We start from the raw sequence: 72089 nt of genomic DNA, 5'->3' as shown, positions 1-72089 counted from the left end.
CAGTTTCCCCTTTCTCTCCCTCTCACTCTCTCTCTCTTTCTCTCTCTCTCTCTCTCTCTCTCTCTTTCTCTCCCTCTCACTCTTTCTCTCCCTCTCACTCTCTCTTTCTCTCTCTCTCTCATTCTCTTTCTCTCTCTTTCGTTATACACCTGTGTTCTAGTACACTATATATTCTCCAATATGAATATCTTTGTAATTCCAGATACAATAGACCAGTTTACTATTGTTTTTAAATTTTAAGGATACTTCTTGAACATAACTTGTCCTTGACAGCCCTAAAAGTTGTCTGACATAGCAACAATAAATAGACCCATTTAAAAAAATGTGTTTAAATTAGTTAACTTGGCGATGAGCTATTTAATACATTCACCCAAAAGTCAGAATGTAAGTTGCACACTTTTGGTGTATCTAGGTTCAACAACCATCCCTTTCCCTACCTAACAACTTGTAACATATGCAATTTGCACTCAGAAGAATATATATACATTTCGTTGGATTGCATTTTAAAAGAAAATGGCCTATTCCATCCATGTAATTCTACGACACAAAACAGGTGCGATAAATATTTTGAAAAATTAAATACTGTTGTCACTCTGGTGTTTCTTTATTTGGTTCTGTACTCGAACCTATTATAGACAAATAGAAGCAGTCTTTCCGCCAATTGTTTCATTGACAAAGAAGAGTGAGCATCGACTCTGTGGAACCCCATGCCATTGTGTCTGGTATCTCCATGTACGTATTTTATTTATTTTAAGGGATAGAAATTGTTGTGCAGAAGAGCATACATTTAACAATGGACTCTCTCCCATCCCATACATACCAGCTTAATGAGGTCATCCAAATAAAGAGAGAAAAGAAAGAGAGTGAGATTCCTACAACGGTATTACCAATCCCCTAAATCAGATGTTTTGGAATTAAGTTTGATCTTAATACCCTCTGTAGGATGTCTTTGTATGAAAAATGATGAAACAGTATGAGATTAGGCTCAAGCGAGGCAAAAACATCCTGTTTATGTCAGACTCAATTGACGTTAAATGAGATTGCTTAGCCTCATAGGATGGAAAAACAACATATTTTGGCAGTTTACGATGCATTACTCATCTCCCCCGCCCTTCTCTCTCTCTCTCTCTCTTTCTCTTCCTCTCTCTCTCTCTCTCTCTCTCTTTCTCTCCTGTCTCGGTGCCCTTCAGCTACTCTCTGATTCCACTTATCCCTCTTTAAAACTCATCTCTGTCAACTTGTCTGGAAATTAATTTATCACATTTTGAGTGACTGTATGTCTCTACAATCCAGTTTAAAAAATCTGATTGATAAGTTTAAATTTAAATGCCTCAAAATCAAGGAAGTGCAAAAATTAGGGGAGTACCAGAGTGAAAAAATGTGTCATGCGTTCCTGCTGTTTAAACTTCCTGTAAGTTGTTTGGTTTCTTAACCACATACATGTACAGGCATGCCATCACTTTCCGAAAATACACTCGTTTGTTTGAAAAGTGGGTAGCAAAATATATCATTCAGATTCTAAGCATTATTTGGCACTATTTTACGAATGTATTAAGATCCCATCAACCCTACCCTCTTTTCTCTTGTATCGCTTTATTTAGTTTTATGTTTTGTTTGTTGGGTCCATTCTTATTCATTCCCACTTCCTAACTATTAGTGAAAGTAACAAAACAAGTTTTGTATACCATGTACATGTACCACACCCAACTACAGTATATACATGTCATACACAAACTTCAAACATATCCCTTGTGAACTCATGAAAGGTACTCTGGTTCAAATATGTTCTGGAAGAAAAAACAACTTCTGTCATTCTATACGAGTATATGACTAATCCTAATCATATACTTATCTGACAGGACAATATTGAGTGGCAACACCCAACAACAGAATGTCCTATTCATTTATGGTTAACACACAAACACACTCACCATGACAACAAAACAAAACATAGAATATCATTTTTTATCAACAATTTAATGAATATATTTTTTTTCTTTTTTGTGTCTTATCAACAACCTCATAATTCAATTTCAATTCAATTCAATTCAATTCAATTCAATTTAATTCAATTTATTTTTCCAAGCAATAAAAAACATACAGGGTAAAACAAAAGCAGTATACAAAGTTTCACACAATTACAATTACTAACATAGATAAACACAGAAATACACAGAATCAATTTACAAACATGAATAATACAAAGGAAATTGCTAATGCTGGTAGCAGCCAGAAAGGAGGTGGTCCTTGTATGCGGCTGACCAATTAATCAAATATAAAAAGTTAAGCTGTGATAAAAAGTGAAACAAACAACAATTACATGTAAAATATAATGAATTTAACAAACGTTAAAATCTGTAGCTAATATCAATATACGTCCATCAAGTATTTTTTTGTATTTACATTTGAAAGTGTTAACAAATTTCAATTCACGTATTTTACGAGGTATAGTACTCCATAAGCAAGGTCCATTAAATATTACTGTACCTTTATATGAAATTGTATCTACAAGTGGCAAGTGAAAATTCTCAGCATTTCTAGTACTATACTGGTGTATATTACAATTTAGTATAAAAAGTTTTAAAAGTGATTTGGGAAGGATCTGTAAATAGCACTGGAACATAAATATTGCACATTGATAACTATACATATCAGTAAAATTCAATATTTTCATTTCTTTAAAAAGTGGATGTGAATGGGCAAGATAAGAAGTATGACAAATAGTACGAATTGCACGTTTTTGCAATAAAATCACTTTCCTAATATGGGTTTCATGTGCATTCCCCCATGCAAGTATTCCATAATACAAAAATGGTAATATCAAACTGTTATATATCATCTTCAATATACATTTAGGAAATGATTTTATTTTATACATAACACCAATATTTTTCGATGATACATTACAAACAGCATTTATGATCAGTCCATTTCACCTTATTATCAATGGTTATGCCAAGAAATTTAAGTGAAGAGACCTGTTTAATTTCTGTATTACACAAACGAATAATAATAGAATCAGTGTCACATTTTTTAATAGTAAAAATCATATAATGTGTCTAACTTATATTAATTGACAATTTATTTACAGAAAACCATGTGTTTATTAACTTAATTTCTCGATTAAATATATCTTGAAGTGATTGTATATTTTGATGGAATAAAAAAATGCTTGTATCGTCGGCAAATAAAATTGATTTTAAAATTCTCGACACACTGGGAAGATCATTGATATATAAAATAAACAATAATGGCCCTAATATGGATCCTTGAGGTACTCCACATTTGATTTCTTGGTAATTTGATTTTACATTAGCAATAGAAACAAATTGATGACGACGTAACAAATAACTTTTAAAAAGATCTAAACCGATTCCCCTTATTCCACATTGATATAATTTCACCAACAGTATATGATGGTCTAACGTGTCAAAAGCCTTACTAAGGTCTAAAAACAATCCAAGCATAACTTCATTATCTATTGCAGAGGCTACCTTATGAATAAAATCAATTATTGCACATGAAGTAGAATGTCCAGCTTTAAAACCATACTGATTATTATTGATAATATTGCACTTAGTTAAAAAAGCATACAATCTATTATACATACATTTTTCTAAAAAAATTGAAAAAACTGTTAAAACGGATATAGGGCGATAATTAGACATTGTTTCAGACACTCCATTTTTAAAAACAGGTATCACTTTTGCTATTTTCATTTTATCTGGAAATACTCCTTGTTCAAGACATTGATTAAATATTGTACATAAATGATTGCTTAATAAATAGATACATCTTTTCACAATTTTAACATCAACATCATCATATCCAGCACTTGTATTATTTTTTAGTTTTTTAACAATATCTTCAATTTCTGAACTTGTTACAAGTTTAAAGAACATAGACTTGTCATTCATATCAATACACTTGATACACTCTGAATCATCAAAACAATCAAATTTACAATTTAAATTATACCCCACATCTACAAAATATTCATTAAAATTATTAGAAATATCATTCTTGTCAGTTATCACTGTATCATTTTTATTAATCTCTTTAATGTTAGTCATCTTACATTTTCATATTAATATTTAATATTAATAAACGATAATTTGTTGACATCCTTATCAAGTAATTTCTGTGTTACAAACGTATTGAATTCATCTGGAGTATAATGTGACTGAGTGAAGTTATTAGTACTTTGAGGGTCTGATGGTGACAAAAATTCTCTCAAGGTTGATACAGATACATGTTTTTCATTGAGACATTGAACAAATCGAGCACGACACGACATTTGAAAACCAAAAAAGCAAAGGAATATGAATTCTACACTTAAAACAAAGTAGTAAAAAGCAAACAACAACAACAACTATGTACAAAATGTAAAGAAGAACTTAAATGGATAAAATGTAAGAAAGTTATTGGATGTCTAGAGAATATATTGCTGTAGCAAATGTATATAAAATGTATTAAATAAATTACTGTATACATTTAAAATACGGCATACATATAATTGCGTATAGAATTACCAGCTTGTACCAAGGCACTGCATCATGAAATAGAAATACTGAATTTTTGTTTGTACAAAATGTAATGAAAGACATCTACAGAACCACTAGGGTATGAGCTCAAAGATCAGGGCCCTGTTTCACAAAACTTGATATCAATAACTGTTATAAGCTACTAAAACCATATGATCGGCTTAAGGCAAATTTGTTATTGATAACAAGTTTTGTGAAACAGGGCCCAGATGCAACTTTTCTGTCTCTTTGGTGACTTTTTTCATCCTGCACACAAAATATTGGAGAATACTTGTACATGTATGTACATGTACAGTATGTACATTTATCGCAGTTTGTCAAGAAATTGAATCTGCTAGACCGCGAGTAAGTTTGCCATTCAAGATCTCTGATTTACTAAACATTTATTAATTGCAAAATGCATCATAATGTTCAATGCCATACATGTATGTACATTCGCTATGACAATCTTTGAAGCAGTTGTAGTTTTTTTCATACGAGCCTTGAACAGTTTGAGACAAATGGAAGAAAACCAAAAAGGCACCAAGATGCAGTCATCTTCCACCACATAATGTACACTGTATATTGTATAGATTACACTCAGATCGTGTTTCCATAGTTACCATGTACTGTGTATTTGTATACTTCACAACAAGAAAATAGAAAACAAGCAAAAACACACAAGTGAAAGCGTTGGCAAAGAAATCCCCCTTTTTCACCTCTTGGCAATGTAAAGAACATACACCCATCACAGCTGAAAGAAAATGTACACAAATTTCACCTCCCAAAACCCTGAATAATTTCTTAACAAATTATCAATTGCAAAAGTTACACACAATAAAATCTCATGATGGCATTTCAGTTTGAAAAGGTACATTGTGAAAAAAAAGAATATCATGTTTTAAGAAAAAAACATTTTAATAAGGCAATTTTCTGAAGGTCGCTTCATTACAATATACATGTAGGCACACTTGAAAAGGATGTCAATCTCTCTCTCTTTCTCTCTCTCACACACCCACACACACACTCTTTTGATAATTTACAAGAATATGCCATTCACAGTAGCATTTTTTAGCTTATTTCTCTTATCATTTCCATAATGCTCTTGTTGTTGAGTTTGTATTGCTTAGTTTCAAACATGAAAGCGTCCACAATCAATTCCATAAGTATTACGTAGTGAATCACCATTAATACTAAGAATCCTAATTAAATTTGGAAACTGGGAGGAAAACAAAAGGAGCCTTCCCTACATATATACTGTATACATACACTCTACATGACTTTTGTGTAACTTTCTTATGAATTACCATTTCTTAAGAAAAATACTAGAGCTGTTTCAATCGGTGTCTTTGCATACAGGAACATATCGCCTGCTCAAACGAGCTAGAAGGTTGTTAACTCGTATCCTTTTTATACCGGTACAAAGTTTACTTCCTTCTGGCTCTCAACAGAGGATAATCATTTTACATCAAGACTGAGAAGAGAGTATTAAGCAACAGAGCATAATTTTGGTTCAGAGCCGAAAAGGTGTTGATTCCCTCTCATACGAATATGTTTAAAAGAGGCAATAATACTCTTCTGGCTCTCAATAGACAATATTTTGTGTTTCACAATTGAAATAATTACGAATCTATATTGCATATTTAGTGCTTTGCTTTATCACATCATGGATGTCCATCAAGCTTGACTGCTTAAAATGATAAAAAAAGAAAATTAACTTATTTCCAGGTACTAAACTCAAAGTGAAACACTCATCCCAGAAAGAAAATTTGTTCCATTTACTAGGCCTACAGTCTATTCTATTTTTTTTTAAAAATCTTTGGATAATTAGACGTAGTAATACATGAGAGAGAGCTCAGCTGGCCAAATTATCTCTACAAAGAAAATGGTTACATCCGCCTGAAGATCTATGTAAAAATCTCAAGACACTAGCCACGAGGTGTAGTAGAGTTCACAAACTCCAGTGCGACCTTGGTATCTGAGGTCACCGCGGGTCGCATCTTCAATGTAGAGTTATGTTGTGGTAAATGCATCTGGTCCATATGCTCTTCCTGCAATGTACACATCCCTCCTATTGTCTTCTTGAAAAATTCCTGCATGTACACGCTCACTTCAATAGCTCCAAAGTTTACTGAAACGTGTGCCTTTTAATAATAAAAGCTTAGTTTGACTGACACAGTTTGATCATTGTCCGATGTCTTAGAAGATCTTACACGATGTCTTAGAAGATCTTGCATGAAAGCTTCTTCTTGCGCTTCTTGCTCTGCAGTGCTGCCCTTGTGGCCGTTTCAAAGACCTCCCTCACCCCATCGTTGGTCTTGGCCGAACACTCCATGTACTTGGCAGCATTGATCTTGACCGCCATCTGGTGACCTTCGTCGTACGTGACGGGAGTCTGCTTGGTCCGCTGCAGCTCCATCTTGGTGTTGTCGTCGTTACGAAGGTCCTTCTTGTTACCCACCAGGATGATGGGCACGTTGGGACAGAAATGCTTGACCTAGACAGGACAGGAAGAGATGAAAGAGAGAACAGTATTACACAAAATTTCACAACTAAAAAGACCTTCAGGATCATTCTTTTTTACCCCCCATAAATCTGTTTAAATTCATGACCAGATAAAGAAGTTGAATTTGAATATCCTCAACCGTGCTACAAGTACATCTAAAGGTATTGTATCATAAAAAGTAGTTTCTTATATTTGTCATAAAACGAAAGAGATTATGTATTAGAAATTAAAAATTGACCACCTCACTAAATATCAGTACAAGTACCGGCATGCAATTCTTAAATTATTACAGGGCGGCTACAGACGACCCCATCTAAAAATGTACATGTACCTCAATACCTCTAATTCACATATTATATTTTAAGTAGAAATTGTAAACCTATAGGTGGTAGTGTAACCTTTTAACAATTGATTGATGCAAAACTTTTTTTTGTTCTTACCTCTGGTGTCCATTTCTCCGGGATGTTTTCTAAACTGTCTGGATTGTCAATAGCAAAGCACATGAGTATAACGTCTGTGTCTGGATATGAGAGCGGTCTCAGTCTGTCGTAGGCTTCCTGACCTGCTGTATCCCATAATGCTAATTCAACCTGGACAAAAGAAAGAAAGAAAGGAAAAGAGTTGGTTAATTTTTCATGTTACATCAATTTATCCTTTTTTCCAACAACAAAATCCAAAAAATATCATACAAGTTCATGACCAATAAATGTTGCAACATTTTCATTGAGTATTCATCATACTGTAAACGCTGTTATTTTCGCATGATTAATTTTTCGCACTGAGCGACCTCAAAACATATTCGCGGGTTCTTAAACTTGCGTTGCACCGTTTGCACGCAATTCTGCCCATTCAAAACATTTAAGTCATGCTTATATATTCGTGGACACTGACTTTAGCGCAAAATCTGTGAAAATTAAAGCAATATTACTACGTTTACAGTAACTGAAAACATAAACAGGTCTGCAATCTGCATCGTTCCTGGGGAAGTGATTCAAGAGAAAAATGCTTTCCGATTTAAGTTCCTCATCATTCATCACCATGATTGTCATCACTCAAGTTTATTCATCTGTAGTATTTATTTTACAATTATAGTGAACCAGTATTGTACATGTAAGTATGTACATGTACAGTCAAACCTGTCAATAGCGACCTGTAGACATGTTCCTTAAGTACATGTTTCAATGAGAAACCATTTTCAAGGGAAACAAACAAAATGTGGTCTTTGTAGACAGGTGGGTCAGGTGGTCATTGTAGACAGGTAGTCACTAATGCAGGTTTGACTGTATACCATGTACATGTTTATGTGCATTTTTTCTGCATTTGATTTCTTCTACTTACTATTTTTCCCTTTGTCACAGTTTACAAAAATTAAGTTGAAGTTACACTACAGACATAATTTGCATACCAGTACAGTAAAGATGTAACGACTAGACATTCATAAACTGTTCCTTGCATGATTCTGTGGACAGCATGACTACATAAATGTAAGAATCAAATGATAAGTAAAAACATCTCACCTGTTTGCTTTCTACTTCTATATCAGCTACATAGCTCTCAAATACCGTTGGGACGTAGACTTCAGGGAACTGGTCTTTGCTAAATACTGTGAGCAGACACGTCTTTCCACAAGCACCATCTCCAACGATGACCAACTTTTTCCTAATCGCAGCCATATTATTTTGTTTCGGTGAATCGGTAAAATCTCGCCCTGTGTGAGGAAAACGGAAAAGAAACATCATTTAACAGTTTATGTATGTACATGGACTGCCAACACATACAGTTGTAGGGTTAGGATTAGGTTTAGAGATACACATGTAATATGAACTTTAAGTTTAAATATTACTTCTAAATAAAGCTAAAGCATGACATTTCATATACTGACCTCTATGACCCTCAACCTTTGACCTGCTTTACTGCAAAATCGAATTAGATAGTCTTCCTATAGTGATTCATACTATCACCTTGTTTGAAGCTTGGTAGGTTTCATGAAACCGTCATAAGTACAAGTTCACCGACATCCCATTGAAACGCGTGTTAAACTTAATGGATGTCTGAGAACTTGTACGTACATGTATGACGGTTTTGTGAGACGCTGCCCTGTACATTACCTCTATTGTTGGTTCGATATCACGATAGCGAGGCTACAATGTAATTAAAAAAATTAAAAATGTAATACCTGGAATTTTGGAAATTGACCTCAAAGACCATTGACCTACCTAATGTACATAGATGTACTTCAAAATCTAATGAGATCATCTTCCTATTGGAAATTGACCTCAAAGACCATTGACCTACCTAATGTACATAGATGTACTTCAAAATCTAATGAGATCATCTTCCTATGGCACACGAAGGAAGATGACGTCATCCATTGACAGCAAAGCCAACAGTTTAAAATAAGGCTGCAAGAATTTCAACACAGAGTTCAATTTCGAAGAAGAAAATCCAGAAAAAGTCCCTTAAATGCATTATACAGTCAATCTGGTAAGTGAAACCGATGTACACATGTATACTAACCTAGAGTCTAGGCCTAATTTTCGAGAATAAATGTATCGGATCAGAGCTACCAAGTGTCACGCATTAGGCGTGACGTCACGCACTTGGAGGGTCTGAAAATTAGTATTATCTTTCAAATGCAGTTGGAATTTAACTTTTTCATTTTTTTGGCCTGCAAATGGGACATAGATTTAGACTAGATCTAGTACCTTTAAAGCAAGCGCACAGTTTTGTTTTGTTTTTAATTTGCGAAGCATTTTTAATCAATCGCAACTCTTTACTTTACCTTATAACACAGGGCCCTGATTAAGCATTAAAAGAAGTACAATAGAAAGTCCTTGTCAATTTGAAGTCAACATAACCAAGTTACACATGTAGGCTGCAGTACTACTAGTACTGTCTAGGCTGTATACACGTATCACACCATCTACCACAACGCATCGACCACCGCCACCGGAGAGGGAACCGGTGCAGCCGATGACAAAGCTAGGCTCCAGCCTAGTCTAGGTAAATGCAACGGTGGTGGGCTTATACCATAAGGGTGGGTAGCGTCGCGTCGCGGCGCGTTGACTTGAACGCGACCATTCGTCCAAAGCCCCCCCCCCCCCCGGTTTGACCGAAAGGGTGCGTTGGATTGTTAAGGCGCGTCAGGTCAGATAATGCGACCAAATGGCACATACGGGGGGGGGGGGCTTATTCCAAATGTACCCGTTCAGAGCATCGAAGTTTCAAGTAAGAGCACTGAAGAGAGACTGGACACGTGCGACCGGGCTTCAAGCTTCCTGATCATTTTCGTGGTGAGTTTATATGAGTATTCCTGCATATTATCCTGTTTTTTGTGTGGTACGTGTTTAAGTATACTAGTAAAATGTCAGAATATAGAAGTTTATGTTTTTTTGCCAAGTGTTAAACCGTAATGTTGTATTAAACTGAACTTGATGATCGGATCGTGCAGTTGATCGGATTGACTGAGATCAGTCCCATGTGCTTAATTTGGCGTAATCTTTCAGAACTAACTAGGTCTAAGGGGCTACTTAATGAGGCTCTATTAAAGACCGTCAATACTACTGGGCCAGAAGGGATTAGACCACACAGCGAGGTCACTGACAGGTGGCTATCTCATTAACTCAGCTCTCAACTAACATAAGAAAAAGAGGATCATGGGGAACCAACGGCAACAGGCACAAATTGGGGAAGTTTTCTATATAGTCTAGACATGCTAGAGGGAGCTCGGAGCAAGTAGCTACAATACAAGTGAAGTACACTGTCGCCATAAAGGTGGAATATTTCAGTTTTACCCCAATTTATTGAATTATTTTAAAAATTATTTAAAAATAACAGATCTAGATAATAGTATACAATCTCAGATTTTATTGAATAATAATTTGCCAATGTGTGTTTTGCGGTACTGCTAAAGCATGTGTATGCTACTATGCTCATTAACTAAGGGACCTACGCCCTCAAGTCATAAATGACAGTAATGAGGATTAATGCCCCACAAAAGAGCATTAATATAGCACATCGACACGGTTTTGGTCCTGAGGCCTCACAGTTATGAGGCGTTTGTTTTGTCACTAAACCATGACTGTACGCATTGGGGGCTAGGGTAGGGGGCAGTTTCCATAAATAAAAAAAAACACAGAAAATGCAATAAATTTTCAATAATTTATTGCATTTTACCCCGGTCCCCAAAATAAAAAAATCCTCTGGTCGGCCATGCATTATGACTCAAGGCATGGGCACACAAAAGATTTTTTATGTTGGGAACCGGGGTAAAATGCAATAAATTATTAAAAATTTATTGCATTTTCTGTGTTTTTTTAATATTTATGGAAACTGCTCCCTTTAAATAGACTTCTAAATCACTAAAGAGAAAACATATGATTGCTTATTAAAAATAAAATAAAGGAAAGAAAGAAGAGGAAAAAGAAGAAAAGAGGGAGACGGGGGCAAAGGGCTCTTGCCTCCCCCCCCCCGCCAAAAAATAAATAAGAGAGAGAGAGAGAGAAGGGAAAGGGAAAGAGAAGATTAAGGAAAGAAGAAAAGAGGGAGACGGGGGCGAAGGGCTCTTGCCTCCCCCCCGCCTAAAAATAAATAATAGAGAGAGAGAGAGAGAAGGGAAAGGGAAAGAGAAGATAAAGGAAAGAAAGAAGAGGAAGAAGAAGAAAAGAGGGAAACAGGGGGCGAAGGGCTCTTGCCTTTCACCCGCCCCCCCCCCCCCCCGCCAAAAAATAAATAATAGAGAGAAAGAGAGAGAGAGAGAAGGGAAAGGAAAAGAGAAGAAAAAGGAAAGAAGAAGAAAGGGAGACGGGGGCGAAGGGCTTTTGCCCCCCCCCCCCCCGCCAAAAAATAAATAATAGAGAGAGAGAAGGGAAAGGGAAAGAGAAAGAGAAGATAAAGGAAAGAAAGAAGAGGAAGAAGAAAAGAGGGAGAGGGGGGCAAAGGGCTCTTGCCTCCTCCCCCCCCCCCCGCCTAAAAATAAATAATAGAGATAGAGATAGGTATGCAAGAGCCCTTAGCCCTTTGCCCCCCCCCCCCCGCACAAAAGAGAGACATAGAGAGAGAGAAGGAAAAGAAGAGAAAGGGAAAGAAAGAAGAAGAAAAAAGTGGGGGGAAAGGAGATCGGGGAGGGGGGCGGCGAAAGGCCCTTTCCCCAGCAGACCTAAAACAGAGAGAAGGAAGGGAAAGGAAAATAGGAGAGATAGGGAAAGGAAAATAGGAGAGAAAAAAAGAAAGGTAGGGGAGATCAGCTACGATTAGAAAAAAGGGGGGAAAGGAGATCGGGGGGGGGGCCGAAAGTGCCTTGCCTCCCAGCTGTTACCCCCCCCCCCCCATCAAAAAAAAATAGGAAGAAGAAAAGAAAAGAGTAAAAAGAAGGGGAGAACAGTTGCGATTAATCCCGCCAACAAATTGTGGATGGGGGGGGGGGGCGGCGAAAGGCCTTTTCCCCAGCAAACCTAAAACAGAGAGAAGGAAGGGAAAGGAAAATAGGAGAGAAAGGGAAAGAAAAAAGAAAGGTAGGGGAGATCAGCTACGATAAGAAAAAAGGGGGGAAAGGAGATCGGGGGGCGAAAGGGCCTTGCCTCCCAGCTGTTACCCCCCCCCCATTAAATAATAAGAGAGAAGGAAGGAAAGGGAAAGGAAAAGAGGAGAGAAAGGGAAGGAAAAAATAGGGAGAAGAAAAGAAGGGGCACCCCCCCCCCCACAAAAAAAATGGGGGAAGGGAAAGATAAAGAGGAGAGCTAAAAGGGAACAAAAAAGAGGAAAAGGAAAAGGAAAAGAAAAGGGTAAAAAGAAGGGAACAGTTGCGATTAATCCCGCCAACAAACCTAAAACATTGGCGTAGTAATGGGGGTGGGGTGACAGATGCCAAATATAATTCAAACGTGGTTTATTTCTTATTCGATACCCTTGATTTACAAGATTATTATTTTTTAAATACTTTTTAAATATGTTAACACATCCTTTCGGCCATACCGGGGGGGGGGGGGGGCTTTGGACGAATGGTAGCGTTCAAGTTAACGCGACGCGACGCGACACTCCCAACGCACCCTTTCGGTCAAACCGGGGGGGGGGGGGGCTTTGGACGAATGGTCGCGTTCAAGTCAACGCGCCGCGCCGCGACGCTACCCACCCTAATGGCATAAGCCACGGTGGTGTATCTGTCCGCCCGGTGCCGTTGCAGAAATCGAAATCCTAAACTTGCCTTCGACCTTCCGAAAAATTCTTCGATAACACACGTAACTAAAGTAACAGCAATAAATACAAGAAAGTGCTTAAAACTCACCAAAAAGTTGCAACTGCAAGCTACGGGGGCATCAAAAATATAATAGCTTATTTATTGTGCTCAAATTCTTGTGTTAAATCCAAATTTATCCGTTTGACAATCGAATCCATGAGCTGGTTTACCTATGCAGCGCTTATTCTCTGTACGCGTCTACTGTGAACATCTCACTCGAGGTCGGTGGTATTTATACGTTGTACCCGTGCATTCTAAAAATAGCACCCGGATAGCTCTTTCATTGGTTGAAAGAGAAATTACGAAATCTTCCAAGTTTTAGACAGTTTGAACATTACAGAATAAAGATGTTTTTAATCACATTCACATCTATTGCGATGTATTCTGTTTGTCTTTGATATAAGATCATTTTGCATGTAAAATATATGAACATCACTGGGATTAGAACATTCATTGTAGGCCTAATTAGATTTGAAAGTCCTTGTTTTTACATGTCTTCTTCACTTTATGCCAATAAATATAAACTATTCAAACTGGGAACAAAACAAATGAACAGTAATTAAAATTATTTTATAAGCAACGATAATGGAACATAAAAGTATTTCTTTATATACATAAAAAGGGGCAACATGAACAATTTTGACAAATCCTGCAACATGGGAGAAAAGTATCAAAACTCATCAAAAATTATCAAAATCATCAAAAGTGGTCAATTCTAATTCAATTTCAAATCTCGACTTCTAGTTAAAAGCACATTATTTTACTGAAATTCAGGGCCCTTTTCACGAAAACTTGATAGTGTAAAGTTTGATGACAAATTTACTAACAGCCAATCAAATTATTATCTGTTATTGTGTATACCTTATTATATAATTCTATATAACAGAGGGTCATCTTTAAAAATATAGATTGTGCATAAGAACACTGAGTTTCAAGTCCGAATGATTTTGCAAGATGAACTGGAAAGTTTTCGTTTCCTTTCCATCTTCTCTTTTATAGAGTTATGATGGAAGAAAACACTGAAGCAGAATTGTGATAAGTAATAGACCAACTACATATTTATCAAATTACTAAGGATAAAGGCCACTGTTGATTAGGCTAGGCCAAAACAGACCGTGAATTCGGATTAAATGTTATTATGCCCTTGAAGTTTCCTTGCTCACTTCATCTACATAATGTTATTCTTTAAAAATATTGTGAATTGATAGGACCTATATACCCTCACATACACACATGTTTTGAACAATTTTATTTGTTGCATTTAAACTGAGAGCAGGGTAATGGATGGCAGCAAAATTAAAGACAATATGAAAGAACGAAATAGAATATTAAATATTCTATTTTGTTCTTTCATATTGTATTTAATTTTGTTGCCATCAAATTTTGATGAAGTATAGATAGATAGACAATGGTAATACATTGAAGTACATGTCAAAATAGGTTGTTATATTAATTTTAATTAAGTTCTATATGTAAATGGGAGTTTAATAATTATGGTGTACAACCATTCTTCACCCTGATATTTTTTTTTTCATCCACAAAATATAGTTTATGATTTTATATTATGTTAAGCCCATTACACGTTTTCTGTATAAACACATAATAATGAAAGAAATTAAAAAAACAAGAACTTTACTCGCCATATTGTAAGCGTTGAAATAGAATTGATCGAATGTCTAAGAATAGAACACAAAACTGCCGAAAACAGAATTGGTCATGTTTGGGTGTGTATACCATCCAAATGACTCATACAATACCAATTCCGAGATGGCGCTGTTCACATTTTGGTAAAATAATATCGATAGTAATGTGGCGTAGCGTGTCAGGCGAATGCGGCGAGGGAACTCGGGGTAGGTGGTGGTGGTGGTGATGGTGGTGGGGGGAGGGGGGGGGGGGCACTGAACTTGTCTATACGTGGAGTAGAGTAGAGTGCAGTTGGGGAGTACTCCATCCCGCCCCTCCCCCTTTCTGGAAAAAATGTAACTGAAAACGTATACAACGCGTCATAAGTAGCGTCATTTTTTAAATTTTTGTAATACCCTTAGGCTCTCTGATCTCTCTCTCTCTCTCTCTCTCTCTCTCTCTCTCTTGGTATTTTGATGGTTAAGTATCTACCCAGTTTCTGTTATGAGGCATACGTTTATGATGAGCAGACAGAAAATAAACACATAAGAAGACTAATTTTGATTCTGTTATTTTCAAACTAACTAAATTAGGAAAATGCATCAAATGCTCTTTAGACCAAATATAATTTATAGGCCTCGCCTATTTTTAGATTGCATACGTTGGGTGCAAAGGTATAAAAGGATTGCACTCACACACCGCACCCCTCCGCACCCTTTCGATGAAAGCCGGAACGTACTGCAGGCCTAAACTTGATCATCATCATTTCCGTTCAGTTCCGTATCATTACTATATTTATTGTGTTTGAAACATATTCAATCTGTAACACCAACTATCATGGACATGAACTGATTTCCACAAACGTTTACCATTTTCGGGACCATTTTGCCTTACATTACAACTTTTATTGGTAAGTATAGTACTCTTTGGTTTCTTTCTGAATTTCATAATGACACAAGTGTGATTTGAGTAAGGGAGGTTTGTAAATTAAGGGGAGCAGTGAAGCACGTACCGTTTAAGAGCCGTATTCTGATGTTGTATTTTGTTTTTCTGTATGTATTTTTGTGTATTTCTGCATGTAACGTGTAAGACTGGTGGTGACGCAGATTTTTCGTCTGCCCCACCCCCCCCCCTTCCGAACTTTTTTCTCATTATGTCACTGCCCCTGGAATGTGAGCCCCCTGGAATGTTTGCCCCCCCCCCCCCAATCCCAAACTGCTTCCGGTGCGCCTTGTAGTCAGTAGATTTTATTGTACTTAATTATATTTAATATTTTCTCAGTTGTTTAGTTAGTTTAGTTTTGTAAGCATTTAAATGTACGCATTATTTTTATTTGACGAGGCAAGAGCCCTTCGCCCTTTCCCCGTTTCCCTCTTTCCTTCTTATTTTTCTTCTTTCTTTCTCTTTCCCTTCTCTCTCTCTCTCTCTCTCTCTTATTTTTTTTTTTGGCGGGGGGGAGGTAAGAGCCTTTCGCCCTTCCCCCGTTTCCCTCTTTCCTTCTTCCTCTTCTTTCTTTCTTTCCTTCTATATTTTCTTTCCCTTTCCCTTTTCCTTCTCTCTCTCTCTTATTTATTTTTTGGCGGGGGGGTGAGGAGGAGGCAAGAGCCCTTCGCCCCCCCCCCCGTTTCCCTGTTTTCTTCTTATTCTTCTTTCTTTCCTTTTATCTTCCCTTTCCCTTTCCCTTTTTTCCTTCTCTCTATCTCCCCCATCAACATAGTAATAACGAAAGAGACCACTCTGTAATCAAGACCATTTCATTTTATTTATTACATTTTCGATATACTTAAATTGGCAACTATTACCTTCTGTCCCAGATCCTCATTTTAAACGACTGATGCGAAAGACTAGTCGACGCAACCTTTCGAGAAAAGCCCCCCCCCCCCCCCGCTTTTATCGAAAGGGTGTGTTAAAACGGTACTCCGCTCTCAACGCAACCTTTCGAGAAAAGCCCCCCCCCCCCCCCCCGCGCCGCACCCCACCGCACCCTTTCGATGAAAGCCGGAACTGCAGGCCTAAACTTGATCATCATCATTTCCGTTCAGTTCCGTATCATTACTATATTTATTGTGTTTGAAACATATTCAATCTGTAACACCAACTATCATGGACATGAACTGATTTTTCACAAACGTTTATCATTTTGCCTAACATTACATCTTGTATTGGTAAGTATAGTACTCTTTTGTGTCTTTCTGAATTTCATAATGACACAAGTGTGATTTGAGTAAGGGAGGTTTGTAAATTAAGGGGAGCAGTGAAGCACGTACCGTTTAAGAGCCGTATTCTGATGTTGTATTTTGTTTTTGTTCTACCGTGTTTCTTAGCTTGTCTTTTTCTTATTCTCCTTTTCTGCTTCGATTACAAAAATGTACCATGGCAACCATGTCCAAATTACCATCGACTATGGTAACCATGGTTATCATGGTACCAAAACAATGAAATACATTGTTTAATGACCCAAAGTATTTCATTGTTTTGGTACCATGATAACCATGGTTACCATGATGGATGGTAATTTGGACAAAAGTACCATAGTTACCATGGTACATTTTTGTAAGGATCTCCTTATTCTTCTCTTTCTTCTTCTCATTCCCCCTTTTCTCTTTTTCTTTTCCTCTGCTTCTCCTTCTCCTTCTACTTCTTTTTCTTCTTCTTCATCTCTTCTCTTCTTCTAAGTTCTACTTAATTCTTACCATTTCTTCAACTACAGTTGAATCTAATCTGATGTATAGAGTTTTATAAAGAGCTATATAGTTCAACACAGGCGTGACGAATAGGTAGGCCTTATGATAACTGCCCCGTGTTATAATTTGTGTTTTTTTTCTTTCAGTGTTGAACTAGAGAATGGCTACTATCAGGACAGACGTGTCCATAGTTGGGAGCCAATGCGGGAAAACATGTCTCCAAACTGTATTTGTCCAAGGCACATTCCCTGATCCGGCAATTTACATCTCGAGGACTGAAATTAGTTTTTTCTCTTGCATAGAAGTAAATGGCCAAAAGGTACGTTTACACAAACTCAGCTCAGTGCAGCTTTTTTGCTAAAATTTAAATCTAAAAGGGCAAGTCCACTCCAAAAATACCTTACTTTCAATAGAAGCAGAAAAATCAGACTAACTAATGAAAAAAAGTTTGAGCAAAATCGGATTAATAATCACAATTCACAAGACAAATTGGCAACTCACTAATGAGTCTGTGACGTCATTGCCTCACTATCCACTAATTGTTTTCTTTATATTGATAACATAAATTTTAAATTTTTCCCCTAAAGATCTTAGTTTCTCACACCAGCATCCAAGTTATATTGATATTAGATTGATGTTTTTGTGTGGATGCACTAATTTAAAGTATTTTTGGTTGAACAATATTCAGCAAATAGTATAAATTCTTCAAAGTTCATAAAATATTTAGTGAAATGTCATGCACGCAATGATACAAATTATAAAACCTGGGCAAAGGCATGGGGAAAAAGTTTTTGTAGATAAAAAAGGGAAATTATAATGGGACAAAAATACATAAAGAAATTGGATAAATAGAAAGGCAATGACGTCACAAACTGATAACCACATTGGCAATTTGTGTAGTGATTTCCTACGTTCCATACTTTTTCATACTTCAAAATAAACAACTCATAACTACCTTAATAAGTTTCCGATTTCACTCAATTTTTTTGGCTCTGTTTCTCTTGTTTTTCTGCATCTATTAAAAGCAAATTATTTTTGGAGTGGACTTAGCCTCAAAAATCTCACTGCCTCGAAATTTGAATAGTCTGATAAAGACGGAAAGAATAAATCATTTTGAATTAATTAATAGATAGCTCTGTAATCTTTGTAACACGTTGCAGTGTTCACAATATGCCTTTGCTTTACATTGCAACCAAGCTACGTGGAATCATATACAAATTAAGAATAATACAATTAGTATCTACCAATTACAACATCATGACTGCATTTCTGTAAATCTACGTAAATCGTGCAACTTTCACACTAACCTTTAGGAAATTCATTACTAGTTGTTAGGTATTTACTAAATAAAGCATTTGATTTTAACACCCGTCTCATTTATCACGATTACTAGGTTGAGTTGGAAATATGGGATACACCAAGTCAATCAGGGATTTATGAATGGATGAGAACTCACCACGCATACCCCAAGACGGACGTTGTAGTTCTTTGCTTTTCATTTGATCTACCCAGCAGTTTTAGATACATCTCAGAGGATTGGATACCAGAGGTGAGACTTAATGGTTCTCCGCGGGTCAATATCCTAGCGTAGATTAACCGAAATCCTTAAAAACATTATAGTATTAGTCCAGTCAATCTAGCGATATTTAAAGGGTAACCCACCACTACTTAGGCCTAAACCTAACCACAACCCTGACCAGTGGCGGATCCAGGGGGAGGGGCTCACTACCCCCCCCCCCCCCCCGCTTATTCACCGGCTAGCTCACCTGGCTGTTTCGCCGCTAAATATTTTCTCACGAATTGGGCCCCCTCTTTGGCTCCCTCCCCTACCGTCGGCTGGATCCGCCCCTGATCCTGACCCTAAACCTGACCCAAACCCCCATTGAAAAAAAAAACCTATCGCAATAATTATCTTTGACGAAAGAAAGCCCGGGGCAAATATTGTCGTCAGAGTCTTGGGAGCCCCTTTACGGTTGATCTCATCTTATTAAAATGTTAAAAAGTTGGCAATCTTAAACATCATTAGAGACAGGGATTTTAGCTTATAGCTCATAACCTTTAGCTTATAGCTCTTATAGGGACATAATATCTAAGTAATGTCCCTAATAAGCATATTTTTAAATCAAAATTTATAATAAATTGTAATACATGGGACCGTCAATACCGATAAAACATTTAATGAAATTGGTAGAAGAAAGGGATTGTGTTAAAAAATGTAACCGGTTTTTACTTGACAAGTTTTCCTTTGTTTGGCATGAAAAGAATATTAAAACAGTTAAGAACTGGAAGTGAATATTATGGCTGTCTGAATCATGTCCGTAGAAGCAATTAAAAGTATACACAGATCATAATCTGTATTTTATCAATGGCCTATATGTTTTTTTAATCACTTAAAAAAAAAAATAAAAAAAAATCCCTCATATTTAATAGGTGAAGAAGTGCCTTCCAAAGGCACCTATCATTTTGGTGGGGAACAAGAAAGATCTTCAAAATGACAAGGATACAATACAAAAATTGTTAAAGGAGAATCTGGAACCGGTTAAAACAGAGGATGCCCAGGCCCTAGCAGAAAAGATCGGCGCCATTTCATATCTAGAATGCTCGGCCAATGAAAACAAAGGCATCACAGAAGTGTTTGAGACTGTAGCATTGGCAGGAATAAAACAGGATGAAAAGAAGAAGAAGAAGAAGTCGTCGAAATGCACCCTCTTGTGAATAAAAGAACCTTATAGGTATCTCGCAATTGGCTTATCTGGGGGGGTAAATATCGCTGATCTTACCAATATACGTCCTTCAGGAAGACCTTTTTTATGCATACTATTTTGATTCGTCAAGTCGTTACTTTTCTATTCTCATATAAGTTTGTCATAAGCAGGGAGGGGGGGGGGGGGCACAGTGCTCTCACTTTTTCAAGTTCCCCGAAAGTGCCCGTTTTAACATAGGAAGAGTACCCTATATTACTTTGGCAAGAGCCCCTTTTCCTTTTAATAAGTGCCCCTTTTCACTTCTGATAAGTGCCCGTTTTATTTTGACATTGACCATTTTCGTTGTGATAAGTGTCCCTTCTCATTAATGACCGCTTTTCACCTCAGAAAAATGCCCCTATATTAACATCTGGTAAGTGCCCCTTTTCATTATCTGTGGTAAGCGCTCTTTTTCATTTCGACACAACCCATATTTTCCCTTCGTATAATTGCCCCTTTTTCCCATTTCCTTTTTATTAAAGGCCGTTTCCCCCTTCTCATAAATGCCCCTTTTCAACTCTGATAGGCGCCCCTTTTATTTTGACACGTGTTCCCTTTTCCCTTCAAATAAGTGCCCCTTTTCCTTTTTAATAAGAGCCCTTTCCCCTTCACACAAATACCCCCTTTTCACCCCTGATCGATTCCCCTATTAAACACAGATAGGTGCTTCTTTTCAGCTGCGAGAAGTGCTCCTTTTCACCTCTTATAATTGCCCTTTTTGCTTGACAAGTGCCTCTTCATTTTTAATAAAGACACATTTTCCTTTTGATTAGTGCCCTTTTTCCTCTTTTATAAGAGTCCCTTCAATCACCTTTTAATAAATGCCCCTTTTTACCTCTATTAAATGCCCCTATTAAAATCTTTTAAGTGTCCCTTTTCCTTCGACAAATGCCTCTTTTCCATTCTCATAAATGCCTCTTATTTTCATCTCTGGTAAGCAAATTATTGGATGAACAAACTTGTAGATGGAAAATTCATATATGGATTGAAAATATTGGAATTTTTCCAGATATTTTACGATATAATTGGAATAAGAAAGATATGAAAATGCTGTGTATACAAAATGGAATGTCAGAGTTTTATCAAAATCTTCTTGTTGCATGGTCAGAATTTAAATATCAAGGTTTAGTTGAGGTAACAGAAATAGAAGATAAGATATTTTGGAAAACAGTCATATTAAATTAACAAATTTTACATTATTGTTTTCAAAATGGTACGTAGCTGGAATTTGTAAAGTAAAGCACGTGATTACAAATGGTAGTTGGAAAGACTCGATTCTGTTAAATAGTAAAGTTGGTATTCATCAATTATCATTTGAGTTCGAATATGCAAAATTGAAGAAATTTTTCCCATGCTATTGGTTATAGATAATTTATACGTTCTAAAGAATGTTCAATTAAGTAGTAAACAAAACGATTCATATGTAATCGAAGTAGCTACAGGGGATTTTGTTGATATATCTAGTTTCAAGACGAAACATTTTTATTTATCCCTCCGGAAACAAAAACTTCAAAAACCAAATGTTACACGTTACTGGAAATATTACTTGATCTTACCTGTTTCTTTTAATTGCCAGAAAGTATTCAATTTTAAATTTCAACAAATAGGAAATAAAGCAAGTTAATTTTAAAATATTGCATAATATATTTCCATCAAAACATAATTCATGCAGATGGCGTATAATGGAAAATGACCAGTGTGATATATGTAAAGAAACAGAAACTACTTTTCATGTCTTGTTAAAATTTAAAAGCGTTAGAATTTTTTGGAAAATTATTAAAAACTTATGTTATAATTACTTTCATGAACAAATAAATATTAATAAAAAAGCATTAGTTATAGGTTATTCTATTGAAAAAAGGGAAAACTTTGTGATAAACTTCATGTTAATTTTAGGACAATACATAATATACAAAATGTATGTAACATGGTGGAATATTGCTCATGTAGTCCTTCTCTCTTCTTGTTGTATTCTCTCTTTCTCTTTCTCTCTCTCTCTCTCTCTCTCTCTATCTTTCTATCTTTATCTTTGTTTCTTTCTGCTGTATCTTTCTTTGTCTTAATTTGTTATAGATGTATTTATAAAATGTGCTGGCATGTCTAGTTGAAGCTATCTATTGAAGCTATCCTGTTCCCACACTGGGATATAGCCTTTATGACCCTATTGCCATTCACAGTATTAATCCATCCTGTTCGATACAATACTAGACTTTAATGCCATTCATAAATCTGTAATAATAGAGATTAAGCTCTATGAAAGGGGATTTAGATATCAGACGGGCTCTTTGTGGTCATTCATGCTTTGTGACTATTCTTAGAAATATGCTCTTTGAAGATCACCTCATAGGACTGTGTCTTGGGCCATGAGTGGTGACCTTGAACCAATAAGAGTAGAGTTTTAGATTAGACCCCTTCCCCCTTTTTAAAGTAATGACCAATAAGATGATCGGAGGAAAAGTCGAGTATGAATGTTTAATGAGGTATAAAAGTAGTTTACATGGATATTTTGATCACTTGGCTCCACCCCGACTTGGTCTCCTCTACCTGTACCCCTGTCCTCCCATCTCCCTCATATGCTGCATGTGAAAATCAACAAGTTCTGGACTCACAAAGTTATCGAAGTACAGCGTTGTTCCAGAATCGTTCAAGAAAGCCAAGTCACTTCAATCACCAAGTCGGGAATATTCAACTAAATTTTACAACATACTTCAAGGGAACTTAATCTGAAAGTGTCAGGAACTGATTCATAAGGAGGAGCATTGATAGGAGGAACATTGATTGCAGATACGTTGGCAAATAGGTACCATTAACCCTATGCCAATTTGATGCTGTGTTCCTGATTCTGATCCTGAGTTCCTGAATTTGATCCTGTCGCCCTGATCCCGCAACTGTGTTCCCGATTCCGTTTCCGTCTTCGACGTCGTCATCTTTCCTGTTCCCATACCCGTAGCATCGTTGTCCATCTCTTCATCTCGTCTGCAACGGCCGAATCGGTACATCCACTCGAATCGCGAATAGTCTACCGCGCTGTATGTAAGTGGCCACAGTACTAACAATTTCTAACTAACCTCCTTCTTCCCAACCCTTAATGTCCCATTTATTTAGATTAACAAGTTAAGGCTTTTAAAGTGTATTTTAGCTTAAGGTGTATTTTGATATGAATGTATGTTGAAGAGAAGACAGAGATCTTCTGGATTATTGATACTATTTCCATGACATTGTTTGATGATAAATACTGTTAGAAGAGTAGTTGATACAGGTCAGTGATTGGTAAATAAACATATATGACACCTTAAATATCATATCGTGTCCCAGCGCTTTTATTCTTTGACTTTATTTTAAATCGGTGGTCTATTTGAACTAACCCCTCCCCCGAGTGAAAGTCATAGCTAGCGGACCAATACAAAAACCTGATTTCACTCGGAGCTCGATTCTACTATTTCATTATAATAGAAGACGGCGTGGTGTGGGCGGTTAGATGTATATTACACTTCGGTGTGATGGTAAAGAGTTCAATAGTAAAAGTCTGTTCATTAATTTCAAATTAAAACTACGATATTACATAGCAAATAAACAAAGCATTTATTGACGAAACACAAAGACATTTTTCAAGAAATGTTAAGGTTATAACTATTTATTTAATTACTTTTGTATTTTTTTATTATGTTAAAATGTAAATTGATGTAAATATATATGAAATGTGAAATATGTGAAATAAAACACCTCGGTAAGAGGACAAGAAAAACAAATCTCTGGTAAGTGCCCTCTTCCAGGTGCGAGGAGTGCCCCATTTTCACCTCTGTTAATTGCCCTTTTTACTCTGTCACGTGCTCCTTTCTTTTTTAATAGATGTCCATTATCCTTTTGACAAATTTTCCCTTTTTCGTTTTCAATTAGAGTATCCCCTAATTTAAAGCGACTAAGAGCAACCTTTTCTTTAATTTCATTTAATAAGATCATTTGTCATGTAAAATATATGAACATTACTGGGGATTCGAACATTATAGGCCTAATTAGATTTGAAATTCCTTGTTTTTACATCTTGTTCGAACAAGCATAAGGTCTCCTCTTTTTTTCATGTACAAAACATGATCTTACATAAGTAACTTTTTATAGAATTTCTTTAGTTAATGACGAGAGTTGTATGTTGAATATTAATATTACACTTTGAATTATGTTTGTTTTATTGAAAACCTGCTGTTCCTGATACTTAAAAAAAAAGTTATTTGTACAAATGTTTGTGAAAGAATAAATAAAAAGAACTATGAACTATGTCTTATTCACTTTAGGGTGATTATATTAAAGAGATAGGCCTAGAGTTATAGACCATTCAAACAGAGAATAAAACAAGTAATTAAAACAGTAATTAAATTTATTACATAAGCAACAATAATGGAATATAAAAGTATTTCTTTGTATACGTAAAAAGGGGTAACATGACAAATCTCAATTCAAATCTTGCTTTGCAGAGTGGATGAAAAGTTTTCCTTTTCTTTTATGAAGGAAGAAAACACTGAAGCAGAATTTTGATAATAATTATGTAGACCAAGTACGTTCTCATCAAATTACTGTATAGCCATTGTTGATTATAGGCTAAGCCAAAACAGACCGTGAATGGGGATTATAAATTTAATGTCATTATGCATTTAAGTTTCCCTGCTTACTTCATCTACATAATGTTATTCTTTAAAACTATTGTGAATTGATAATATGAACTATATACACACATACACATGTTTTGAAACATTTTATTTGTTGCATTTCAACTGAGAACAGGGGGACGGATGGCAACACAATTAAAGACAATATGAAAGAACGGAATAGAATAGTATTTCGTTCTTTCATATTGTCTTTAATTTTGTTGCCTTCAAATTTTGACGAAGTACAAATAGATAGACAATGATAATACCTTGAAGTACATGTCAAAATAGGCTGTTAATTTAATTTTAAGTAAGTTCTAGATGTAAATGGGAGTGAAATATGGTGTACAACCATTCTTCACCCTAATATTTTTTTTCTTCATCCACAATTCATAGTTTATGATTTTATATTATGTTAAGCCCATTAACGTTTTCTGTATAAACACATAATAATGAAAGAAATTAAAAAGCAAGAACATTACTTGGTATATTATACGCGTTGAAATAGAATTGATCGAATGTCTAAGAATAGAACACAAAGGCTAAATTGTTTTTCCTATGGACTATCTATAGTACTTGCGTAAGGGCAAATGGTCATTTTCCTCGACGACTTAAATTTACGAATTATTTCGTCAACTGAGTCAGCATCAAAGCTATGTATTTTAATGCAGGCGCGGAGATAGAATCTTATTTTAGGGAGGGCGGTAGTGAGCAAGCGAATCACTTAAAGAGCGCGCGAAGCGCGCTCGATCATTAAGGGTGTGTGTGGGTGTTAGGCGTTAAGCTTAGGCATTTCCTTTGATTATTAGGAAAAGAAGACGATTTATTGTACCGTTCTCGACTTTAATCCTTGTCTCAATGAAGTTCCCCCCCCCCTCCCGTGCGAAGCGCGGAAGCTTTGACGTTTCATTAAATTATTAGAGATAGAAGACGATTCGCTGTACCGTTTTCGACTCTTAATAAGCCCTAATTGTCTAAATTCAGTTTCCCCTTTCTCTCCCTCTCACTCTCTCTCTCTCTCTCTCTTTCTCTCTCTCTCACTCTCTCTCTCTCTCTCTCTCATTCTCTTTCTCTCTCTTTCGTTATACACCTGTGTTCTAGTACACTATATATTCTCCAATATGAATATCTTTGTAACTCCAGATACAATAGACCAGTTTACTATTGTTTTCAAATTTTAAGGATACTTCTTGAACATAACTTGTCCTTGACAGCCCTAAAAGTTGTCTGACATAGCAAAAATAAATAGACCCATTTAAAAAATGTGTTTTAATTAATTAACTTGGCGATGAGCTATTTAATACATTCACCCAAAAGTCAGAATGTAAGTTGCACACTTTTGGTGTATCTAGGTTCAACAACCTTCCCTTTCCCTACCTAACAACTTGTAACATATGCAATTTGCACTCAGAAGAATATATATATACATTTCATTGGATTGCATTTTAAAAGAAAATGGCCTATTCCATCCATGTAATACTACGACACAAAACAGGTGCGATAAATATTTTGAAAACTTGAATACTGTTGTCACTCTGGTGTGTTTCCTTATTTGGTTCTGTACTCGAACCTATTATAGACAAATAGAAGCAGTCTTTCCGCCAATCATTGACAAAGAAGAGTGAGCATCGACTCTGTGGAACCCCATGCCAATGTGTCTGAGCTGGTATCTCCATGTACGTATTTTATTTATTTTAAGGGATAGAAATTGTTGTGCAGAAGAGCATACATTTAACAATGGACTCTCTCCCATCCCATACATACCAGCTTAATGAGTTAATCCAAATAAAGAGAGAAAAGAAAGAGAGTGAGATTCCTACAACGGTATTACCAATCCCCTAAATCAGATGTTTTGGAATTAAGTTTGATCTTAATACCCTCTGTAGGATGTCTTTGTATGAAAAATGATGAAACAGTATGAGATTAGGCTCAAGCGAGGCAAAAACATCCTGTTTATGTCAGACTCAATTGACGTTAAATGAGATTGCTCAGCCTCATAGGATGGAAAAACAACATATTTTGGCAGTTTACGATGCATTACTCATCTCCCCCGCCCTTCTCTCTCTCTCTCTCTCTTTCTCTTCATCTCTCTCTCTCTCTCTCTCTCTTTCTCTCTCTCCTGTCTCGGTGCCCTTCAGCTACTCTCTGATTCCACTTATCTCTCTTTAAAACTCATCTCTGTCAACTTGTCTGGAAATTAATTTATCACTTTTTTTTGGGTGACTGTATGTCTATACAATCCAGTTTAAAAAATCTGATTGACAAGTTTAAATTTAAATGCCTCAAAATCAAGGGAGTGCAAAAATTAGGGGAGTACCAGAGTGAAAAAATGTGTCATGCGTTCCTGCTGTTTAAACTTCCTGTAAGTTGTTTGGTTTCTTAACCACATACATGTACAGGCATGCCATCACTTTCCGAAAATACACTCGTTTGTTTGAAAAGTGGGTAGCAAAATATATCATTCAGATTCTAAGCATTATTTGGCACTATTTTACGAATGTATTAAGATCCCATCAACCCTACCCTCTTTTCTCTTGTATCGCTTTATTTAGTTTCATGTTTTGTTTGTTGGGTCCATTCTTATTCATTCCCACTTCCTAACTATTAGTGAAAGTAAACAAAACAAGTTTTGTATACCATGTACATGTACCACACCCAACTACAGTATATACATGTCATACACAAAATTCAAACATATCCCTTGTGAACTCATGAAAGGTACTCTGGTTCAAATATGTTCTGGAAGAAAAAACAACTTCTGTCATTCTATACGAGTATATGACTAATCCTAATCATATACTTATCTGACAGGACAATATTGAGTGGCAACACCCAACAACAGGATGTCCTATTCATTTATGGTTAACACACAAACACACTCACCATGACAACAAAACAAAACATAGAATATCATTTTTTATCAACAATTTAATGAATATATTTTTTTTTCTTTTTGTGTCTTATCAACAACCTCATAATTCAATTTCAATTCAATTCAATTCAATTCAATTCAATTTAATTCAATTTATTTTTCCAAGCAATAAAAAACATACAGGGTAAAACAAAAGCAGTATACAAAGTTTCACACAATTACAATTACTAACATAGATAAACACAGAAATACACAGAATCAATTTACAAACATGAATAATACAAAGGAAATTTCTAATGCTGGTAGCAGCCAGAAAGGAGGTGGTCCTTGTATGCGGCTGACCAATTAATCAAATATAAAAAGTTAAGCTGTGATAAAAAGTGAAACAAACAACAATTACATGAAAAATATAATGAATTTAACAAACGTTAAAATCTGTAGCTAATATCAATATACGTCCATCAAGTATTTTTTTGTATTTACATTTGAAAGTGTTAACAAATTTCAATTCACGTATTTTACGAGGTATAGTACTCCATAAGCAAGGTCCATTAAATATTACTGTACCTTTATATGAAATTGTATGTATAAGTGGCAAGTGAAAATTCTCAGCATTTCTAGTACTATACTGGTGTATATTACAATTTAGTATAAAAAGTTTTAAAAGTGATTTGGGAAGGATTTGTAAATAGCACTGGAACATAAATATTGCACATTGATAATTATACATATCAGTAAAATTCAATATTTTCATTTCTTTAAAAAGTGGATGTGAATGGGCAAGATAAGAAGTATGACAAATAGTACGAATTGCACGTTTTTGCAATAAAATCACTTTCCTAATATGGGTTTCATGTGCATTCCCCCATGCAAGTATTCCATAATACAAAAATGGTAATATCAAACTGTTATATATCATCTTCAATATACATTTAGGAAATGATTTTAATTTATACATAACACCAATATTTTTCGATGATACATTACAAACAGCATTTATGATCAGTCCATTTCAACTTATTATCAATGGTTATGCCAAGAAATTTAAGTGAAGAGACCTGTTTAATTTCTGTATTACACAAACGAATAATAATAGAATCAGTGTCACATTTTTTATTAGTAAAAATCATATAATGTGTCTAACTTATATTAATTGACAATTTATTTACAGAAAACCATGTGTTTATTAACTTAATTTCTCGATTAAATATATCTTGAAGTGATTGTATATTTTGATGGAATAAAAAAATGCTTGTATCGTCGGCAAATAAAATTGATTTTAAAATTCTCGACACACTGGGAAGATCATTGATATATAAAATAAACAATAATGGCCCTAATATGGATCCTTGAGGTACTCCACATTTGATTTCTTGGTAATTTGATTTTACATTAGCAATAGAAACAAATTGATGACGACGTAACAAATAACTTTTAAAAAGATCTAAACCGATTCCCCTTATTCCACATTGATATAATTTCACCAACAGTATATGATGGTCTAACGTGTCAAAAGCCTTACTAAGGTCTAAAAACAATCCAAGCATAACTTCATTATCTATTGCAGAGGCTACCTTATGAATAAAATCAATTATTGCACATGAAGTAGAATGTCCAGCTTTAAAACCATACTGATTATTGGTTGATACAGATACATGTTTTTCATTCAGACATTGAACAAATCGAGCACGACACGACATTTGAAAACCAAAAAAGCAAAGGAATATGAATTCTACACTTAAAACAAAGTAGTAAAAAGCAAACAACAACAACAACTATGTACAAAATGTAAAGAAGAACTTAAATGGATAAAATGTAAGAAAGTTATTGGATGTCTAGAGAATATATTGCTGTAGCAAATGTATATAAAATGTATTAAATAAATTACTGTATACATTTAAAATACGGCATACATATAATTGCGTATAGAATTACCAGCTTGTACCAAGGCACTGCATCATGAAATAGAAATACTGAATTTTTGTTTGTACAAAATGTAATGAAAGACATCTACAGAACCACTAGGGTATGAGCTCAAAGATCAGGGCCCTGTTTCACAAAACTTGATATCAATAACTGTTATAAGCTACTAAAACCATATGATCGGCTTAAGGCAAATTTGTTATTGATAACAAGTTTTGTAAAACAGGGCCCAGATGCAACTTTTCTGCCTCTTTGGTGACTTTTTTTCATCCTGCACACAAAATATTGGAGAATACTTGTACATGTATGTACATGTACAGTATGTACATTTATCGCAATTTGTCAAGAAATTGAATCTGCTAGACCGCGAGTAAGTTTGCCATTCAAGATCTCTGATTTACTAAACATTTATTAATTGCAAAATGCATCATAATGTTCAATGCCATACATGTATGTACATTCCGCTATGACAATCTTTGAAGCAGCTGTAGTTTTTTTCATACGAGCCTTGAACAGTTTGAGACAAATGGAAGAAAACCAAAAAGGCACCAAGATGCAGTCATCTTCCACCACATAATGTACACTGTATATTGTATAGATTACACTCAGATCGTGTTTCCATAGTTACCATGTACTGTGTATTTGTATACTTCACAACAAGAAAATAGAAAACAAGCAAAAACACAAGTGAAAGCGTTGGCAAAGAAATCCCCCTTTTTCACCTCTTGGCAATGTAAAGAACATACACCCATCACAGCTGAAAGAAAATGTACAAAAATTTCACCTCCCAAAACCCTGAATAATTTCTTAACAAATTATCAATTGCAAAAGTTACACACAATAAAATCTCATGATGGCATTTCAGTTTGAAAAGGCACATTGTGAAAAAAAAGAATATCATGTTTTAAGAAAAAAACATTTTAATAAGGCAATTTTCTGAAGGTCGCTTCATTACAATATACATGTAGGCAAACTTGAAAAGGATGTCAATCTCTCTCTCTCTCTCTTTCTCTCTCTCACACACCCACACACACACTCTTTTGATAATTTACAAGAATATGCCATTCACAGTAGCATTTTTTAGCTTATTTCTCTGATCATTTCCATAATGCTCTTGTTGTTGAGTTTGTATTGCTTAGTTTCAAACATGAAAGCGTCCACAATCAATTCCATAAGTATTACGTAGTGAATCACCATTAATACTAAGAATCCTAATTAACTTTGGAAACTGGGAGGAAAACAAAAGGAGCCTTCCCTACATATATACTGTATACATACACTCTACATGACTTTTGTGTAACTTTCTTATGAATTACCATTTCTTAAGAAAAATACTAGAGCTGTTGCAATCGGTGTCTTTGCATACAGGAACATATCGCCTGCTCAAACGAGCTAGAAGGTTGTTAACTCGTATCCTTTTGATACCGGTACAGAGTTTACTTCCTTCTGGCTCTCAACAGAGGTTAATCATTTTACATCAAGACTGAGAAAAGAGTATTAAGCAACAGAGCATAATTTTGGTTCAGAGCCGAAAAGGTGTTGATTCCCTCTCATACGAATATGTTTAAAAGAGGCAATAATACTCTTCTGGCTCTCAATAGACAATATTTTGTGTTTCACAATTGAAATAATTACGAATCTATATTGCATATTTAGTGCTTTGCTTTATTTATCACATCATGGATGCGCATCAAGCTTGACTGCTTAAAATGATACACAAGAAAATTAACTTATTTCCAGGTACTAAACTCAATGTGAAACACTCATCCCAGAAAGAAAAGCTGTTCCATTTACTAGGCCTACAGTCTATTCTATTTTTTTTTTAAATTTCTGGATAATTAGACGTAGTAATACATGAGAGAGAGCTCAGCTGGCCAAATTATCTCTACAAAGAAAATGGTTACATCCGCCTGAAGATCTATGTAAAAATCTCAAGACACTAGCCACGAGGTGTAGTAGAGTTCACAAACTCCAGTGCGACCTTGGTATCTGAGGTCACCGCGGGTCGCATCTTCAATGTAGAGTTATGTTGTGGTAAATGCATCTGGTCCATATGCTCTTCCTGCAATGTACACATCCCTCCTATTGTCTTCTTGAAAAATTCCTGCATGTACACGCTCACTTCAATAGCTCCAAAGTTTACTGAAACATGTGCCTTTTAATAATAAAAGCTTAGTTTGACTGACACAGTTTGATCATTGTCCGATGTCTTAGAAGATCTTACACGATGTCTTAGAAGATCTTGCATGAAAGCTTCTTCTTGCGCTTCTTGCTCTGCAGTGCTGCCCTTGCGGCCGTTTCAAAGACCTCCCTCACCCCATCGTTGGTCTTGGCCGAACACTCCATGTACTTGGCAGCATTGATCTTGACCGCCATCTGGTGACCTTCGTCGTACGTGACGGGGGTCTGCTTGGTCCGCTGCAGCTCCATCTTGGTGTTGTCGTCGTTACGAAGGTCCTTCTTGTTACCCACCAGGATGATGGGCACGTTGGGACAGAAATGCTTGACCTAGACAGGACAGGAAGAGATGAAAGAGAGAACAGTATTACACAAAATTTCACAACTAAAAAGACCTTCAGGATCATTCTTTTTTACCCCTATAAATCTGTTTAAATTCATGACCAGATAAAGAAGTTGAATTTGAATATCCTCAACCGTGCTACAAGTACATCTAAAGGTATTGTATCATAAAAAGTAGTTTCTTATATTTGTCATAAAACGAAAGAGATTATGTATTAGAAATTAAAAATTGACCACCTCACTAAATATCAGTACAAGTACCGGCATGCAATTCTTAAATTATTACAGGGCGGCTACAGACGACCCCATCTAAAAATGTACATGTACCTCAATACCTCTAATTCACATATTATATTTTAAGTAGAAATTGTAAACCTATAGGTGGTAGTGTAACCTTTTAACAATTGATTGATGCAAAACATTTTTTTGTTCTTACCTCTGGTGTCCATTTCTCAGGGATGTTTTCTAAACTGTCTGGATTGTCGATAGCAAAGCACATGAGTATAACGTCTGTGTCTGGATATGAGAGCGGTCTCAGTCTGTCGTAGGCTTCCTGACCTGCTGTATCCCATAATGCTAATTCAACCTGGACAAAAGAAAGAAAGAAAGGAAAAGAGTTGGTTAATTTTTCATGTTACATCAATTTATCCTTTTTTCCAACAACAAAATCCAAAAAATATCATACAAGTTCATGACCAATAAATGTTGCAACATTTTCATTGAGTATTCATCATACTGTAAACGCTGTTATTTTCGCATGATTAATTTTTCGCACTGAGCGACCTCAAAACATATTCGCGGGTTCTTAAACTTGCGTTGCACCGTTTGCACGCAATTCTGCCCATTCAAAACATTTAAGTCATGCTTATATATTCGTGGACACTGACTTTAGCGCAAAATCTGTGAAAATTAAAGCAATATTACTACGTTTAAAGTAACTGAAAACATAAACAGGTCTGCAATCTGCATCGTTCCTGGGGAAGTGATTCAAGAGAAAAATGCTTTCCAATTTAAGTTCCTCATCATTCATCACCATGATTGTCATCACTCAAGTTTATTCATCTGTAGTATTTATTTTACAATTACAGTGAACCAGTATTGTACATGTACGTATGTACATGTACAGTCAAACATGTCAATAGCGACCTGTAGACAGGTTCCTTAAGTACATGTTTCAATGAGAAACCATTTTCAAGGGAAACAAACAAAATGTGGTCTTTGTAGACAGGTGGGTCAGGTGGTCATTGTAGACAGGTAGTCACTAATGCAGGTTTGACTTTATACAATGTACATGTTTATGTGCATTTTTTCTGCATTTGATTTCTTCTACTTACTATTTTTCCCTTTGTCACAGTTTACAAAAATTAAGTTGAAGTTACACTACAGACATAATTTGCATACCAGTACTGTAAAGATGTAACGACTAGACATTCATAAACTGTTCCTTGCATGATTCTGTGGACAGCATGACTACATAAATGTAAGAATCAAATGATAAGTAAAAACATCTCACCTGTTTGCTATCTACTTCTAGAGCAGCTACATAGCTCTCAAATACTGTTGGGACGTAGACTTCAGGGAACTGGTCTCTGCTAAATACTGTGAGCAGACACGTCTTTCCACAAGCACCATCTCCAACGATGACCAACTTTTTCCTAATCGCAGCCATATTATTTTGTTTCGGTGAATCGGTAAAATCTCGCCCTGTGTGAGGAAAACGGAAAAGAAACATCATTTAACGGTTTATGTATGTACATGGACTGCCAACACATACAGTTGTAGGGTTAGGATTAGGTTTAGAGATACACATGTAATATGAACTTTAAGTTTAAATATTACTTCTAAATAAAGCTAAAGCATGACATTTCATATACTGACCTCTATGACCCTCAACCTTTGACCTGCTTTACTGCAAAATCGAATTAGATAGTCTTCCTATAGTGATTCATACTATCACCTTGTTTGAAGCTTGGTAGGTTTCATGAAACCGTCATAAGTACAAGTTCACCGACATCCCATTGAAACGCGTGTTAAACTTAATGGATGTCTGTGAACTTGTACGTACATGTATGACGGTTTTGTAAGACGCTGCCCTGTACATTACCTCTATTGTTGGTTCGATATCACGATAGCGAGGCTACAATGTAATTCAAAAAATTAAAAATGTAATACCTGGAATTTTGGAAATTGACCTCAAAGACCTTTGACCTACCTAATGTACATAGATGTACTTCAAAATCTAATGAGATCATCTTCCTATTGGAAATTGACCTCAAAGACCATTGACCTACCTAATGTACATAGATGTACTGCAAATGGGACATAGATTTAGACTAGATCTAGTACCTTTAAAGCAAGCGCACAGTTTTTTTTTTTTTTTAATTTGCGAAGCATTTTTAATCAATCGCAACTCTTTACTTTACCTTATAACACAGGGCCCTGATTAAGCATTAAAAGAAGTACAATAGAAAGTCCTTGTCAATTTGAAGTCAACATAACCAAGTTACACATGTAGGCTGCAGTACTACTAGTACTGTCTAGGCTGTATACACGTATCACACCATCTACCACAACGCATCGACCACCGCCACCGGAGAGGGAACCGGTGCAGCCGATGACAAAGCTAGGCTCCAGCCTAGTCTAGGTAAATGCAACGGTGGTGGGCTTATACCATAAGGGTGGGTAGCGTCGCGTCGCGGCGCGTTGACTTGAACGCGACCATTCGTCCAAAGCCCCCCCCCCCCCCCCGGTTTGACCGAAAGGGTGCGTTGGATTGTTAAGGCGCGTCAGGTCAGATAATGCGACCAAATGGCACATACGGGGGGGGGGGGGGGGCTTATTGCAATGACGACCTTCGTCATTGCCTTGTTTTCGTTCACATTCTGCCCCATTAATATTCTCCTTTTCCTTTTCCTTTTCCTTATCCTTATCCTTATCGTCAGGAAATCGCATTCGTTTTGCACGTAGTGTTTGTGATTCCTAGTTAGGTGCTTTCCTCATGTCCTTTTCCTTTCAAATTTCATAGGCATAGTCTCTAACATCTCATCAAGGTCACTACATTCTTCGATTTTGGAAATCACTCATGCATGACCGTCCAGGCGCCATTTTGTCTGTTTCTGGTCCATTTTAAGGCCTTTATATCTTCCTTCCTATCTCCACTATCCTAGATCCTACAAACTTCTAACAAATTCCTCTAGATAGTCTGAGAGATGTTCTTTCATCTGCGACGTATGACTTGACCTTCAAAATGCCATCTTCATACTCGAAATTCAAATCTAAAACCGACTCCGTCAAAAATCTCTCAAGTTCTTGAAAAATGGACCCCTAAATAAGCTAAAACTGCCATAACTTTCTCATATAGATTCCGTTTTGTATTTAAATCTCACAGTATCTTTATCTCATAATTGCACATAGCCATGCCAAATTTCACGCTCCAATGGCTTTGCACAACATAAATAGCGCCCTCTAAAGTTCTGGGAATTGGCTTTCTCTTTGTGGCCGTATCTCCATAATGGCTTGGCAAACCCGTACCCTTTTTTGGATTTAGATACTTGAAGATATGCTCTTTCCAGCCATATACAAAATTATATACCCTATCACTGACCAAATTTGAGAAAATTGCCCTCCAAATTCGCCATTTTCAAGAAAATTCCGAAATAACTTCAACTTGCTCTAAAATGGCGATCTTTATACCTACATCAATGAAACTTGGCAGACATATGTATCCATATACGTGACAACTGTCTGCAAAGTTTGGTAAATTTTAATAACGTCAGCGCAAAGTTATCTCCAAAAATGATGAATTTGCTATGCATTACGTAATAGCGCCTTTAATGCGTGCAGTACATTGCGTGCAGATGACAATGGTGTCAAACTGACCGCAATGAAGTGCCCTTTCGAATGATACCAAGTATGGTATATGTTTACACAGAAAATTGTGAGTAAATCGCATTTGAACAAGGGTCACTATACGAATTCCGCCCGATTATAACACTTATCGGCCATGACGTCATTTTTTTCAGACTACTTTTCGCCCCCTAAACATCCTTTTTTTTCCTTGAAAATTTGCAATGACATTCCGAGATGCAATACGCAGGGCACCTCGTGGCCGGATTTTTAAAATTGGTCAAGGGGGCCATTTAAGACGCCATTTTGTCCTTTAAATCTATTTTACATCACATGTTTCGATAGGATTATCATAGAAAAAAAAAGAGTAGTTTACAATAACGACCATGAAATTCTCTTTCCAATGATACCATATACGGCCCATAAAGAGACATAAAGAGAGAGAGAAAAAACAATTTAACTCCGGTCATAATACAGATCCTCTACGTTTTCCGCCCATGCATTACACGCATTGTCTATGGGGCAAATCGGGTTCACGCTTTTGACCCCTAGAACGATCTTGATTGCAATGACGAACATGCAACTAATCCCATTTGTTTTTGCACGCAGTGCTGGCGAGCCCTTTCTAGGTTCTTTCCCCTATCCCAATTTCTTTCAAACAGCGTAGGCATAGTCAATACCATCCCATCAAGGTCACTGTTGAGGCCTTTCTTTCGCCCTACCTGTCTCCAATATATCAGAAGCTAAAGACTTCGTACAAATTGCTCTGGATAGTCCGAGAGAAGCTCTTTCGTTCGACACGTAGAAACACGGCGTCATTGCACGCACATCGTTGTGACACGATTGCATTTCTAGTTCCAAATGTACCCGTTCAGAGCATCGAAGTTTCAAGTAAGAGCACTGAAGAGAGACTGGACACGTGCGACCGGGCTTCAAGCTTCCTGATCATTTTCGTGGTGAGTTTATATGAGTATTCCTGCATATTATCCTGTTTTTTGTGTGGTACGTGTTTAAGTATACTAGTAAAATGTCAGAATATAGAAGTTTATGTTTTTTTGCCAAGTGTTAAACCGTAATGTTGTATTAAACTGAACTTGATGATCGGATCGTGCAGTTGATCGGATTGACTGAGATCAGTCCCATGTGCTTAATTTGGCGTAATCTTTCAGAACTAACTAGGTCTAAGGGGCTACTTAATGAGGCTCTATTAAAGACCGTCAATACTACTGGGCCAGAAGGGATTAGACCACACAGCGAGGTCACTGACAGGTGGCTATCTCATTAACTCAGCTCTCAACTAACATAAGAAAAAGAGGATCATGGGGAACCAACGGCAACAGGCACAAATTGGGGAAGTTTTCTATATAGTCTAGACATGCTAGAGGGAGCTCGGAGCAAGTAGCTACAATACAAGTGAAGTACACTGTCGCCATAAAGGTGGAATATTTCAGTTTTACCCCAATTTATTGAATTATTTTAAAAATTATTTAAAAATAACAGATCTAGATAATAGTATACAATCTCAGATTTTATTGAATAATAATTTGCCAATGTGTGTTTTGCGGTACTGCTAAAGCATGTGTATGCTACTATACTCATTAACTAAGGGACCTACGCCCTCAAGTCATAAATGACAGTAATGAGGATTAATGCCCCACAAAAGAGCATTAATATAGCACATCGACACGGTTTTGGTCCTGAGGCCTCACAGTTATGAGGCGTTTGTTTTGTCACTGAACCATGACTGTACGCATTGGGGGCTAGGGTAGGGGGCAGTTTCCATAAATAAAAAAAAACACAGAAAATGCAATAAATTTTCAATAATTTATTGCATTTTACCCCGGTCCCCAAAATAAAAAAATCCTCTGGTCGGCCATGCATTATGACTTAAGGCATGGGCACACAAAAGATTTTTTATGTTGGGAACCGGGGTAAAATGCAATAAATTATTAAAAATTTATTGCATTTTCTGTGTTTTTTTAATATTTATGGAAACTGACCCCTTTAAATAGACTTCTAAATCACTAAAGAGAAAACATATGATTGCTTATTAAAAATAAAATAAAGGAAAGAAAGAAGAGGAAAAAGAAGAAAAGAGGGAGACGGGGGCAAAGGGCTCGTGCCTCCCCCCCCCCCCCCCCGCCAAAAAATAAATAAGAGAGAGAGAGAGAGAAGGGAAAGGGAAAGAGAAGATTAAGGAAAGAAGAAAAGAGGGAGACGGGGGCGAAGGGCTCTTGCCTCCCCCCCCCCCCCCGCCTAAAAATAAATAATAGAGAGAGAGAGAGAGAGAGAGAGAGAAGGGAAAGGGAAAGAGAAGATAAAGGAAAGAAAGAAGAGGAAGAAGAAGAAAAGAGGGAAACAGGGGGCGAAGGGCTCTTGCCTTTCACCCGCCCCCCCCCCCCCCCCGCCAAAAAATAAATAATAGAGAGAAAGAGAGAGAGAGAAGGGAAAGGAAAAGAGAAGATAAAGGAAAGAAGAAGAAAGGGAGACGGGGGCGAAGGGCTTTTGCCTCCCCCCCCCCCCCGCCAAAAAATAAATAATAGAGAGAGAGAAGGGAAAGGGAAAGAGAAAGAGAAGATAAAGGAAAGAAAGAAGAGGAAGAAGAAGAAAAGAGGGAGAGGGGGGCAAAGGGCTCTTGCCTCCTCCCCCTCCCCCCCCCCCCCGCCTAAAAATAAATAATAGAGATAGAGATAGGTATGCAAGAGCCCTTAGCCCTTTGCCCCCCCCCCCCCGCACAAAAGAGAGACATAGAGAGAGAGAAGGAAAAGAAGAGAAAGGGAAAGAAAGAAGAAGAAAAAAGTGGGGGGAAAGGAGATCGGGGAGGGGGGCGGCGAAAGGCCCTTTCCCCAGCAAACCTAAAACAGAGAGAAGGAAGGGAAAGGAAAATAGGAGAGAAAGGGAAAGGAAAATAGGAGAGAAAAAAGAAAGGTAGGGGAGATCAGCTACGATTAGAAAAAAGGGGGGAAAGGAGATCGGGGGGCCGAAAGGGCCTTGCCTCCCAGCTGTTACCCCCCCCCCCCCCATCAAAAAAAAATAGGAAGAAGAAAAGAAAAGAGTAAAAAGAAGGGGAGAACAGTTGCGATTAATCCCGCCAACAAATTGTGGATGGGGGGGGGGGCGGCGAAAGGCCCTTTCCCCAGCAAACCTAAAACAGAGAGAAGGAAGGGAAAGGAAAATAGGAGAGAAAGGGAAAGAAAAAAGAAAGGTAGGGGAGATCAGTTACGATAAGAAAAAAGGGGGGAAAGGAGATCGGGGGGGCGAAAGGGCCTTGCCTCCCAGCTGTTACCCCCCCCCCCCCATCAAATAATAAGAGAGAAGGAAGGAAAGGGAAAGGAAAAGAGGAGAGAAAGGGAAGGAAAAAATAGGGAGAAGAAAAGAAGGGGCACCCCCCCCCCCACAAAAAAAATGGGGGAAGGGAAAGATAAAGAGGAGAGCTAAAAGGGAACAAAAAAGAGGAAAAGGAAAAGGAAAAGAAAAGGGTAAAAAGAAGGGAACAGTTGCGATTAATCCTGCCAACAAACCTAAAACATTGGCGTAGTAATGGGGGTGGGGTGACAGATGCCAAATATAATTCAAACGTGGTTTATTTCTTATTCGATACCCTTGATTTACAAGATTATTATTTTTTAAATACTTTTTAAATATGTTAACACATCCTTTCGGCCATACCGGGGGGGGGGGGGCTTTGGACGAATGGTAGCGTTCAAGTTAACGCGACGCGACGCGACACTCCCAACGCACCCTTTCGGTCAAACCGGGGGGGGGGGGGGCTTTGGACGAATGGTCGCGTTCAAGTCAACGCGCCGCGCCGCGACGCTACCCACCCTAATGGCATAAGCCACGGTGGTGTATCTGTCCGCCCGGTGCCGTTGCAGAAATCGAAATCCTAAACTTGCCTTCGACCTTCCGAAAAATTCTTCGATAACACACGTAACTAAAGTAACAGCAATAAATACAAGAAAGTGCTTAAAACTCACCAAAAAGTTGCAACTGCAAGCTACGGGGGCATCAAAAATATAATAGCTTATTTATTGTGCTCAAATTCTTGTGTTAAATCCAAATTTATCCGTTTGACAATCGAATCCATGAGCTGGTTTACCTATGCAGCGCTTATTCTCTGTACGCGTCTACTGTGAACATCTCACTCGAGGTCGGTGGTATTTATACGTTGTACCCGTGCATTCTAAAAATAGCACCCGGATAGCTCTTTCATTGGTTGAAAGAGAAATTACGAAATCTTCCAAGCTTTAGACAGTTTGAACATTACAGAATAAAGATGTTTTTAATCACATTCACATCTATTGCGATGTATTCTGTTTGTCTTTGATATAAGATCATTTTGCATGTAAAATATATGAACATCACTGGGATTAGAACATTCATTGTAGGCCTAATTAGATTTGAAAGTCCTTGTTTTTACATGTCTTCTTCACTTTATGCCAATAAATATAAACTATTCAAACTGGGAACAAAACAAATGAACAGTAATTAAAATTATTTTATAAGCAACGATAATGGAACATAAAAGTATTTCTTTATATACATAAAAAGGGGCAACATGAACAATTTTGACAAATCCTGCAACATGGGAGAAAAGTATCAAAACTCATCAAAAATTATCAAAATCATCAAAAGTGGTCAATTCTAATTCAATTTCAAATCTCGACTTCTAGTTAAAAGCACATTATTTTACTGAAATTCAGGGCCCTTTTCACGAAAACTTGATAGTGTAAAGTTTGATGACAAATTTACTAACAGCCAATCAAATTATTATCTGTTATTGTGTATACCTTATGATATAATTCTATATAACAGAGGGTCATCTTTAAAAAATATAGATTGTGCATAAGAACACTGAGTTTCAAGTCCGAATGATTTTGCAAGATGAACTGGAAAGTTTTCGTTTCCTTTCCATCTTCTCTTTTATAGAGTTATGATGGAAGAAAACACTGAAGCAGAATTGTGATAAGTAATAGACCAACTACATATTTATCAAATTACTAAGGATAAAAGCCACTGTTGATTAGGCTAGGCCAAAACAGACCGTGAATTCGGATTAAATGTTATTATGCCCTTGAAGTTTCCTTGCTCACTTCATCTACATAATGTTATTCTTTAAAAATATTGTGAATTGATAATAGGACCTATATACCCTCACATACACACATGTTTTGAACAATTTTATTTGTTGCATTTAAACTGAGAGCAGGGTAATGGATGGCAGCAAAATTAAAGACAATATGAAAGAACAAAATAGAATATGAATTAAAGGCAACATGAAAGAACGAAATAGAATATTAAATATTCTATTTTGTTCTTTCATATTGTCTTTAATTTTGTTGCCATCAAATTTTGATGAAGTATAGATAGATAGAACAATGGTAATACCTTGAAGTACATGTCAAAATAGGTTGTTATATTAATTTTAATTAAGTTCTATATGTAAATGGGAGTGAAATATGGTGTACAACCATTCTTCACCCTGATATTTTTTTTTTCATCCACAAAATATAGTTTATGATTTTATATTATGTTAAGCCCATTACACGTTTTCTGTATAAACACATAATAATGAAAGAAATTAAAAAACAAGAACTTTACTCGGCATATTGCAAGCGTTGAAATAGAATTGATCGAATGTCTAAGAATAGAACACAAAACTGCCGAAAACAGAATTGGTCATGTTTGGGTGTGTATACCATCCAAATGACTCATACAATACCAATTCCGAGATGGCGCTGTTCACATTTTGGTAAAATAATATCGATAGTAATGTGGCGTAGCGTGTCAGGCGAATGCGGCGAGGGAACTCGGGGTAGGTGGTGGTGGTGGTGATGGTGGTGGGGGGGGGGGGGCACTGAACTTGTCTATACGTGGAGTAGAGTAGAGTGCAGTTGGGGAGTACTCCATCCCGCCCCTCCCCCTTTCTGGAAAAAATGTAACTGAAAACGTATACAACGCGTCATAAGTAGCGTCATTTAATACCCTTAATTATCTCTCCTTTCTCTCTCTCTCTCTCTCTCTCTCTCTCTCTCTCTCTCTCTCTCTCTCTCTCTCTATCTTGGTATTTTGATGGTTAATTATCTACCCAGTCTCTGTTATGAGGCATACGTTTATGATGAGCAGACAGAATATAAACATAAGAAGACTAATCTTGATTCTGTTATTTTCAAACTAACTAAATTAGGAAAATGCATCAAATGCTCTTTAGACCAAATATAATTTATAGGCCTCGCCTATTTTTAGATTGCATACGTTGGGTGCAAAGGTATAAAAGGATTGCACTCACACACCGCACCCCTCCGCACCCTTTCGATGAAAGCCGGAACGTACTGCAGGCCTAAACTTGATCATCATCATTTCCGTTCAGTTCCGTATCATTACTATATTTATTGTGTTTGAAACATATTCAATCTGTAACACCAATTATCATGGACATGAACTGATTTCCACAAACGTTTACCATTTTCGGGACCATTTTGCCTTACATTACAACTTTTATTGGTAAGTATAGTACTCTTTGGTTTCTTTCTGAATTTCATAATGACACAAGTGTGATTTGAGTAAGGGAGGTTTGTAAATTAAGGGGAGCAGTGAAGCACGTACCGTTTAAGAGCCGTATTCTGATGTTGTATTTTGTTTTTCTGTATGTATTTTTGTGTATTTCTGCATGTAACGTGTAAGACTGGTGGTGACGCAGATTTTTCGTCTGCCCCACCCCCCCCCCCCCCTTCCGAACTTTTTTCTCATTATGTCACTGCCCCTGGAATGTGAGCCCCCTGGAATGTTTGCCCCCCCCCCCCCATCCCAAACTGCTTCCGGTGCGCCTTGTAGTCAGTAGATTTTATTGTACTTAATTATATTTAATATTTTCTCAGTTGTTTAGTTAGTTTAGTTTTGTAAGCATTTAAATGTACGCATTATTTTTATTTGACGAGGCAAGAGCCCTTCGCCCTTCCCCGTTTCCCTCTTTCCTTCTTATTTTTCTTCTTTCTTTCTCTTTCCCTTCTCTCTCTCTCTCTCTCTCTTATTTATTTTTTTGGCGGGGGGGAGGTAAGAGCCTTTCGCCCTTCCCCCGTTTCCCTCTTTCCTTCTTCCTCTTCTTTCTTTCTTTCCTTCTATATTTTCTTTCCCTTTCCCTTTTCCTTCTCTCTCTCTCTTATTTATTTTTTGGCGGGGGGGTGAGGAGGAGGCAAGAGCCCTTCGCCCCCCCCCCCCGTTTCCCTGTTTTCTTCTTAGGCTATTCTTCTTTCTTTCCTTTTATCTTCCCTTTCCCTTTCCCTTTTTTCCTTCTCTCTATCTCCCCCATCAACATAGTAATAACGAAAGAGACCACACTGTAATTAAGACCATTTCATTTTATTTATTACATTTTCGATATACTTAAATTGGCAACTATTACCTTCTGTCCCAGATCCTCATTTTAAACGACTGATGCGAAAGACTAGTCGACGCAACCTTTCGAGAAAAGCCCCCCCCCCCCCCCCCCCCGCTTTTATCGAAAGGGTGTGTTAAAACGGTACTCCGCTCTCAACGCAACCTTTCGAGAAAAGCCCCGCGCCGCACCCCACCGCACCCTTTCGATGAAAGCCGGAACTGCAGGCCTAAACTTGATCATCATCATTTCCGTTCAGTTCCGTATCATTACTATATTTATTGTGTTTAAAACATATTCAATCTGTAACACCAACTATCATGGACATGAACTGATTTTTCACAAACGTTTATCATTTTGCCTTACATTACATCTTGTATTGGTAAGTATAGTACTCTTTTGTGTCTTTCTGAATTTCATAATGACACAAGTGTGATTTGAGTAAGGGAGGTTTGTAAATTAAGGGGAGCAGTGAAGCACGTACCGTTTAAGAGCCGTATTCTGATGTTGTATTTTGTTTTTGTTCTACCGTGTTTCTTAGCTTGTCTTTTTCTTATTCTCCTTTTCTGCTTCGATTACAAAAATGTACCATGGCAACCATGTCCAAATTACCATCCACTATGGTAACCATGGTTATCATGGTACCAAAACAATGAAATACATTGTTTAATGACCCAAAGTATTTCATTGTTTTGGTACCATGATAACCATGGTTACCATGATGGATGGTAATTTGGACAAAAGTACCATAGTTTCCATGGTACATTTTTGTAAGGATCTCCTTATTCTTCTCTTTCTTCTTCTCATTCCCCCTTTTCTCTTTTTCTTTTCCTCTGCTTCTCCTTCTCCTTCTACTTCTTTTTCTTCTTCTTCTTCTCTTCTCTTCTTCTAAGTTCTACTTAATTCTTACCATTTCTTCAACTACAGTTGAATCTAATCTGATGTATAGAGTTTTATAAAGAGCTATATAGTTCAACACAGGCGTGACGAATAGGTAGGCCTTATGATAACTGCCCCGTGTTATAATTTGTGTTATTTTCTTTCAGTGTTGAACTAGAGAATGGCTATTAGTACTATCAGGACAGACGTGTCCATAGTTGGGAGCCAATGCGGGAAAACGAGTCTCCAATCTGCATTCGTCAAAGGCAGATTCGACCCTCGAGATTTTAACATCTCGAGAGCTGAAATTGAGGGAACGTCTTGCATAGAAGTAAATGGCCAAAAGGTACGTTTACACAAACTCAGCTCAGTGCAGCTGAGCGGTGGAGAAGTCAGAGTATGAATAACTAAAAATTAATTAAAACAAAAAAGATAGACAACAATTGTCGGTGCGTCTAGCCATTACGAGGGGACTGGTGTATGGGGGCGGGGGATAGGGGCACCGGTTTATGAGGTGGATGCATAAAGCACGACAAAGAACAAGCCATCGAGCGTGGATATTCGTTCCTCTCCTCGTCTCGCTCTCTTTTGTGTGTGTGTGTGTGTGGGGGGGGGGGGGGGGTGGCACCAACAATTAAGCTTGGTTTAAAAACTTTTATTTCTGCAGTGTGCATGGTAATTAAAGGGACACTCCAAAAATACCTTACTTTCAATAGAAGCAGAAAAATCAGACTAACTAATCAAAAAAGGTTTGAGCAAAATCGGATAACTAATAATCACAAGACAAATTGGCAACTCACTAATGAGTCTGTGACGTCATTGCCTCACTTTCCACTAATTGTTTTCTTTATATTGACAAAATAAATTTCCAATTTCCCCCCTAAAGATCTTATTTTCTCACACCAGCATCCAAGTTATATTGATATTTAGATTGATGTTTTTGTGTGGATGCACTAATTTAGAGTATTTTTTTTCTTCTTCAGTTAAATCATGAATAATGTGAATTTTGATAAACTATTTATATAAAAATCAATGATTATGAATATACAATATTCAGAAAATAGTATAAATCCTTCAAAGTTCATAAAAGGTTTTGTGAAATGTCATGCACGCAATATGATACAAATCATAAAACCTGGGCAAAGGCATGGGGAAATCAAGTTTTTGTAGATAAAAAGGGAAATTATAATGGGAAAAAAATACATAAAGAAATATAAATAGAAAGGCAATGACGTCACAAACTGATAACCAAATTGGCAATTCGTGTAGTGATTTCCTAAGTTCCATACTCTTTCATACTTTAAAATAAACAACTTATAACTACCTTAATAAGTATTCGATTTTACTCAATTTTTTGGCTGTGTTTCTCTTGTTTTTCTGCATCTATTAAAAGCAATTTATTTTTGGAGTGGACTTAGCCTAAAAAATCTCACTACCTCGAAATTTGAATAGTCTGATCATGGACTTACTAGACATAGTAAGTTCATGGTCTGATAAAGACGGAAAGAATAAATCATTTTGAATTAATTAATAGATAGCTCTGTAATCTTTGTAACATGTTGCAGTGTTTACAATATGCCTTAGCTTTACATTGCAACCAAGCTACGTGAAATCACATACAAATTAAGAATAATACAATAATTATCTGCCCATTTTAATATCATGACTGCATTTCTGCAGAATATCTTTGTACGTAGACGTGCAAATTTCACAAACCTCTAGGAAATGTATTATTATATAGTTGTTGGATGTTTACTAAATATAGTATTTGATTGTAGCACCAGTCTTATTTATCACGATTGCTAGATTGAGCTGGGAATATGGGATACACCAAGTCAAGAATTGTATGGAAGACTGAGAACTGACTTCGCATACCCCAAGACGGATGTTGTAGTTCTTTGCTTCTCGTTTGATAAACCCAACAGTTTTGAAGACATCTCGAAGAAATGGATACCAGAGGTGAGACATAATGGTTCTCCGCAGTCAATATCCTAACGTAGATTAAAAGAAATTCTTATCTTTAACCCGACCCTGCATGGACCAAACACTATGGCCCGAATTCACAAAGCAAGGTTTGAGCTCAGACCAAGGTTTGAGCTCAAACCTCCTTTTGTTTCGCCAAACCTCCTTTTGTCATTTACAAACCTGGTTTGTAAATAACAAAAGGAGGTTTGGCGAAACAAAAGGAGGTTTGAGCTCAAACCTTGGTCTGAGCTCAAACCTTGCTTTGTGAATTCGGGCCTATTAGTCCAGTCAATCTAGCGATATTTAGGGGGTAACCCACCACCTCTACCTAACCACAACCCTGACCCTAAACCTTACCCAAACCCCATTGCAAAAAAAACAACCTATCGCAATAATTACCTTTGACAGAAGAAAGCCAGGGGCAAATGTTGGCAGCCCCGTTCCGGTTGATCTCATCTTATTGAAATGTTAAAAAGTTTTAAACATCATATTTAAGCGTTAGGGATTGGTGATCTTTTAGTTAATAGCTTATTACACCCTTTAGAGGGGCATGATATCTTAGTAATGTCCCTAATTTTGTCCCTGTGGTAGAACCTATGGGCAAAGACAAGGTCAAAGGTAAACGGTCAAAGCTGTAGGCTTCCCTTGGAATGTTACAGTATTCGAAAGGATGAAGATCAGTAGGTTTACATTGTTGAAATAGATCAGTATTCTCTTTTTTTCCTCATCAATATGTAAATGGGACCGTCAATACCTATAAAACATTTAATGAAGTTGGTAGACAAAGGGGACTGTGGTAAAAAAATGTAACCGGTTTTACATAACAAGTTTCCTGTGCTTGGCATGAAAATAATATTAAAACAGTTATGACCTGGAAGTGAATATAATTATGGCTGTCTGAAATCAAGTCAGTAGAAGCAAATATATACAGATCATAATATATATAGCGCTTTCGGTGGAAAGCGCTTTATAAGTAACGTTTTTATTATTTATTATTATTATTATTATATTTTATCAATGGTCTGTACGTTTTTTTTAAATCCCTTTTTTAATAGGTGAAGAAGTACCTCCCAAAGGCACCTATCATTTTGGTGGGGAACAAGAAAGATCTTCAAAGTGACAAGGATACAATACAAGAATTGTTAAAGGAGAATCAGGAACCGGTTAAAACAGAGGATGCCCAGGCCCTAGCAGAAAAGATCGGCGCCATTTCATATCTAGAATGCTCGGCCAAGGAGAACAAAGGCATCAGAGAAGTATTTGAGGCTTTAGCATTGGCAGGAATAAAACAGGATGAAAAGAAAAAGTCATCGAAATGCACCATCTTTTGAAAAAAATAAACCTAAGGTATCAGATTTCTGGCTTATCTGGGGGGTTGAAAATCGCTGATCGGACCAATTGGAATAAAAGTTCACCAGGAAAACCGTTTTTCATAACGAGTAAACTATTTTGATATAATATTATGTAAAGTCTTTACTTTTCTATTCTCATATATGTTTGTCATAAGCAGAGGCGGCACTCCGGGGGAAGGGGGGGGGGGGGCGGAGGGGCATATGGGTACAGTGCTCCAGTTTTTTTAAGTGCCCCTTTTAACATAGGAAATGTGCCCTTTTTTACTTTGACAAGTGCCCCTTTTCCTTTAAATAAGTGCCCCATTTATTTTGACATTGCCCATTTCCCTTGTGATAAGTGCCCCCCATTTTTGTTTATAACGAGCCCTTCCCCTCTTCATAAACGCCCCCTGTTCACCTCTGATAAATTAATGATTAGTACCCCCCCCCCCACATTTTTTTTTGATAACGAGCTCTTCCCCCTTTTCATTTTGACAAGAGCCCTTTTTCCTTTCGTATAAGTGCCCCGTTTCCTTTTTTGATTAAAGGCCCCTTCCCCTTCTCATTAATGCCCCCTTTTACCTCTAATAAGTGCCCCTTTTTATATAGCATTTATTCTTGCCACTCATTATAGTTTCAGGGGCGGATCTAGCTTTTTGCTAAGGGGGGGGTGACCAATAATGACGATGCGGAGCATCGTCCACGAGCCGCGAAGCGGCGAGCCGATTTTTTTTTGGGTGTTTATTTGAACCCCGTAAGTGATGTTTTCCTGGCATCTATTAACACAATGGAGACCGTAAAAAGCAGTGCATGAACACGTCCGTATTACACCCCCATGTATGGTAATTTACCCTGTATGCCAACTTTTTTGCATGATTCAAACATACCTTCCAGTAAAAAAAGATGCGAGACTGGATTGCCGCAACTTCTTTGCCCTGTTTGCTTCCATATTGCTTGTCACTACACTCAGACCAGACTGATATTGATAAAAAAGTGAGCAACTTGAACAAGTAATCCAGGAAATGAGCAGCCCAGCTCAGCGTGCGTTGCCAGGTTAAATCTTCACAAAATCCCCACCCAAACGACACTTAAAATATCCCCAAAGTTGCCAAATTTTGACAGAAAATCCCCAAATTCGTTTTTCATAAAACTCAATATTATTTTCATTCCCAAATATTTATTTTTCATCCCCAAAGACTTCAACAATCCCCAATTTTTTTTTTTTTTTTAATGTGGGGATTTTGGGGATGAGAATCGGCAACGCTGGCCTAGCTTGTCACTTCGGCGGTGGCCCGTGTCCTCAAAAAAGCTGATGGGGGGGGGGGGGGGCAAGGGACTCTGTGACATTTGTTCGCCCAACCCCCCCCCCCCTCCCCCCCCCCCCTCCCCCCCAAAAAAAAAAAATAATAATAATAATAATAATAATAATAATAATAATAATAATAATAATAATAATAATAAATGAAATAAATACATAGAAATAGAATAAAATAAAATTACAAGTTTAAAAAAAAAGATAAGATTTAAAAAAATAGTCCCCGGATTTTTTTTGGGGGGGGGGGGGTTGCAACCCCCCCAACCCCCCCTCTAGATCCGCTTCTGAGTTTTGTATTTATTGTATTTTGTATATTGTAATTTAGTTGTTGTTCATACAGTGTATGAACACAGATATTAAGTTGTGAACTTTGCACCCCAGATACTTCCGTTTAATTCCATGTTCATGTTGAATAGTAATCGTTGTTCGGGGAAGAAAAAATTAATTACAATCAAATTGCAATTTTTTTTACAAAATCTAGCACTAGTCTGGTTATGGTGTTGTGTTCTTGATAAATCACTATTAGATCAAATATTTTTTGAAAATATTTTATGAGAAAATCAATTAAGATTTTAATGGTTATTAAATTCATTATGATATTTTACACGTAATTGTTATTTGTTTTACTTGTTATTATATCTTAAACTAAATCATAAGAATTTTTATATTTGATTATTTTGTTAGGCCCACATTAGGACCCCCTCCTTTCTAGCTGCTACCAGCCTGAGCAACTTCCCTTGTGTTTTTAACGATATTTATTTTTGTTTGTTAAATAACAAATTCTGTGTTTTTCTGTGTTTATCTGTGTTAGTAATTGTAATTGTGTGATACTTTGTATATTGCCTTATTTTAACCTGTAAGTTTTTTTTTTTAATGCTTGGCGAAATTAATTGAATTAAAGTGAATTGAATAATAATGTATCGACTATCTAGCCTGTTCATTGCATATTCTGTACCTCTTATTTGCAGATGACCGAAGTGAAGTTGTCACACATCGTTTTCTATCTATCTTCTCTCTCTCTCTCTCTCTCTCTCTCTCTCTCTTTATCAAGGGAACAGTTTGTTCAACCATAAACTACAACCCAAATCCTACCCTTGTATCTTTGACAATATGCCGAAAAGAAAGAAAAAATTGTTTCATGGTACGGGAACATGTCACTAATGCTCTTAGACGAGTATTCAAAACATGTATTGTATAATTTTCTTGTATAAAGGGAGAGGGACTAAATGAAAAGACACAGATTGGAAAAAATGATATGACTCCACATACTTCTGTAATTTATTAATCATATGCACATGTATTCTGCTCAGTTGATCCATAAGAATAATAGCAAAACATTGATCAAGAAAAGGAACGTCAACAGAATTGCTCTACTGCAACGTTTTGAGAGATAGAGAGAGTTTATATATATACTAATACATGACACTATATACTACTTCTAAATAGAAAATGAAAAAGGAAATAAAATACACAAGTCATTTTCATCACGCTGAGAGAGCATGTTATACACAAGATTATAATATGCATTTATCTAGAATATTTTCCATTTGCCAAGATTAATACTTGACTATTAAAAGCAACTACATTCTAGATACTCTTTATTTAAGGATTACATATCTTCCACTTTAAAACTCCAGTACTGAAAAATTCAAAAAGTGAGAAAAAAGAAAAAAAAGAAAAAAGAAGGAATATGTATATAAAATATATATATACGCAGGCACAAAGACAACACACTGTTGGCCATTTGTACTTATAAGCTAACAAAGCATCGTTTTGTGCAGGTCATGTACAAGTGGGTGTTTTTTTTCCTTCTAAACTTTAATTTTTAATGTAATAGTTAATTCACAAATATACCAAGAAATGTCACAAGTCAGTAGTCTATGCAGAGCTTAGTTAGTACAACATCTTTTTCAATAACTATTAATACATGAAGAAAAAGTGGAAAAATATGACGCAGTTTAGTCCTCTTTCATCACATTCTAACAAAAGACACGACAGGGGAAAACATACATAAAGCAGATTACTTAGAGAATTTAACACTGTAACTATCTCATCAATATGAGCATAATAATACCTTGCAGCTAATTTATTCTAAAATTCAATAGTTTAAATCAATAATCAGCAAGTTTCCAAACTTATTTTATGGGAGATTTGAAAGGTTAACTGAAACCTATCACAAACCTTTTGTTATTTACAAACTGAGAACTATTTCATGTCATATTTATTTTTTTAAGTTTGATATTTTCTCTGAAGCCCTTTATTTTCCACGAAGACAAAAATATATAACCCCATCATTCACTATCCAGTTAACAATAATCTATGAATGAACCTTGCCATTAGTAACTTGAGATAAATCAAGGTAAATAAAAATAAGTCTAAATCAATTCTATTTAATTTAAGAGGATAATATACATAAACATAAAGGAGACAGTTGTCTGGCATAAAGCATAGGAGTTTTCATTAGTATGTAACATGGAAAAGAAGCTCAAAAACAGTTAGGACATTTTCGACTGATGAAAATGCAGAAATCACTCTTTATGCTTTACATTCGGACAGAATCAAAGTAGCCAAGTTTCTGTCCTCATCATTCTGCAAATTATCGATCAAACAGTCAAACTTGTTGAAACAATAGGCACACACATTTGTAAATACAAAACAGCACTTAAATTCCAAGCAATTATAGAAGAAAATGACATTGAAAGGGTTGTAGGAATCACATCATACCATTAAACAGCAAAAACAATTATCATTATTATTCTAGAAATAATTTCACTGCAAATACATGTATGCCAAAACAAATACATGTATCTTCGATTTCGATTACTGTTTCATCTTTCTTTGTTTTTTCTTTAATAATCCGCTTTCTTTGATCCTCGTAGAAATGGAATAATTGCTTTTGCTGTTTGGAGGTAAAGTCTGTTCAACTTTTCCCCAAGGCAAGTTGCTTACATATAACTGGGCCATGTTTCATAGAACTTCTTATAAATGTTACAATAAGCGATTCAAGTTAACCGAGTGAAACTGAACTTGAGTGACTGTGAGAAAATTTGTTACATTATTACGATTAATATGATAGCTGTTATTTAGAAGCAGGTTTTATGAAACAAGGCCCTTCAGAGAACAGTTTGCATGGAATGGACTCGTCGAGTGACCAACACACTGCCGTCATTTACAAACAAAGATAAACATAACAAATTAGCAAAGCTCCTGCAAGTATGTCGTAAGCCTCACATCAACTGAGCAAGTAGTGTGCAGGGTCTACAAAATAACATATCCCATAAATATAAGTATATGTGAATGATACAATTATTAGACATTGAGGACGAGCAGTGCATGGGGATTACGATAGAGATATAGACAATGGAGTCTTGGTGTACGTTGACTGCCATCATTGCCATATTCATCACGTTTTCTTAAATTTAGTCTTGAAGATTCACAATCATTATACACTAACACACAACTACCACAGTTTACTTGTACTAGTTATTTACGACAGAACTCGTATAAAAACAATGTACAGTGTATATAATATCGTTTTGCAAACGCCGTGCAACAACTATCATTGCCCCTTGGTCAATCAAATATTCCCGTTTGTTCGGACATAGGTGCTAAATGGTCGTTGACTCTGAGATCACAGAGAGAGGTCAGCTTTCTTACGAGCCGAAATTTTCATCAAACTACTTTCACATTCAAGATCAACAACTTGTGTTTATCTTAAAAATCAACATGGTAGAGCCTGACTGCCCAGAGAGGTCATTTGAAGATCATAGCCAGAGACTATCTTTTTTCTTATAATAAAATAAATTCAGTACCACATAAATGCATTTAAAACTCATAGTCAACCCAGTTAGCTTCCTACCTTGTAGTCTACATTCATTGTGTTAAGTGTACACCAATTACACAAGTAAATAGCCATTCCACTTCCCATACAGCCAAATTCTAACACATTTTGATAAGTTACATTATTACCCTATGAAAGTCTTCCAAAAACCTAATGAATAATGCAAATAAACGACGAAAAAGCACCCTTTTATAAATCTGTTGAGAAGCAAACTCGCATTCTCTCCTTTTTTTTCTTCAGAATTTACAGTAATTTACATCGGTGCAGACATACAGGGAACATGCCACGCACCATGTCCTATGAAGAGGATTTCACATCCTACATGTACATGCTTTTAATATCCTTCCTTCCCTGTTTAAAATTTCATTTAATTTCATTATCTGTTTTTTGTTTTTTACAAATGGAATTGCTGGAATGCCTGACAGGATGTCCTTCCTGTCATAGTCAGTCATGACACAATGCACAGAGAGAGGATCAAAGAACCTCCAAATGCAAATTGGCCACTGACCAATTAAAACCTACTTGCATAGAGCACTCAGTGAAACAGCCAACAGCATTCAGTGATAGTCTCTGAATGGGTTAGTGTTCACAATATGTAATCCTGCTAGAGCAATGGATAGTTGGATGCCATCCGGTGGCATGCACACCTTCACACACACTCGGAGTGCTACGGTATGACCAACAGCGGATGGCATACAGGATGAAGGTCAAATAGGCTAGTGCAGGTGAATAGATAGAATAGTAACCCTTTGGGAAAGAAGAAAAATCCCGAAATATTAAATCAAGAAGTGCACATGTCCCACATCAATAAGTTTAAATTTTACAAATTTCACGTCAATAAATATACCGTTATGTGATTTCTGGGGGTGTTCGCATGTTGAAACTCTTTCCAAAGAAGCAAATTGCGGATACATGGTCATGTTCATGTAGTATCTCCAATGAAGAAACTCCCAAGAAAAGAAACAAAATGCTCTGATTTCCATATTAGAAATTGCTTAAAACAATTGATGTCATAAACTTGGTGGCCAGCTTCCCTATTGGTGTGTTTATCATATGATGAATCACACTATTTTTTCAACCAATTACTTATTTAATTCCTCCCTCTGAAACTAGAATAAAAGCTGTAGGACAATTATCAGACCATTTATTGTTAATTAATTAGAACAAATGCAGTTTAGTTACCCCAAAATAGACGATACAAATTTTGCAACAATCTTCAAGTTTCAATTTCATATGATCCTTACGGTTTACACCTTCCTCAGTTAGAAATCAAAATATTTTTGTCTCTTTCCTTGACTAGCAAAACAACTTTGTCATTTTCTGTATACATCAAACAAACCTGACTGCTTCTCTTTGTAACTTGAAGCCATAAACGCTCTTGTAAATATACAAAAGAGACATGCTTAAGTTGAGGTCGTTCTTGATCTTGACTGGACATAACACATGACACCAGCAACTCTTCAAGGGAAAAGGAAAGAAAAGTGGTTTTGTTAAATCTGCAACTACAAATTAAGCCAATTGCCTCTTATTATCACAACAGCAATTAAACAAAGTATGCTGGCACTACCGCTGCTCTCTTTGACCTCCAAAGCACATCCAGAAATATTACATAATCGCTCTGTCCCCCAAACACATACATGTATATTAAATGCATTTATTCTTTTGAGGACCTCTTGTTGACCACTACCATGCTTTGCCAGCTTGCTCGCATGAAGACTTTCTCTTAAAAGATGCTGCATTTTGATGACTTCTTCTTTTTGACTTGTAGTGCTGCTCTGGTTGCCGTCTCAAACACTTCCCGGACACCATCGTTAGACTTGGCTGAGCATTCTAGGTATTTGTAGGCGTTGATCTTATCTGACATGGTCTGGGCATCATTAAATTTCACCGGTTCCTGCTTCATCTTACTCAGTTCCCGTTTTGTGGCATCGTCATTTCGAAGATCTTTCTTGTTACCGACCAAGATGACAGGTACATTAGGGCAAAAGTGCTTCACCTATTTCAATGGGTGGAAGAAATGGGAAAAGGGGTCTGAATAAAAGTGACCTGTTGACATATTCTTTGAAATATTATCATTTGCACCCTTACATGTACATTTAGCTGTGCTACATGTATCTATACATACATTGAATATCTAAATAGAAATCGAAGCTTCTACCTGTAACATGGGCTTGAAACAATAATTGCGTTCATAAGCTCCAATATAAAAAAACAAAACAATAGGAACTAGATGGAATTTTGACTGCGCGCAGTCGAAAATGATGCCTCCGCCATAGAGCAATTTAAACAAGTTTGGAGTTTAAATCTCCAGTGGTTCTTGAGATATCATGATAACAATCTCAATGTATGGAATTTCATAAGTTGACCTCTGTGACCCTTGACCTTTGACCTACGTGCTCCAAAATCTAATCAGATTGTCTTCCTATGGTGATACACACTATCATTAAGTTTGAAGTTTAAATCTCCAGTGGTTCTTGAGATATTATGATAACAACTCAATGTATGGAATTTCATAAGTTGACCTCTGTGACCCTTGATCTTTGACCTACGTGCTCCAAAATCTAATCAGATCGTCTTCCTATGGTGATACATACTATCCTTAAGTTTGAAGTTTTTACATCTCCAGTGGTTCTTGAGATATCATGATAACAATCTCAATGTATGGAATTTCATAAGTTGACCTCTATGACCCTTGACCTTTGACCTACGTGCTCCAAAATCTAATCAGATCGTCTTCCTATGGCGATACATACTATCCTTAAGTTTGAAGTTTTTACATCTCCAGTGGTTCTTGAGATATCATGATAACAATCTCAATGTATGGAATTTCATAAGTTGACCTCTGTGACCCTTGACCTTTGACCTACGTGCTCCAAAATCTAATCAGATCGTCTTCCTATGGTGATACATACTATCCTTAAGTTTGAAGTTTAAATCTCAAATGGTTCTTGAGATATCGCGCTAACAAACTCAATACAAGGAATTTCATAAGTTGACCTCTGTGACCTGTGACCTTTGACCTACGTACTCCAAAATCTAATCAGATCGTCTTCCTATGGTGATAAATACTATTCCCGAGTCTTAAGTTTAAATCTTAAATGGTTCTTGAGATATTGTGATAACGGTCAAACGGGACGGACGTACGGACGTACGGACGGACGTACAGACGTACGGACGGACGTACGGACGTACGGACGGACAACCCGAAAACATGATGCCTCCGGCACCACCTTCGGTGGCGGAGGCATAACAATGATTCTATAAGTGCCCCGAGTTCTTGAAATAAGTATATTACAGGTAACAGTATTTTATGACTCTTTCCAGCTGAATCTTTGAAAATGATCCTATAATATGCAATGCTAGATACAAATCTTGAATCTACAAAGATGAAGATGAGAAAACCATACCTCTGGTGTCCATTTTTCTGGGATGTTTTCTAAACTGTCTGGGTTGTCAATTGAAAAGCACATGAGTATAACGTCTGTGTCTGGATATGAGAGCGGTCTCAGTCTGTCGTAGTCTTCTTGACCTGCTGTATCCCATAATGCCAACTCAACCTGAGAAATGGATTTAAAATAGAGGGAAGATCAACAATTAATTTGACAGTATAAAGAGATGCAACACGCATGTAATTTCACATCACAAACACTTTTATCATTAAAGATTTTTTCAAAACTTCAAAACTTCTTTCCTGTAATTTCTTTCTATGCAAATTTGCAGTACTCACTTTCTGTTTACCCAGATGGGAAAGGATTATAGATATACTAGAATTCACACTGATTCTACAATTCTCTGCATTTTGCCCATTTCTAGATGCTAAAATATCCTTTTCACCTACCGCTACCACCACAGTTATTTTACAGAATTGCAAATGCTGCCCCTTCAACTTATCTTTTGATCATACATGTAGTGTGACAGTGTCATGTCTAGATACTAACAAAAATTATTTCTGAATTGTTTCTATGTCATCTACAGTTGTGTCCAATGTAGTAATTAAGTTTGAGATGTGTGTGGCTGAGCTTCATTTACAAATATTTGGAAGAATTTATCTTTTGTAGGATCTTTCGTGACTACAGATTCCAATTTGATTTCTTCATACTAAATGAAAAAATCACAACCCAGAGAATAAATGGAAAGGATTATTTTAATATAATTTTCAGGCCATTGTTGCATTACCAAAAGTCATTTGATACAAAAAATAATGATATACATGTAATAAGATCAATAACAATAACTAGACAAATATGACTGCCCGTCTACTGTTTCCATCTATGTTCATCAATATTTCATTCAAAACAAAAGAAAACATTATTTTTTACTCACTTGTTTACCGTCTACTTCTATATCAGCTACATAGTTCTCAAACACAGTTGGGACGTAGACTTCAGGGAACTGGTCTTTGCTAAATACTATGAGCAGACACGTCTTTCCACAAGCACCATCTCCAACGATAACCAACTTTTTCCTTATAGCAGCCATTGTCTTAGTTTTTCACACTGTAACCAAGGAGAGAGAAAAAAAAGGGAAAATTATTAAATTGCTGTTTGCAGGTCCTTATTCCTCCAAGATTGGTGGAAAAAAAGTCTAAAAGTTGATGTACCTGTAAAAGCAAGATAATCTAGGTGGTGACATCGGTGTGAGGTTCCTTTAAAGTTAGTCCTGTAATAATAATATTTATGAAAGTTGATTTCACCTGTATCATGGATCATGATTTTGTTATGCAACAAATGTTGCCGTCACATGTACTGTTGTACATGTACATGTATGTATGTATATATCACAGCACTATATTGGGAAAACCACAATGACCGAGTCACAATTGACATGTAGAGTGCAGAAGAGCATTTCAAGTTGAAACATAACAACAGGTATGGTGCATGTACATGTATTGTGAATTTCAACCAGCTTACATTCAGAATCATCAACTTCTTGTAACGAAATTCAAGTTTACACAATAACATGAAAAACATTGAATCAGACAGAGGCGATCATGATCAAACGACTTCCAGGTGTGCACTTGATCTGCCGACATGTAAATGTACATGACTGTTCTCATTTACAAGAGATACAGTGTAGCACAATCTACCATGTTGTATTTCCCGAAGACCTGCTGCACTTTCACCTCTAGATTAAGAATGGGATATCTGACTCTCAAGGCCTGTCTTCATCAGCTTGAGTTTGCAAAATAACCTGCTATTCTAACTATCCCGATCACTAATTCACCAGTTAATTTGCGTCTTCATCAGCCCGCAGTTGCAATTAGCGGGATATTTGGTCGAGAAAATATCCACAGGATTCTTGGTCTTGTTTCCAAAATATCCTGCTATTTGCGTACGTCTGAACTAGTTAGCGATGAGCGTATTATCGGTCTGGTGAAGTTGCAATTTCGAGCTTCGGGATAATATCCCGAGTTTGAAAATAGCGGGTTATTTGGCAAACTCGAGCTGATGAAGACAGGCAATTCTCTCTCTCTTCCCCCTCTTCTTCACGCATGCTTCTTCTTGCATAGCTATAATACTAATTTCTAGTTGTTGATGCCATGCCGAAATGAAACTCAGCAGGTGTACCAAGCCTACAGCTGATAATTTGCTCAGTTGGTGTGGGGGGGGGGGGGTGAAACATTTATAAGTGATGGGGGTATACATAGCTCACTCTACATGTATATTGTGCATGCAGGCCATCTCATTTTCACTTGACATGTTTTCATTAAATAATAATCTATTCTTAATTTTGATGAAGAACAGGTTATTGGAAAAAATTGTGTTGAATATATCCTTTCATTTTTTAAGCTGTATCAAAAGATACGGTACATGATATTTGTTTTCAAATTTTGTCCATTTTTTTAAATAAATTTGCCTGTAGACACTCAGCTAATCTCCTCTGCACAGTGTTTTTTTACACAAAATATTTGTCAAAATGCATGCAATACATTTTCTAATTGGTTTCACACATGCTGGTCGCTCATGTGGAATTACAATTATTGGCAGGAATTCAGGAAATACAATACATGTAAATTCTTTTTTACCCTCTCAAAAATTACAGAGAAAAATAAATTTTTATTCTTTAGCAGTTTAAATTTTTTTCAGAACCTTTCAATTTACCCAATAACATTAAATGCATACATGTAGATCTGTCAAAAAAAGTATGCCTGTACATGCGTGATTTTCTTTTAATTTCTTTTTCCTTAAAGTAATATCACTTAGCATGATAAATCAGGCGTCCTAATTTGACCTAACTTATTCCAACATAAGAGAGAGAGAGAGAGAGAGAGAGAGAGAACGTGCTCACATGTACATCTTAAAGACAGTCTCTATTTGGTCACGGTAGAAAAAGTGAGATCATGAGAGAGACCGAACTCGAAGTGCTGCAATAATCTGAAACCATGCTCCATAGGGGGCCTGACTCATATATGTTGGTCAGCGCAGTGAAATGGGGCAACTCCCCTCAGGAATGCAAACAACTGATCACCAAGCATTGCATCAGGGATGACATTAAGCAATCAAACTACATGTAGTTTAAAAATGTAGTAGCACAAGAGAGAATTTCAAAATATTGCTACCTCAACAGTGACTTTGAAAAAACTATGAAAAGACAACATTCACCAAGATGATTTTATAAAGTATCACAATGGAGCTACATGTACATGTATAAAATACATGTACATGTAGCTTCGTTTGCTTACCGGTACCTATATATTTGTTTACATTTTCTGCTCTCATACATTTGCTACTAAATTTATGCAGCTGAATTTAAGTATGAAACATTTACTGTATTAGTATTGTGGAAATCTGTAAGAACTTATTTTTCCATATATATTATCAGAACAAAATTTCACAATGTCTTAAAAGGCAGATCACTTCATTATGAATTTTCAATCATTTATGAAAGCAGAAAAATGAGATAAACAAAATGAGATACATGTTTGATATCACAAAAATGGGTACAAATCTCAAATTGGTTCATGGATTGTTATGTAGACACAGACAAATCTCCTGTTTGTTGTGTGTACAACAATATCATTAATTTTCTGTTTTTCTCCCAAGTACCTTCATATTATTATAGGTCCTCTAAAAAAAAGAGAGTAAGAGAAGTCGTTCATTAATGAAAAATAAAAATTATAGTCATTTTGTGTGTTGGATCAAATGGGAAAGATGTCCGCCACTACTTTGCAGAGAGTCAGAGACACTACTGAAGTACCGATTCACTCCATTTGAAGAGCCTTCATCTATTGCCATTACAACATTCAAAACTTCATGACTTTCTCAAATCTCATTTCTCATCTTTTGTCTGATTTCATTTAAAATTTCACCAGTCTGCTTCTCTTATTTTTCAGCTTTCTTCTAGAGGAGTTTACTATCCTTAATGGCGGCTCACATGTTCTGCCTCTTCTTTTAGACTAATCTTTATTAACTTCAAAGTCATGGAAAGGCACTTAATATCAACGAACATGGTCTACAACAACTCTAAATGAAAAATTAGTCCCAGCTTTGTGATTTTTAGTATCTGATAGCCGAAAACCATTTTCAGCACTTTTTGAGGGCACACAATTATTTTCTCATTGCCATTCGATCTTCTGGTCAACTTAAATTGATCCGCGATCAGATCGTATCATCTGATTTGTGTAAAATCAGCAGCGATTGGCCCCCTATCCGATTATCGGTTACAGGGTAGAGGAAGTGGAATTCATGAATTTTAGTAGAGTATTTCTAAGGGAGTGGGAGAAATAATTTAGTGTGACCAAGGGGGTGGTGGCTAAAAATAACTACCGGTAAACATACACAAGGGGACCAGCATTCTGAAAATGGAGTTATCTTTGACGTAGTAAAACAATGACAATTAACATCCTTTTCAGTTTTCCCTAAAATAAAAGATAACATATTTTTCTGAATACAGCCTCTAAAGCAGGCCTTCTCAACTGGTGGCGCGCGCTATTTGTGGCACTTGCTGTCAGTTGGAGTGGCGCGCGACTGTTGCAACAACAAAACAAAAAACAGAAAGAAAGAAAGAAAATATATATTTTAGAATTAAATACTCAGTTAAATCAAGAAGTTGCAGTCGAATTTGAGCCCAAAATGCCTGCTTAACAAACAGGAAGCAAGGGAAATTTATAGTTTTTACCATTTTGTACAAATTTAAACTTAAGGTCTGAACAACAATTAGCTTACGATTGGATACCAATTTTAACATCTCTGGAAAATATCTTGTTTTTGTTCGTTTGATTTTCACTTTATTTTGACAATTCCCGTGTTTATTGCACATAAAAAACTTCATATAAATATACCTCCAGTGTAATTGTACCCAGGAATTGTACTAATTTTATCACATCAATATGAAATCATGATTGATTATATGGTGGAATGAAATGATATTAAAAATGCCCCATTTGGGCTATTAGAAAGCCCTAAATCCACCAGCTTCGGGGGGCTCTGCCCCCTGCTACTCCCGTAATTTGTTTGAGCCTGCCAACTAAAGCATGCAAAATATCAGTATCAGAGAAAGGCTGATAAGTGATAACAAGTTGCCAATATAATAACTGTACAGCAAGCCATAGCCCTAGCATGTCATTTGAAAAATAATACATTCTTTTAAGTTAAGATTATCTTTTTTTTTTAACCAGCGTGTACCGTTATTAAAAAATCTAAAAGTGTATCCATTTATTTTAGACCTGCTAGCGACACAGTGGCTAGCTCAAGACGAGCGGGGTCTGTAACTTCCCCATGCATTCAGCGACATTCTCCACACCATTTACACTACATCAAGTCCCTGCTTCCATACAGTCAGTCTATTGGCAATGCGTCATCAGCCTTTTTCAGGTACCAATATTTTGCTAGTACAGTTGGCTGGCTCAACACAAGTACACAGCGATCCAAACGTGGTGCTTTCAAAGCAATTTTCATAGCTTAGGAAGCATCAGGACTCAGGAGTATGGGTTAGTGATTTACAGGGGCTTTTTAAATTTTGTCAAACCCAACCTATGTGCATTGGGTGTGCTCAAGACCCCAGGGGATTGTTTCATGATACTCTCAAGATAAAAAAAAATCTAGACACTGTGGCCTAACTTGCCCACTAAGAAATTTGAACAAAAACATATTTGCTAAGATGAGCGACAAATTCCCTAACAAGAGACTAATCAAGACTCCAACCTGTCATATCTTTTTACAACACCACATACATGTACATATGACATTATTATTCAATAAATACATGTTAAAAATGTAAGTCATTAAATATTTTGTTTTCATTATTTTCTTGAATAGAAATAAAATCAGGAGTCTTATATCATTTGAATATGAGTTACGGTATACCCTTCCTGCAAATTTTGATTTGTTTGTCACAAAAGCAAACTTGAGTTATAAATTCTTAAATGTTATTAGTAACACATATTTTAATGCATTTGTGCTACCAATCTCTTAGATTTTTTACTTTTTTTAGTTTGAGAAAAAGTTTCATAAAAGCTTACAAGTTACAAGTACATGACGTTCTAAATTTGCTCAACAGCTGTGCAGCCCAAACAACTATCTGTGTCGCGTGATAGGCAAAGCATAGGCATGTTACTAAGCTGCGGCGCCTGTTAAGCTCCATCGTCAAACTCCTCCTCCTTTGTTGTGACATTGCACATGATGCCATCGCTCCCTCGTTATTGACATCGTGCGCATGCACAGCATGTCTGGGCGCTGATGGCGTGACATCCTACTTCTAGCGTGTCTTCCAGGCTAGTACACCAGCACTGCCACATCTATGTCTATGTCTATGTATCTGAAGTCCAGGACATGTCACAGACTAGACCAAAAGCTTCAGTCTCTAATATTGATGATTCTCCTGCCCAGACTATTTCTGGCTCCACTGACCGTTCCATACAGAGACTGAACCTGAAGTATATCGTATGGGTTAGTGAGGAGAGGTTACGGCTTACGCAACGCAGTTTGTATATGATTGCCGATCTTATCGCAAGCAGTACATGTAGCTTTACAAAAATGCTAGTTATCCCCCCCCCCCCCCCCAACCCTGTGTATGGTGTAAGGGTTACTCTACAAATGTCAGTTTTATTAAAGAATTCCCCATACCAGACGGTTATTTCTGTCTACTCTTCGTCATTGACTAGACCATGCAACAACAAACAGTTGGGGCGCTGGTCCGAGGATAAGGATCGCCCGCATAAAGGATATCTTCGTAAACGCGGACAAATCTCGTCCTTAATAATAAGCATCTTTCGCTCTGGGGGGCGTAGGGTTATCAATCCGCACTGGCAATGCGAAAAAAGTATTCCGCGTAGTAAAATACTCCCAGTTCACTGTCTACTTTTAAGAGTTGTCCGTCTTCCAGAGGATTTATCCTTCACAACATGCAAGTCTCTGCTGCGTATTCGAGAAGTGCATCAATGCAGAATTTGTTTTTCGTATTGCCAACGTGCGGATCGGTAATACGGATCGTCCACAAAAATGCGGACAATCCTCATCCTCGGACCAGCACCCCTACTGACGAAGTAATTGGATAGATTCACATTGATCGATCAATGAACTAAATCAAGCATGACTGACGATCTTAATTCATATCATATGAAATGCTCATTTATCATTGCATGTAAAGTCTACGGACATGAACACAAAGCTGACACAGACAAATGTCCTCCATGGCCATACATATACAGCAGTGCATGCATGCAAATTGCAATGATAAACAGCAATGAGCAGGACCTGCTCACTCACTGCAGTAAATCACAAGTGGCATGGTGGCAATATTTTAAGGTTTCCCAGAGAAATTTACATCCCAAAGCACAAATTTAGATTATTTGAGCCTTTGAAAACAAAATTACTTACTGACAGCCCCCTTTTTAATGATACGGTACAAATGTAACACAAATAGTCAAACGATTCATGGAATACTTCACGCTCAGTTCTGCCAAGACACAGTCGTTTCACACAAACAATACAATCGAATTCACACACCTGACTATGTGTGCAATGCCTGTGTAACGAGAAGGAATAGCTGGCTACAAATACTCAGAACTTCGACAAAGTGGCCCTTTTATCACAAGAAATAGCCATAGAATAATAAGTTATCATGAATAGACATTAATTTCAAGTACTCTTTTATAATGTGGTAACGTTTCTTGGCACAAAAACATTTCGTACTTACCAAATTTCATAAAATAGTACCAGGAAGAGGCAGATTACACCCCTTGATTATGTACTCATCCCGTGTTGTTCATATGCGAGCCACACCTCGCAATTGCTCCTATAGGGGGTAGGACAAATGAAGCAATACTCGTACCCCCAAATGACGTTTCTGAAATAGCGTCTGCTACGGTCACCGGGAATTTTCAAAGTCATAGAACATGTAACTGAGAACATACCGCTTAATTTGATTTTGGGGATCCACAATGTTTCCTAATTTACTCAGAAAAGGAGTAGAGTCAATATTTTTCAAATAAAACGCATAAAAGGTTTACGTGAATATTCAAAATCAAAGAAAACCTCTTTCGAGATGGCCCGACGGAACTCAAAATGTAAAATTGAACATTTGCCTTTAATTTGATAAAAAAATGACATAAATACCATACCTTTATTTCCACGCGTCTCCCTTCATAAACAGAACAAACAATACCATAGAGTTAATTAATAAATTAGACCTTCTAAAAATGAATGTATGCTTGAATCTATTTTATATAGCCAATAACAAATATAAGAGTGAGAGAGAAAGAAAGACAAAAACGCCAGAGTAACTTACTCGTCTCTGCAATGACGATTCTCTGAAGCTAAACAAAAATCTGCAGAGCTACTCGATGTACTTTCCCATTTATACAGGACTCAAGTTTCATTCTATTTTTAGACAATAAGTCATATCAGCGGTCTTGGCTTGAGTGAAGGGCGTGCTCTCGCATTATGGTCCACGGGTTCTCGCAATAATGGTGCGATACATCCTGATGAGAAACAACTGGGCGTGGCCTATTTATTACGCAATAGCCTGGAAGATTCCCGTGGCGAACATGATAAATAAGAAGTTTCCCAAAAATGTGTGGAGAAAGAACTGGTCGACAATGGCGACCGAGCGTCTTCCAAAGTGAGGATGGGGGGGGGGGGGGGGGGGGGGGGGTGAGGGGGGAGGGGGGGGGGGGGCAACAACAACAAAAACTTTCTTGAAAAAGAACCATCCGACAAAGAGTGACTTCAAAGCGGAAAAATATACAATTTTCAGACATTGTTATGCATTAAGCTCTAAATAATATTGCAATGCATACAATCATTATCAGGGATGCTGTTCAAATTCTTCTCTTTACGTGGTCCAAAAAACTGCTTCAGCCATACTTTAGGCCTATACCGATGGTGTGAATTGCGAGCGAGAGCAAAGCTAGGGAGCAATTATTTTAAAATATTTTTTGAGTTTATAATGCGACCGATTAGTTCTCATTCATCCTGATGGGGTTTTATGTACAATCTCATAATGAAAAAATGAATAAGACCTTTAATGCGAGCGACTTTTGGAAGAAATTTGAGAAAAATTGCTATAATTCAATATTGTAAATTAGGGGCATATGTTAGGGGCTATATTGTTTCCGGGGAGATGAGGGGTGATCGCAAAATCTTGTGTATTACAGCACATATAGTTTTTATATCTACGTCTTTTCAAACATAATGGCCCGAATTCACAAAGGAGGTTTGAGCTCAGACCAAGGTTTTCGTACGTCATTATGACGCGTTTTACGCATTTTTTACAAACCTGGTTTGTAAAGAACAAAAGGAGGTTTAGCGAAACAAAATGAGGTTTGAGCTCAAACCTAATTGCTTTGTGAATTCGGGCCAATGACTTTTGGTAACGTAAACAAGGTTATATATTCTTGAACATAGGACAATTCGTTACCTTGGCATAGAGAAGGGACGTTTTCAAAACGAGCACTATTATTAATACACATATATAAAGGGGACACGGACTGTTCTTAAGAATGTTTGGGCTCCCAGGGGCCAGGGGTGAGGGCAAGGGAAGGCGCGGATCCACCGGGAGTAGCCCGACGGGCCCGCCCCCTCCCCCCTGACAAAAGAAATAAAATAAAAAATAAAACAATTAATAAAAAAGAATTTGCTCACGAACTGGAAAAAACAAGAGTGCTCTTACTCCCCCCCCCCCCCCCGTTTATTCACCGGCTGGCTGAGTCAACGCTAAATATTTTCTCAGGGATTAGGCCCCCCCCCCCTCTTGGCGCCGGCTGGATCCCCATATTAGTTTTTACATATGATAAGTGCCCCTTTCTCCTTCGACAAGTTCCCATTTTCCTTTGCAATAAGTGTCCATTTTCCATTTTCATAAGTGCCATTTTTAATTTCTAGTAAGTGTCCCTTTTTAGGTACGAAAAGCGCCCCTTTTACTTTGACAAGTGCCCCTTTTATTGTATAAGAAATGCCCCTTCCCATTTCTAACTCCGATAAGCGCACCTTTTATTTTCACATGTGCAGCCTTTTCTTTCTAATAAGTGCCCCTTTTGCTTATGATAAATGTCCCCATTAAAAAAGAGCTCCTTCCCCTTCTCATAAATGCCCCTTTTTACCTATATGCAAAGTACCCCTTTTTCTTTCTCATAAGTGCCCCTTCCCCTACTTATAAGTCATCACTTTCATTTCTGATAAGTGTTCCGTTTATTTTCACATGCGCTTCTTTTTTCTCTTTTTTTTTACTCGTAAGAGCCGCTTCCCCCCCCCCCCTCTCATAAAAGCACCCTCAGATCTGATCGGTGCTCCTTTTCTATTAACAAATGCACATTTTCCTTTATCATACCGGTAAGTGCCCCTTTTTTATTCTCATATGAACACATTTTATATCTGGTCAGTGCCCCTTTACAGGTGCGATAAGTGCCCCTTTTCACCTCTAATAATTACCTTTTAACAATGATACGTTCCATCTTTTCCTTTCTAATAATAATAATACATATGATTTATAAGGCGCCAAATCCACTTGACAGTCAAATGCTCAAGGCGCAGCTTGTGCAAAAGATGAAATACATACTTGATACATTTATACAAAGTGCGATAAGAAAGGTACAGACATGAAAGGTAATGGTAATCAATTATAAGCTAAATTAAACAGATATTTCTTAAGGGACCTATATCATCTTTTCATAAATGCCCCTTTTCACCTTTTATAAATGCATCAAAATCTGATGGGTGCCCCATTTCCGTCGACAAATGCCCACTTACCATCCTCATAAGTGCCCTTTTTCAGGTATAAGAAATGCCCCATTTTCACCTTTGATCATTACCCTTTGTACTTTGACACATGCTCCTTTTCTTTTCCTATCGGTGTCATATTATCCCTTTCGATAAATGTCCATTTTTCCTCTCATCGTTAAACGTGCCCCTACTTTAAAGCGTCTAAGAGCAATTCCCCTTATCAAAGGTCTTTTCGGACTTTCGTTATGCATGAGAATGTGCTTATAACCCCATCAGTATTGGGTTTTGACTTTTGATAAGATGTAATTTTTCGCACTATCACCTCTAAAATCTTAAAAATATCGCAAATGAATATTTAAACCATCACACCCAACTGCAAAGTATGATGCTTAAGCAATATCTTGTATGATTTATAAAGAGAAACAAATATTGAAAGCATCCCAAATAATGTAATCACAATATAGGGGTATATACCAATGTCTAAAAAGATGTATATTTTCGCTTTGAGATTTGTTTTTTTGTAGGTGCCCTTTTTTTCTCTCCAGAAAGTGCCCTTTTATTGTTGTCCCCCCCCCTACTTTTGAAGTCGCTCCGCCGCCCCTCCTATCTCCACTGCCTATCATCGTAGTGCATGATATGGGAAAAAGGGTTCATGTTGTTCTTGTTACACAAGCCAATCCGATTCTTTGAAACTAGGCATTCTAAATGACTGCAAAAGTGCACAATTTGTAAGCGACGGTGGAAAATATAGGTAAAAAAGGACACTCATCAAAGCGCAATTACCACAAAAATAACAAGGGGAACTTTTTTTGAAAAGTATCAGAAGTGAAAAGAAGGCACTTATGATACAGGGGGAAGGAGCTTATAGAAAGATAAAGGGTCAATTTTCCTTTGTAAAAAGGACACTTTAGGGGTACTTGAAAAAAAAGTAGGTGCACTGCCTGTAGAGATGCTTCTGTTTACTCCAAAATAATTACGATATTTAAAAAAAAATCTTTTAAGCACCGATACGGCCAAACCCAGGGAATTATTTATCTGATCCCGCATCCGATTCCGCCCTGTTGTTGACGTTGTTTTGCATAAATTTAGGAGATATTATAACAAGGTAATGATAATGTCATTTGGCATTTTGTTCAGCTACTATGGCACTTGACAACAAATCAATTAAGAAAATGAAATGTTTGGACAGAGAAGTAAACGAAAAAGTATACCTCCATCTTGCATCACATTAAACTACGTGCAGTTACGAAGATAAGAGTGAGTTATTTATATACATGATATGAATGTATATACCGGTACATAAAATTGATATAATCATTCTCGCCTTTTGCTAATTATATGAAACGACGACGACGGAAAGCACAATCTTATTCCTTCTTTTAAAGTCTTCGAGCATATTAATTTTAGGCCCTATGTGAAAAATGACATGTTCTATATACCAGTGCAATATTTTATTAGTTATGAAGTGTGTGACCGTGTTTTGTAATGTGCATAATCTGGGCTAGAACACCTCTTTTTTTATAGAAATGTTACTAGCACAGAAGAAAACGAAGTTTATCAAACTTTGACAAAAACAAAGATGATATACCATTTCTTTTTCACTCCATCCAGTATTAATATGCTTACATGTACTTGCCATGTGTTCAATGTTCTTTTCCCCATCTCCTGGATCACTAGAAACAAGTCCTATCCATTTTACCTACATTTATGAATGTGTTGTTTCATATGGAGTAATACTTTCTATTTCAGTTGAATTAACATTTAAATATCACCCCTCTCGGAGGTGGAGGGGGGGGGGGCGTCTTCAAATATTTTCGCTATCATTGACTATTAGGTATCTATATCTATATCTATAACTTCAAGTTTCTTAGGGGGGCAATAACGCCCAAACGTTTTCAGAGGGGTCAGGACTGAGAGGGGTGTAGGGGGCCCTATTGCCACCCCTGACGAAGTTGGCCATTAATATCAAGATTGCTAGGTAATGGGACACTTGGACAACATTCATTAGAAACTAGACAAATGCGACTTCGTCTCCTATATGCCTCCGCCGTAAAATCAGTTAAAGAAATGGATTGAATTGTTCTTGAAATATATGGTAAAAACAAAAAATCCTATAATTACAGACCCCTATGAAATTTGACCTTTGACCTTCCTACCCATTATAATCTAATCAGATTGTTTTCCCATGATACACACCGTCACCAAATTTTTAATTCATATCTCAAGTGGTTCTTGAGATATTGCGATAACGAGGCTAAAAACTGTAGTTTCAGAAATTGACCTCTGACACTTGACCTTTATACCCCTAAATCTCATCAGCTCGTCTTCTTTTGGTAATAGTCATCAAGTTTAAATTTCATACCTCAAGCGCTTCCCCGGATATTGTGATACCGAGAAAGCAAGACGAGAGCAAAACAAACAACCTTGTGTATTTCATTTGTAGTGACCTGTGACCTTTGATATTGAGAACTAATACTGCATAATTCAATTGCCTTTTGCAGGCAGTTTTTTTAATAACCTTGGAACACAGGGTTAGAAAGGTTTGCCTATAAAAAAACCGAAGTAAAAGCTTTCTCTATCCTAGCATTGCTTTTGACTAAATCTGATTCCCTTTCCACTCACTCTCCGTATAATGGATTAATCTTTATGTCAACATTGTCTTCTATTAACCATTCTGCACTCTCCTCTCTCTCTCTCTCTCTCTCTCTCTCTCTCTCTCTCTCTCTCCCTCTGGTGCTGTCACAATTGCTCCTGGCACTATTTCATCAAAGAATCAGGGTTAGGGTCAGAGATGCAGTTGGATTTTAGAATTAGGGTTAGGTATAGTATTTGGTCCGAGGTTGAAATTGACTTTGGGTTAGGGTAGGATATTGACAGTGGAGCATATGCAATCAACCCCCTCCGTTGCATACATTGTATTCGTCACTTTGATTCATTCAGTATTTCCAGTTATATGGGTCTCTTGCAAATATCTCTCTTTTTCAAATTTCCTGTTCATTTCACTGCTCCACAAATATGTACTTTCACACAATGCTTTTCTTGAAAATTTTCCACATGATAACATCATTCAACAGCCTTAGAAGCACTGTTTGAATCTTTCTGTTTATGTCATTCTCACTCTGGAAGTGAGAAGGGGGTCTCAAAATTGATCATGCTTTGTAATTTTGATGCCCCTTGTAGAAAATGAAATCTTAAGAAAAAATAAATCTCATCTGAAATTTTGAATGAGAAGAGACACATGTCTTCTAAAGGGGTACAAAGGTGTAAATTTCTTATTGATATAATTATTAAACAAAACAAATTTTGAATGCAAATAACCCCAACACTTGTAAACAGACAAAAATAACAACAATCAATGTTGAATACAGTTTCATATAACACAGAAGTTGCCAGTTTATTTTCATCTCCATAGTGCTACTGACATCATCATGTCATACAATATTGACATGAAAGTCCCTATGACTAGTTTTAGAGTTATGAAATGTGATTCACTTTTCTTGGAGCTAATAGACTGATTTTATAGCAAATGTGGAAATAGCTTTCGGGTGGTCACATGGCAAATAATTTACACAGAAATTTACAAGATGCCCATATGATTTATTCTTGTAATTACCTCTAACCACCCCAAGCAGAAGGTGATAAGTTTATTACCAGGTTCAGATATATTTTTTCTCAATGAAATTTCAGGACAAGTTAAATTCTTCTTCTTGTGCAACATCCAAGACATGAAGACATGAATAAACTTTATAAATACATTCATAGTCAACGTTATTCGTATTTGGAAAAACAGCTGGTGGAATTGACAATGCATCAATTTCATAGAAGATGCATCACATCACCTTTCACTTCTAGTCTTTATATGTGCCGTATGTTTTTTCCTTCCAAACGTGGAATAGATGAAAATGATGTTGACTTTCTGAAAAAATCAGAATTTCGGGATGCCTCAATAAACACCCTCTTACATCAAAACACAAACAGCAAACGCTGATATATAAAACTCTTGCACAAATAAATTCTCTCCTAACATCATTATTTAGATCTCTAATCTCCTCCAAGGATTGAGGTTAGAGCCTGATCCAGTACATGCTAGCACGTATTCTGTTGTAGTCCGGGAGCTGTTCCACAGGGCCTGTAGAGCGGGAGAAAACCAACAGAAAACAATTATAACAGATGTCGACATCAATGAATGTTTTCAACAACACATCAACACAAATGCTGATTAATACTCTCATGAACAGTAGTAGTAGTACCAAATGGAACAAGAGTATTGCACATTTAACTGTACTATTTGACCTGAGAGCAAATCAAAACTGAATACACAATATGCACTATTGGTATATCTGAACAGCTCTTGGAGACATTGCGGATGTATGAATACTACCAAGAGTGACTTTTACAGTTATTTCAGGTCCCCACACAAATGTTTTTTTTAACTGAGGGTCCAGCTAATTTTCAGGGTCCGCATGTATTTGAATCCTGTTCCAATTTTGAAATCTGAGAGGTCCAGAATTAAACTGGCAGGGACATTACTGTACTTGCATAAGTGTCAAGCCCTGATCAGTTGCTTTTCTATTTGTCAATGAATTATTAGTTACTTGGAAAAAATGCAACTTACCAACTCCAGCAACAGCTGGGCATTTGTCATAGATGTAACGAGTGCACACATCACGGATGGTCTTGGCACTGATGCTGTCAATCCTTGCTTCCAGTTCTGGCAATGGGATACGACGTCCGTAGCAGAGCATCTGTCGGCCAATGTCTTCACAGATTGGGGTCGACCCTGTGTTGACAATAATTAGGTACATTTATTCAATTTATGACTTTGAACTCTTAAAAAGGTTGAAACAACTGCAGAATACCCTATCACCTTGACCCTACTTCATTGTATGGATGCAAGCAGGGTATTCTGCAGTAAAATAGAAGGTTGAGTTCTGGGAAGAGGTGAAAAATAATATGGAGCGTTATCATTGTTATTATGCAAGTGTGGAAGAACATCAGATAAAAAATGTTCCCTGAAAAGCATGGCTCTTTAAATACCTTAATATTCTAAATATGGCATGTGATGTAACAGCATAAAAATCTGTCCAGATTTTTATGCCACATGTTCG

The 72089-nt window shown here is 36.8% G+C and overlaps 5 protein-coding genes across 7 annotated transcripts in view; 1 reads left to right on the top strand and 4 right to left on the bottom strand.

Annotated features, from left to right (window-relative positions):
- Positions 1 to 6541: 6541 nt before the first annotated feature.
- LOC115919286 (rho-related GTP-binding protein RhoA-A-like) lies at positions 6542 to 13661 on the bottom strand. Its single transcript, XM_030972686.1, has 4 exons — positions 13313 to 13661; positions 8547 to 8737; positions 7470 to 7619; positions 6542 to 7020 (listed from the first exon to the last, which is right to left on the bottom strand). Exons 2-4 carry the CDS (start codon positions 8700 to 8702, stop codon positions 6745 to 6747), a joined length of 582 nt encoding a protein of 193 aa, XP_030828546.1. The 5' UTR covers positions 8703 to 8737; positions 13313 to 13661; the 3' UTR covers positions 6542 to 6744.
- Positions 13662 to 29779: 16118 nt separating this feature from the next.
- Positions 29780 to 40287, bottom strand: LOC585526 (ras homolog gene family, member). The gene is made up of 4 exons (XM_030972658.1): positions 40094 to 40287; positions 33784 to 33974; positions 32707 to 32856; positions 29780 to 32258 (listed from the first exon to the last, which is right to left on the bottom strand). Exons 2-4 carry the CDS (start codon positions 33937 to 33939, stop codon positions 31983 to 31985), a joined length of 582 nt encoding a protein of 193 aa, XP_030828518.1. The 5' UTR covers positions 33940 to 33974; positions 40094 to 40287; the 3' UTR covers positions 29780 to 31982.
- Positions 36978 to 48132, top strand: LOC115919274 (ras-like GTP-binding protein rhoA). Of its 2 annotated transcripts, none has more exons than XM_030972657.1 (4): positions 36978 to 37072; positions 44538 to 44716; positions 46177 to 46329; positions 47391 to 48132. In XM_030972657.1, the coding sequence occupies exons 2-4, from the start codon at positions 44552 to 44554 to the stop codon at positions 47664 to 47666; spliced, it is 594 nt and encodes a 197-aa protein (XP_030828517.1). In that variant the 5' UTR covers positions 36978 to 37072; positions 44538 to 44551; the 3' UTR covers positions 47667 to 48132. The 2 variants fall into 2 exon arrangements, with proteins under 2 accessions (XP_030828517.1, XP_030828516.1); XM_030972656.1 differs by lacking the exon at positions 36978 to 37072 and adding an exon at positions 42553 to 42620.
- A 2103-nt stretch (positions 48133 to 50235) lies between these two features.
- On the bottom strand, positions 50236 to 64082 carry LOC115919514 (ras-like GTP-binding protein RHO). 2 transcript variants are annotated; one of them, XM_030973555.1, is made up of 4 exons: positions 63959 to 64082; positions 57146 to 57318; positions 56230 to 56379; positions 50236 to 54818 (listed from the first exon to the last, which is right to left on the bottom strand). In XM_030973555.1, exons 2-4 carry the CDS (start codon positions 57299 to 57301, stop codon positions 54546 to 54548), a joined length of 579 nt encoding a protein of 192 aa, XP_030829415.1. In that variant the 5' UTR covers positions 57302 to 57318; positions 63959 to 64082; the 3' UTR covers positions 50236 to 54545. The 2 variants fall into 2 exon arrangements, with proteins under 2 accessions (XP_030829415.1, XP_030829416.1); XM_030973556.1 differs by lacking the exon at positions 63959 to 64082 and adding an exon at positions 63640 to 63737.
- A 6262-nt stretch (positions 64083 to 70344) lies between these two features.
- LOC580365 (mitochondrial-processing peptidase subunit beta) overlaps positions 70345 to 72089 on the bottom strand; it is an 11659-nt gene continuing 9914 nt past the window's right edge. Inside the window, exons 12-13 of the mRNA XM_011680525.2 lie at positions 71597 to 71761; positions 70345 to 71110 (exon numbers count right to left, since the gene is read on the bottom strand). Of these exons, the coding sequence (XP_011678827.1) occupies positions 71046 to 71110; positions 71597 to 71761 (230 nt within the window). The 3' untranslated portion in view covers positions 70345 to 71045. The remainder of the gene's footprint in view (positions 71111 to 71596; positions 71762 to 72089) is intronic.

Source organism: Strongylocentrotus purpuratus, unplaced genomic scaffold (assembly GCF_000002235.5).
Source record: "Strongylocentrotus purpuratus isolate Spur 01 unplaced genomic scaffold, Spur_5.0 spur5_scaffold_6, whole genome shotgun sequence".
NCBI classification, from domain to species: domain Eukaryota; kingdom Metazoa; phylum Echinodermata; class Echinoidea; order Camarodonta; family Strongylocentrotidae; genus Strongylocentrotus; species Strongylocentrotus purpuratus.
The sequence above is the reverse complement of the archived record's forward strand: the minus strand, read 5'-3'. Positions and strand labels throughout refer to the sequence as shown.

What these genes read in the sequence shown, in the direction of transcription:
- LOC115919514 (XM_030973555.1), bottom strand. Translation starts at nt 57,301, where the DNA reads ATGGCTGCTATAAGGAAAAAGTTGGTTATCGTTGGAGATGGTGCTTGT. An exon ending in TAGAAGTAGACGGTAAACAA is followed by an intron (nt 56,380 to 57,145) that starts GTGAGTAAAAAA and finishes TCCATTTCTCAG; the next exon opens with GTTGAGTTGGCATTATGGGA. An exon ending in CAGAAAAATGGACACCAGAG is followed by an intron (nt 54,819 to 56,229) that starts GTATGGTTTTCT and finishes CCATTGAAATAG; the next exon opens with GTGAAGCACTTTTGCCCTAA.
- LOC115919286 (XM_030972686.1), bottom strand. Translation starts at nt 8,702, where the DNA reads ATGGCTGCGATTAGGAAAAAGTTGGTCATCGTTGGAGATGGTGCTTGT. An exon ending in TAGAAGTAGAAAGCAAACAG is followed by an intron (nt 7,620 to 8,546) that starts GTGAGATGTTTT and finishes TCTTTTGTCCAG; the next exon opens with GTTGAATTAGCATTATGGGA. An exon ending in CGGAGAAATGGACACCAGAG is followed by an intron (nt 7,021 to 7,469) that starts GTAAGAACAAAA and finishes TGTCCTGTCTAG; the next exon opens with GTCAAGCATTTCTGTCCCAA.
- LOC115919274 (XM_030972657.1), top strand. Translation starts at nt 44,552, where the DNA reads ATGGCTATTAGTACTATCAGGACAGACGTGTCCATAGTTGGGAGCCAA. An exon ending in TAGAAGTAAATGGCCAAAAG is followed by an intron (nt 44,717 to 46,176) that starts GTACGTTTACAC and finishes CACGATTGCTAG; the next exon opens with ATTGAGCTGGGAATATGGGA. An exon ending in CGAAGAAATGGATACCAGAG is followed by an intron (nt 46,330 to 47,390) that starts GTGAGACATAAT and finishes CTTTTTTAATAG; the next exon opens with GTGAAGAAGTACCTCCCAAA.
- LOC585526 (XM_030972658.1), bottom strand. Translation starts at nt 33,939, where the DNA reads ATGGCTGCGATTAGGAAAAAGTTGGTCATCGTTGGAGATGGTGCTTGT. An exon ending in TAGAAGTAGATAGCAAACAG is followed by an intron (nt 32,857 to 33,783) that starts GTGAGATGTTTT and finishes TCTTTTGTCCAG; the next exon opens with GTTGAATTAGCATTATGGGA. An exon ending in CTGAGAAATGGACACCAGAG is followed by an intron (nt 32,259 to 32,706) that starts GTAAGAACAAAA and finishes TGTCCTGTCTAG; the next exon opens with GTCAAGCATTTCTGTCCCAA.